At 57.6% G+C, this 69672-nt stretch overlaps 8 protein-coding genes and 1 pseudogene across 8 annotated transcripts in view, besides 1 other annotated feature; all 9 read right to left on the bottom strand.

Annotated features, from left to right (window-relative positions):
* LMJF_33_2970 (hypothetical protein) overlaps positions 1–3968 on the bottom strand; it is a gene marked incomplete at both ends in the record, with an annotated part of 4731 nt that extends 763 nt beyond the window's left edge. The window contains one exon of the mRNA XM_001686007.1: positions 1–3968. This exon is cut by the window's left edge and continues 763 nt beyond it. Coding sequence (XP_001686059.1) covers positions 1–3968 — 3968 coding nt within the window.
* Positions 3969–10529: 6561 nt separating this feature from the next.
* On the bottom strand, positions 10530–12542 carry LMJF_33_2960 (conserved hypothetical protein; the record flags this gene model as incomplete). The annotated part of the gene is made up of 1 exon (XM_001686006.1): positions 10530–12542. One exon carries the CDS (start codon positions 12540–12542, stop codon positions 10530–10532), a length of 2013 nt encoding a protein of 670 aa, XP_001686058.1.
* A 1663-nt stretch (positions 12543–14205) lies between these two features.
* On the bottom strand, positions 14206–14511 carry LMJF_33_2955 (hypothetical protein; the record flags this gene model as incomplete). The annotated part of the gene is made up of 1 exon (XM_003722347.1): positions 14206–14511. The coding sequence occupies one exon, from the start codon at positions 14509–14511 to the stop codon at positions 14206–14208; it is 306 nt and encodes a 101-aa protein (XP_003722395.1).
* Positions 14512–19069: 4558 nt separating this feature from the next.
* LMJF_33_2940 (conserved hypothetical protein) lies at positions 19070–21046 on the bottom strand (the record flags this gene model as incomplete). The annotated part of the gene is made up of 1 exon (XM_001686005.1): positions 19070–21046. One exon carries the CDS (start codon positions 21044–21046, stop codon positions 19070–19072), a length of 1977 nt encoding a protein of 658 aa, XP_001686057.1.
* A 3751-nt stretch (positions 21047–24797) lies between these two features.
* Positions 24798–28934, bottom strand: LMJF_33_2930 (conserved hypothetical protein; the record flags this gene model as incomplete). The annotated part of the gene is made up of 1 exon (XM_001686004.1): positions 24798–28934. One exon carries the CDS (start codon positions 28932–28934, stop codon positions 24798–24800), a length of 4137 nt encoding a protein of 1378 aa, XP_001686056.1.
* Positions 28935–36471: 7537 nt separating this feature from the next.
* Positions 36472–37407, bottom strand: LMJF_33_2920 (conserved hypothetical protein; the record flags this gene model as incomplete). The annotated part of the gene is made up of 1 exon (XM_001686003.1): positions 36472–37407. The coding sequence occupies one exon, from the start codon at positions 37405–37407 to the stop codon at positions 36472–36474; it is 936 nt and encodes a 311-aa protein (XP_001686055.1).
* A 5467-nt stretch (positions 37408–42874) lies between these two features.
* Positions 42875–48136, bottom strand: LMJF_33_2910 (conserved hypothetical protein; the record flags this gene model as incomplete). Its single annotated transcript, XM_001686002.1, has 1 exon — positions 42875–48136. One exon carries the CDS (start codon positions 48134–48136, stop codon positions 42875–42877), a length of 5262 nt encoding a protein of 1753 aa, XP_001686054.1.
* A 5405-nt stretch (positions 48137–53541) lies between these two features.
* On the bottom strand, positions 53542–57824 carry LMJF_33_2905 (annotated as a pseudogene).
* Positions 53542–57824: a sequence feature.
* Positions 57825–61326: 3502 nt separating this feature from the next.
* LMJF_33_2900 (hypothetical protein) lies at positions 61327–69414 on the bottom strand (the record flags this gene model as incomplete). Its single annotated transcript, XM_001686001.1, has 1 exon — positions 61327–69414. The coding sequence occupies one exon, from the start codon at positions 69412–69414 to the stop codon at positions 61327–61329; it is 8088 nt and encodes a 2695-aa protein (XP_001686053.1).
* Positions 69415–69672: the final 258 nt, after the last annotated feature.

The raw sequence follows: 69672 nt of genomic DNA, 5'->3' as shown, positions 1-69672 counted from the left end.
CGGGCGCTCAGTCGCGCGCTGCGCATGTCTGCGCCTCGGCAGATAGTCTTCAGCCGCAGTGTAGCGAAGCTGATGCGTACCTTGCTCAGTGCGGCGCTGCTAAGACTGGACAGGTTCGACATGCTGTTGCTCCGGGAAGAATGGGTGGACATGTTGAACCGCATGAACCCCAGCGTCAAGGTGCGGCCAATGGCACTCGTGGCGGTGGTGGCGCCGTCGATTTTTACGGAGCGGAGCCCCTTCACAAAGGTGCCAAAGAGCGGGCTGCGCGCCAGCTGCACTGGGGGACGGGTTGTGCCGCTCCTCTGAGAGGCCCGCGGTACCTCCTTGCGCCGCCACCTCGCACCCTTCTCCTGCTCGCCGTCGTCGCTGTCGTCATCCTCGTCGGAGGAGGAGGATGCCAGCAGGTCTAGCACCATCGTTCCACCGTTATCCTCGTCATCAGCAACTTCGCCCATGCAAATGTGCAGCTCGACACGACTGGCCGGGTCATTTAGTCGCTCGCGCAATATGCCCATGGCGCTCTCCACCGCCCCCACAGTCACGTCAAGCGACTGCGTGCTGCGGCCGTTGCCGTTGCCCAGCAGGAGGCAGGTGTTATGCCCCGTCACCCAGGTCCGCACCAGCTGGTCCAGCGCCACGGAGCGACACTCCTTCCTGCCAGCGAGGCGGCTGAGCGTCTCGTCTACATCAAACTTGCGCAGGTAGTTGTCAAACTCGACCGTGCAGGGGTCGGCTGAATCGTCCTTGCCAGACTGGCTCCGGCGTACCTTCTTATCTGGCAGCAAAACAAAGGACTTCAGGTTGGACGGCAGCCCGCCGCCGCTGCTGCTCGTGGCGCGATTGCTCAAGCCAACGCCGCCACGAATACCAACCACCAAGGCGTCACTGTCGTCTGAGTCCTCGTCGACGTCGTAGCTGGCACTGCGCAAAAAACGAGAATGAGTCGCACCGCCGCGCCCCTTCAGTACCCGCATCATGCCATGAGCCATTCTGCTGTTCGCCAGCGTCACTGACTTGTCTTCCTCGTACACACGCACGCTGAGTCCACTCACGACGAGACACGGCTTCCGCACCGCGTCCTCGTCGACGACAACCAGCACACACACCGCGTTCCAGCGCGTCATGAGGTGCGTAGACACTTCCTCAGTCGACGGCATCATCTCCTTGCCTTGTTCGCGCATGGCCAGGCTGCGAAACTCGAGCAACGACGGCATGGACACCCGCAGCGACTTGGAGTCAGGTAAAACAATCTCCCTGTTCTGCTTGAAGCCCAGGCGCCGTCGCCAGTCACATGCAGAGCGAGTGGGACAAACCGCGTCCTTTCTGCTGCGCCGGGATGCAACAGCCCCGCCGCCGTTCGCCTCCTCTTGCGGTCGTGTCGCCTTCCGCGCCGCGCCAGGCCGTGAAGAAAGGGTGATTGCCATGGGATTGACCGGCTTCGAGGTCTGGCCGTCCACGCGCAAGCCCTGCGGAAGCTCCTTTGGTAGTTGATGCGGGGCGGGCTTGTTTGTTTGGAATGCAGGGCGACACATGGTGTCGGTAGCGTGGGAAGCGGCCCCTTCGTCGGAGAGGCCGCGCGAGGAGGCGAGGGGACTCATCGCGGGGGTGGATGCCGTGGAAGTCGAGGCAGCCGGTGTCGCGGCGGTGAGTTTCGAGGTTGCGACGTGCACGTCAGACCTGTTTTGCGCACCGGCAGCGGACATGCTCGTCTCACTAGCCGCGACTGCTCTCGGCGATGGGGGAGTCGGCTTCCTCACCCCGCTGCTGAGAATCAGCAGGGTGTTGCCGTTGGAGTCGGAAAGCGGCTGGGGGCCAATAGCGGGTGACTTCAGGTCGCTGGATTGTGCGCAGCCGTTCTTTGGAGAGGAGCTCGGGATGAGGTCATCAGAGAGCGTGCTGGTGGTACTGGAGGTTGCGCCGGCCACTGTGGTAGCTGTGCTGTGGCTTCCGGCCCGACGCGATACGTCTGACGGACACTCTGTGGCGGTGTTGTCCAGAGACGGCGGGAGCGCCGGGCTCCCGCCCCCGCTATCGCGGGCGGGCGCGCGTGGGACCTCTGGCGGGCGTGCGGGGCACGCCGTCGAAGTAGGCTGCCCTGCGGTCGCTAGGGCCTGAGGCGACAGCAGCAGCGGCATCGCCGTGGAAGCAGGGGAGGCGACAGGAGAGGGCACGCACGACCGTGAATCGACGCCCTTGCGAACAGGATGCACACCAAAGCCAAGGAGAGGGGCGTGATCGGGCACCAGGGCCGCGGCAGACGCGTTCAAAGATGCCGTTGTCATGAAGGCCGGCTGGTGTCCACCCAGGAAGCCATTCAAGATGGGAGGGGTGGCCATGTGCTTTTTGCTCTCCCCCGAATTCGCGGCGTCGTTGGCGTAAGAAGGACGCGGCGGTGGCTGCTGGAGAGCATTGCCTGCTGCCAGCAACGACGATGAGGCATCAGAAAACGGTGCTCCGCTGTCCGAGACGCGGCGACGTTGTCCTGCGGCGATCGTCTCCGCGAAACCAGTGGAGCAGCGGTGCGACCGCGACTCGACCCGTTGGCGGACAGCGCCATTGACAGCGGTGCTGTCATTCACGACATTCCTTGTCGGACTCCTCATGCCAGTCGTGAAGTCCTTCATGGTGATACACACGTCGGGGGTGGTGGAGGTGCCCAGCGGTGGCGGTGGTGCTGTCGCGGCAGCGCTTTTGTACACCGACACTGGCGGCCGCTCCTTCCTCTCCGGGGACGCATCGTTATCGGCGGCGCCGCGTGGCAGCTGCGAGCCTCGGGCAGAGAGGACACTGTGCGCCTTAGAGGTGAGAGCTGTGCCTGCTGGAAGTTCATTCGACACTGTCGTGGGGCGTGCCGTGCGTGGGGAACAGACCGTCATGGTCGGCGAGGGCTGACTCGACGGCTCCATCGTGACGTCAATGGTCGCAGGGCTTGGAAACTGCGCAGCGCGACGGTCATGGTCGGTGGCCAGCGTCTTAGTGCCGGTCGAATGCCCACTGAGAGTCTCCATCGTCGCTGGCCGCGCCGTCAACATCCACTCACCGTACTCCCAGATCCCCGGCACATACACCCGATCACAGGACGAGGCGATGGAAGCGGACCCGCCACGTGGAGCGGCGCCGTCTCGCTGCTGACGCGTAGAGGGGCTGGCAGGCGCGTCTATAGACATCGTAAGGGTTGAGGTGTTCATGTAGTACATGTCTTGCTGTGATATCCGCGCGGTGAAACGACTTTCGCCGTCGACGCTGTCTCGGTCGCTTGCGGCGCGCGAGCTTGAGTACAGGGTCCCCGCAGTGGGCATGGAGAGAACGTGATAGGGGTCATCGAGCTCGGTCGACGACATTGCTCGCGAAGAGGCCGCCAACGCTGCTGCACGGACCCGCGCCATCCTCGTCGCCGGTTGCACGACAGATGGAGAGGTGGCTCCCAGCAAACCGAGCGGCCGAGAAGACTGCTCCGCCGTGTCGCCAGCTCGCTCACTCGCTTGGCTACTGGGCGAATGAAACATCCCCATGCCATCGCGATTTTCCATGAACCTCTGCTCCCCCGCGCACTCATGGGTGGCCTCCGTCAGCACGTTATGTCCGCTGAAGTAGTAAGAGGAGACGGAAGAGACGGCTGCCGGGCATACGGCGTCCTCGTCGCGTGTCCCCGGATCGCTATTCGCCGATGCTTTCCACCTGCGATTGCGCTGTGCGCGACACCGCAGTTCCTCGGATTTATCGCCGCTGCAGATGCTCACGGCGCTGTTAGAGCGGGCATCGCTATCCTCGTTACCCAGAGTACACGGCAGACCAAAATACTGCCCATTTGCAAAACACTCCGGTGCCTCCACCAGCGCCCTTGCCGGCCGCGACAGCTCCTTGCCATTGCTGTGCTGCAGAGGGGGCGGTGTACCTGCACTCCGCGGGGGCATCATCGTTGCCATGCAGTGCCCGCTATTCTCCGTAGCGGACGTGCTGGGCATTCGGCTCCCTTCGACAACGAGGGGAGGGGGATGGTGAAAAGGGATATGTGGCGAGAAAAAGTCGAAGCTGCGGTCCTACAAACACGCGGCGAAATAAAACCTGAAATGTGAAAAGCTAAGAAAGGTCGAAAGCTGACCAAGCCCGGTCCTCAAAAACAAGCACTCCGAAAGAGAGATAAATCCATGAAAGCCGCGCTATGAGCGATCAACGGGGAAGCCGCAGGCAGAAAGAAAAACAAGACAGGGACAGCAAACTTAGCGTGGGGATGCGCTTCCGAGAGGTATCCGCCGGAAGGACACAAAGGCTGGAAAAACCGGAAGTACCACCGTATAGGTTGCACGCAAATGAAAAGGAATATCGCTGTGTCTCTGTGTTTGGGTGCACAACAAGGCAGAAAAAAAAGGGAACGAAAACGACAAAATCGAAGCAAAGAGAGCAAAAAAAAAACGCGCTGACAGATGAACAGCCCGGGGAGAGGGGAGGGGAGGGGGGTGAGAGAGACCGAGCGGAGATATCCAGAAACGACAACGGGGAGAAGAGTCGGCAAGGGTGCAAAATCAAATTGAAAATTGAGAGAGAAGAGGAGAAAGTGGCGCTGACGGCAAGACAACAGGGGAGAAAACGACAACGCAACAGTGAGGGAGGAGAGCGAGATGAAGGGGTGGGGGTGCGCATGCAAAGCAAAAGCCACACAACGCAAAAGATGCGACCACACAGCGCGGGGGAGGGGAAAAAACGAAACAGAGAAGGATGAGAAGCGCCAAAGAGGCAGAGCACAAGTTCGGGTGTGCGTGTTTGATCGAGTGAGAGTAAAGGATGAGGAAGCGAGCCAAGAGAGAAGTAGCGATAGAGAGATGTAGTGAGATGCACAAACACACTCAAAAAAAAAAACAAGACAGAAATAAAGACCTCACAACGAAAAATTGAAGAGGCAGAATTGTGGCGATAAGAAACAAGGAGAAAACAAGCCGCGAAAGCGAAAGAAAAGGGGGAAAACGAGCACAAAGATGTGCGCGTGAGGACGAGAAAGAGACAAGACAGGGAGGGAAAGGTGGCCAGATAGAGGAGTGCACACCAACAAGGGAGGAAGCAAAAAAAAAGGCAGAAGACACGCTGGATGGATGGGCGATACGGGAGAAAAGAGAGCAGAGAAGAGAAGCGACCACCTCAGATACGAAGCCGCAAAACGAAAACGAAACAAACGTGAACAAGAGAGAGGCACCAACACACACACACACAGAGAGAGACACAGAGACACAGAGAGAGAGAGACACAGGCACAGACAGACACAAGACAACAACAGCGTCCCCGCACTGCGATGAAGCAGCAGCGAAAGCACAGACAAAAACAGACAAAAAACACCAAAGCCGAACAAGCGAGGAGGGATGCAAACTACAAACAAACACAGAAAGAGAGACAGCGACGGTGAGAGTAGCGAAACGACTTCAGCCAGAACGACGGCAGTTGCCAGATTGCACTAGCACACACCCCACGGGGGGCTATTACTGCTTTTCGTCGTTCGCAGCCTTCCAGTGGGGTAAAGATGCCCTCACGAGCTCGTGCTTGTGAATGGTGCACAATCAAGAAAATTGGCAGAGGGCGCTGGGAGGTGGAGGGGAGGGGAATGAAAATGAGGTATGCTGCGTGTGCGTGTGTGGCCACACACACATACACATCGCCCAATCTTACGCCTTTTTGGAGACGCACCGGTTTTCTCGTTCCCTTCGGGGCAAGGCAGACGCAACGGCGATCAGCAGCAGCGACCAGAATAATGATACAAGACAGACTACGCAACTAACAGAGAATAAGCAGAAGGTTTCGGGAGAGAGAATGAGGAGTGGGGAGGGGGGGGTACGTGCATGCGTGAGTGAGCGAACCGCACGGAGGCGGTGAAGGAGTGGGGTGTGGCAGAAGGGAACGAGGAACAGATGACGATGTGTGAGGAAGGTAAATGCCAGAGATGGATAAAGTGAGCAAAAGACGTGGTGGAGGAGGGACATCCATAGGGAGCTGGCGGGTCACGACGAAGAAATCCACCGTGCGCACCTCAGGAGGTGATGGTGCACTCCCCGCGGCACACACCAGATGGAAAAGCAGGGCTTGAGATGGGGACAGGCAGAGACGGGAGGTAGCAACCGTCACGCCACCTCATCTTTCATCTGAGGGAGCGGCTAGGAGGCGCACCGCGCCCGTTGTCGCGATCGAAGTGAGAGGCAAAGAAGCAGCCACAAGAGTCGATACGAGGCCCTCATGAGAGGGGTGCGGGTTCTCGAAAGCACTGCAATGATGTGCCGGGCGCATGCTGTCATCCCCCCTTCCACCCTCTCTCCCGATTCCAAGTCTGCTTCTCTTTCGTTGCATGTGTGTGAATCATGACTCTTTGTATTTCGTGCGTTGTCATGATGCTTTGCTCTTTTCGTGCATAAAATTTGTCTCTCCTCCCCCATGCACACACCCACACATGTGCGCGTGCGTGGGTGCGTGCCTGACAGACAAACAAAATAGACAAAGACGAAAAAATACAAAGCCAACGCAAAGAAAAAAGGAAGAAGGATACGTATTTGATCGTCATCGACACACGCGTGCTTAGGAGGCGAAAACCAAAAAAGAAACACGAGCATCGATAAAAACACGAGCACATGCACACAGGCTCATATACAGACGTGTACGCGGTGCTTACAACAGGTAAAACGAGTAGGAGGAAGGAAGACGAATAGTGCGAGTAGCTTTCATCTGCCTTTTGGTGCATGTGCAGGCTTGTCACCTCCCGCGCACTTCACGTAAATAAACACGTGCATGAGCAACAACAACAAAGGATGCTCAAGAAGCGGAGAGAGCGACGAGCGCAAAGACCAAATAAAAGGGAGGGAAAAGGGGTGGAAGGGGGCAGGGGGAGGGATGGCGAAAGGAGAGCTTGTCTGTCAGGATCTTTCTTCTGGCCCTTTTTCCATAGCTGTATGCGACACGTACACATGTATGCCTGCTGTCTCGTCAGCAGACAAACCACTCTTGCATACAGCCGTTCGTTTTTTCTTCTTGTTTCCCGTTTCGCCCTCTTCCTTTTCACAGTTCACATCCTCCTGCGTCACCCCTTCTCCATCAGCCTCCCTCCATCGCAGCCCTTCCCATTCCTCCTGTCCTTGTCACTTCGAGGTTTTCCATTTCGTGCCACTTCCCTGCTCTTCTCCTTGCTTACCTTTCTTGTCTTGCCCTTGGCGATGCCTGAAGGGTGAAAACAAAAACAAACTTGCACGAGCGCAGTAATCGCATCGTACAGCAACAACAAAACGAACACAAAGAGAATGGATAAGCACACACGCACACACATATGTATATATATGTATATACATATATATACATATGTGTGTGCGTGTGTGCGTGTGTTTACGCACCTCCTCTTCCAACATACAGACGTGCACAGAGATCGGACCTGATGGAACAAATGTATACGGCGAATAAGAGCACACGAAAGACAGAATGAACGTGATGCATGGTGATGCGCACACATCGGTGTGCGAGTCTAGATCGCCTGCTTGGCATATCCTCCCAGGAGATACACAAATAAACAAGTATGGCATGGTCCCCTTCTCTCCGCTGCTGTGCCCTCCGCCCCACCGCCCTCTCTGAGCACAAAAAAAGGAATCGGGAAAGCCAAAGGAGAGCATGGAAAAAAAAAAACAAAAAACAAAAAACAATTTAAGCACATGACGGTGGTGCAGGAGCACGAGGCCAGGAGAAAGAGCGCAAGATGCAGACGCTCAAAAGGCGGAAAAAGGGAGAAAAGGAAAAGCGAACACGGAGGAGGCAGAGGCAAAACCACCCGCACACGCGCACACGCACGTCACGCAAAAGACACACACATACACACACATACACACACACAGACACACACATACACACACACACACAGGCACACACACACACACACGCACACAGACACACACGGAATATAGAAAAGCAAAGAGTTGAGATAGCAGAAGAGGCACTGCGTATATCCGCGTGATGTGCTCTTCTTGCTATATGACGGTGGTGCCACATAACCACTTCGTTCCACAGCTGCATGATGGTGGCGAAAAGGCATAAGAAGCAAAGCAGCCAAACGAGAATGAAAGGCGTTGGAGCGGCAAACTTATGATGAGGAAGAGGGGGAAGAAGAGGAGGTCAGCAGGAAAGGGGCGAGGGCAGAGAGTGTGAGAGAGTGAGAGAGCGCTGCAACTTAGGGTGTGTTAGAAGGCACATGCGAGACGATTACGTATCGCATGAAGGAGAAAATATATGCACATATGCAGAAACATGTACACAGCGCGAATTCATAGACAATAAATCCGTGTCAGTGCAAAGCTGGCTTGAGAAGAGGTGGGGTGATGGTGTTGTCGACGTCCGTGTGTGTGTGTGTGTGTGTGTTTCATGAGACTGCGCGTATGATGGGAAAATCTGATGTGATCGCGAATGAAACCCGGTGGCGGAGCTGGATAACACACATAAACAGGGAAAACAAAAGTGGCAGTAAAGCAAAGAGGTGTTCTCGGATTCTTTCCAACGCCTTGCACATCTCCCTGGCAGCTTTCACTGCTGCAGATGCGCACACATGAGCACGCCATACACGAAACCATGAGCACACAACACTAAAAAGGAAAACAAGAATGATTGCACAGGTGAGTGAAAGACGTTGACGAACAACGGTAAAAAGGATCAAGAGAGAGAGAGAGAGAGAGCGGCACAAGATCCATGGCACAAAACAAAATAGCGACCAACGCCATAACGCTCAACACCAAAAAGGGAGGGGAAGCTCTGAGAGAAATGAAAGAGAAAAAAGGACATGTCTACGCACATCACACACATCGCGCGCGCACACACACACATGCGTCTGCCCCAGTGTAAGCTCCTTTGCATGAAAGAACTCGCCTGTTTATGTGCGCACTCGCGCGTGTCTGTTTTTTGTGCTGGGTGTGACTGTTGGGAAGAGAGGAGCGCATCTTTGTCATCGATTTGTGCCGTCAATATGCACAACCATCGGAGCAGGCAGAAAGGAAAGGACAGAAGAAACGGAAAAAAATACGGCATAGAAGAGAGTGCGCGGCAACGAGCAAGAAAAAGATGAACATCATGTGAGCACATGAAAACAATTGAAGGACTGCGATGGCCATCACTCGAGTGAAAGACGCGCAGACAATCGAAGCATCAGAGGCACAAAGAGGAAGAGAGATCAAAGTGATGGAAAGCAAGACCACGCGAGAGAGAGATAAGCGATGGAGGAATTCACGAAAAGTAAGGAGGTACCGACAGAAAAGGAAGAGAGGGCATGCACGCTTTTCTGTGATTGTGCGCGCGCTATGGCGATGCCGAGAAGCAAACTTTGAGGGGCGGCAAAACGGCGCCCGGGATGACGGCTGCATTACAAGTCCACAAGCACGCATGCCGGCGCACACGAACACGGACGCGAGAGCGCGCCGTGCGTACCTCGACAATGAACTCAAGAACCCCACAGTCACGCAAAGGGGGATTCATGAAAACAAAAGGACCTACAAAACCGAATGGAAGATGAAGCACACACAGAGAGAGAGGGGGGAAGGGACATATATAAATCAGCACGACTACAGGTTTGTGCGTGTAGATGCAGATACCCGTGTGTGCTAGAAGAAACACCGGCATTCAATATCCGTCACCGCAACATTAAGGAAAACGAGCACACACTCACAGAGAAAGAGAGAGAAAGAGAGACCGACAGTGAGAACGTGGCACAACCTTGAGAAGGGGGAAAACCACAAACAGGAGAGCTACTACAGAAGAAGTAACAGGGAGACATACGGAGATCAACGCGGACAAGAACAGAGAACAGCAGGAACGATAGATGTGGTGATTAGGGTGGGGGATGCGGAAGAACAAAGAGGGGGGGGACAGCAAGAACACTGCGGCGGTGTGCGTGACTCCAAATCTACCCCGCCTTTGTGGAAGACAAAAAGCGTGGGAGGGTTTTTCGTTGCTCTCGGTCATTATCCGATGTGCTCCACCCTCTGCCTGGAGGATGTTGAGCGACCCTCCATCTTCCCCTTCAGAGCCCCTTTCACAACCGGTGACCTTCTTGAGTTCGTTCAGGTCAACACATACACACATCGAGAATGCACGGAAACGACGCCCAGAGAGCGGTAACAGGAAGCGTCACGTGACTTTGGCAAAGACGCAGCCTGGCCGAGGCCCGGCGAAGGGAATGCCTGGAGAAGAAAGGCGCGCGAAGCGAAACGCATACAAACAGAGCCGGGTTATAGAGACACAACGAAACGAGAACTAGCGGCCAAGCCCGCCTCATGAGTGCGAACAGCCCGCACATGCTACTGGGGCACGCGCACAAACACACACACACACACAAAAGTCTGCACATCGTGCACCGTCGAATGTGCACAAGAGCACGAGAGTATGGGCCATGGAAAAAAAAGGTGTTGAGGTACGCGCAACGCTCTTGAACTCTCACGCACGCCCGCTTTGCCATTGGGTGTTCGCGCACCGAATCTTCTCGTCTCCTTTTGGTGGCGTTTTTTTTACTCGCTTGCCTATTCGTGTCGTTACACGTACGCCTTTGGGGCGACCGTCTTCGGGTCCTTCTCGATGGCCTCAGCGTCCTTGAGCATCATCTCCATCCGCTTCAGCATCGTCTCGTAGTCTGCCTTCTTGCTCTCCTCCGTCGTCGAGGAGACCTTTTCCTTGCACTTCGGGATCTCCTTCTTTGTGTACTCGATGAAGCGCTTCACGTTGCCGCTGCGAGGCTCGGTGTTCTCCACCTCGCGCATTTCCCTGAGCGCCTCGAAGACCTTGGCCGCAGAGGCCTCGTCGTCGCTGACGAAACCGGCACACATGGTGTGGCTGCCACCGCCGACGGAGTAGCGGTAGAGGCGACACGGCTCCTCCGGCCTCTTGGCCTTGAGGCCGAGGAGATGCTCCACGTTCGGGCCAACGAACGTGACGTTCAGGGAGGAGAGGTACACCATCACACCGGCGCTACTCTTGCGGCACTGCTTCAGAACTAGGTAGCTGCAGACTATCTCACCCTCCTTAGCGCGCCCCATGCCCTCCTTGAGCACCGCCTCCATCGTCTCCTTCGTGTTCACCTCCTTCGTTGTCATGTTGTTGAGCGCCGGACCGTACACCGGAGACGACGCGAGCACGAGCTTCCCAACGGCGGCGTCCTCCTTCAGCAGATCGCGGCCCTTATCGGCGCCCTCGAGCGCCGTCATCGTGACGTAGATGCTGAAGTACTCACTACTGGCAGCCAACTTGCCCGTGCACGTGGTCAGGTACTCACGCATGAAATCCACCGCCTGCGTGCGTCGTGTTGCGTCGCTGCCGATCATGATGGTGGCGTTGTGGCCCAATACCCACTGATTGCGCACCTCCGATAGCGTAGCCGCCTCCACTGGCTTCTTCGAAGCCTCGATGAGAATGGCCTCGTCGAGCTTTGTCTCCTTGTCCTCCATAACAACAGTGTCCCTGCCCTTCACGGTCACCTTCGCCTCCTTGCCAGACTTGCAGACAAGCGCGAGACTGCGAATCTTGGTGCCGCTGAACTTCAGGGGACCGTCAGACTTGGCCACTGGCGCCTCGCCGTCCTTCTTCTCTCCGTTCTTGTCCTTGGCCTCCATTTTGTCGGACTCCTTCGTCTCCTTTGTGTCCTTCGTGTCCTTTGTGTCCTTGGTGTCCTTGGTGTCCTTCTTGTCCGCAGACTTCGCCTCCACGGACGGCTTCTTGTCAGCGCTGTCCTTCTTGTCGGTGACCTTCTTCTCCGCCGCCTTGGGGTCCTTGGCATCTCCCTTCGCCTCCTCGGGCTTGACTTCGCTGCTCTTGCTGTTCTTCTTGTCTCCGTCCTTCTTGTCTTCAGCAATCTTAGCGTCCTTCTCGCCGCTGCAGCCGTTCGTGTCGTTGTTCACAGTCTTTACATCGGCGCGAATCAGGCTGTTCCTGTTGAGGAAGCTAGCACGGCGAGACGCCGCATCCACCAAGCTGTGATAGCTGCCGCCGTACATGCTGCCGAAGCCCATGCCGTACATGGACCCCATTCCCCCCATGCCGTACATGGACCCCATTCCCCCCATGCCGTACATCGACCCCATTCCCCCCATGCCGTACAAGGAGCCCATCGGAACGCCCATGCCGTACATGGAGCCCATCGGAACGCCCATGCCGTACATGGAGCCCATCGGGTTGCCGCCCATGCCGTACATGGAGCCCATCGGAACGCCCATGCCGTACATGGAGCCCATCGGGTTGCCGCCCATGCCGTACATGGAGCCCATCGGAACGCCCATGCCGTACATGGAGCCCATCGGGTTGTCGCACATGCCATTCATGCCGTCTGGACCGCCGCCAGCCATAGAGCCGTAGCTACCCATGCCGTCCTGGCCCCCACCCATGCAGCCGAGGCCGCTGGCCATACCGTTCTGGTTGCCGCCCGTGGTGCCGTAGTTGCTCATGCGGCCGGGACCCATAAAGCCAAAGCCGTCCACACCATTCCGAGCGCCGCCCAGGCCGTCGTAGCCGCTCGCGGCACCCAGGCCGTACATGCCGTTCGGGGCTTCCCTCATAGACCCTCCGAGGGGCTGGATATTTGGCGGAGCGCCACCTTGGGCGAAACCGTTCGGCCTGAGGGCAGAGCTCGGTGTGGTAGCAGGGGCATCGTTCGGAGGAGCGCTGGAGAACGTGTGAGTCGAAGACGGCGCCGTGCCGGCTGCAATTGCATTAGAGGTAATGGGCTTTGAAGAGCTGCTCGGCGTCACGGCAGATCCGGGCTTCGGAGCCGCACCGGGCGGGCGTGAGACAGCGGTGGTCGGCGAGGCCTCCGTCGGCGCTGGCGCGACCGGCTTCGAAGAGGAAGAGTGCTTTTGCTCCGCCGAGGACCGGCCCGAGGAGCGCTGTTTGCCAGAGGACGAGGACGACTGGTGATGCCTGCCAGACGATGACGATCTGCGGTCCGAGTGCTCGCCGCTCGATTTGTGGCGGTCTGAGCCACCGCTCGGCGGATGCTTGCCGGAAGAGGACTTGCTCTTACCGATAGAGCTGGACGCTTTGGTGTAGCTCATGGTTCTTGATGTAGAGGCGCCAATCCGTCGAGCGTGGGTAAGCGGGGGAAGTGCTCTACGATGCCGTGCGCTGCTACACCTGCTGCCGGCGCGTTGGTATGTGAACGTGATGGGGAAGTAGATCAGCTTGACCTCCTGGGTGGAACGCAAACGATACGCCCAAAAGATTATTGCAGAGGAGACGCACAGGGACAGATAATCAAGCGAGGGAATGGTTCACGGGTTGGCTTGCTCGTGACAACAAAGCCCAGCGAAGAAAAAAGGGAGGGGGCACGGCAATGACGAGCCAAAAAAAGGACAGCCGTCGAGAGGGGGGGGGGAGATGCAGCTCACAACAGCGACAAGAAACAAAAGTAAGAGTGAACGATGAAGAGATGAATCCGCTCACGTGCGCAGGAAGGGAGGAGGCGGGATGTCCTTTCATACGCTACACCACGAAGGGGGTGATGGGCGAGGTCTTCGTGTGTGCGATTCACGCACAACGGAAGAGACCAAAAAGAAAGCGACTAGAGAAGAATGGAGAGAGGGGGGCAGGCGGTGAGAGATGCTTGCTTGCTGGTGTTTTCACGGGTAGACAACGTGAGAGAGCACACTGGCAATGACGCACGCACACACACATATATATATATATATATGTGCAGACGTCATCGTGGAGAGCGGGTGGAGGAGAGGATGAAGAGGAGAGCAGAAAAGCAAGGAGAGAGAAAGAGCCTTTGCATGCATCCATGCGGGAGAATTAGGAAGGGTACAATCTTGACATTACAAGTGCATGAACGCAAACTTGCTGTCTTCCTCTCTTTCCCATTGTCACGGGGGAGGGAGGCTGGACGGAGAGAGAGAAAGAGTGGGAGAGGCCCATCCGAAGACCACCATTTCTTTTTGGTTTCGCGGTGGTTGATGCTGTTTTGTCTCCTTGCCTTGATGGTGGGGAAGGGCAAAAGGACGGTGGCGGAACGAGGGGAGGGGGTGAGGCGACAGCTGATCAGGACCGCTCACCCGTGCTCAGCTCCTTTTCGTTTTGTTGCGGTGGACAAAGCGCCGGCAAATAGAAAGAAGCGTCCTGCACGCGCATGTTGCCAGTGTGGGCCACCGTCTCAACGCGCTTGGCCATAGCAGTCGCAGGTGCTTCACATGCGCACACAATCACATACGTTTGCATCTCGTCTCGTCACACCCTTTCCCTACCCTTCAGTGCATTGCTCGCAACTCCGCCGACTCGACATGCACATACACACACACATACACACATACACACAGACTTCTCCGTCTCCTTCCGAAACAACGGTGCGAGAACCACTATCGACGCGGATAAGACAAGGAGGCAAGGGGAAGGGGTGAGGCAACGGCGTACATCGCGGCAGCAGAGGCAGAGGGGAGGACGGGCTTGGCAGCACCAGCTGTTCGCCATACGATAGACACAGGGGGAGCCACGTTGCCCACGCCACTGATTGGGGGCAAAAGGAGGCAAAGGCATAAAAACGAAGGAAAACCAAAGAAATCGAGAGGGAAAGGTGAGGAGGCAGAAAAGACGGGAGGATGCAGGTTAACAAAGGGCATTTCATGGGCAACTCTTCCGTGGATGCAGTGGCCGAGCCCCGACGCGTCAGAAGTGCCGCCGTTATTCAGCGAACCGGTCATCCATGGAAGGCAGCAGAGGAGAGAAAATGCCCTTTCAAGCAGAGGAAGGAAGCATACCTGCTGTGGGCGCTGGTTGTAGAGTTCCGTGTCGAGAACGAGTGCGTCTACATACAAGCGCAGGTGATCAGCCGCACAAACCCACAAATCTCGCAAGATCAAGTACGGCCAGTAGTCTCTCTGCTTCTTCTCTACCTCGTTCACTGCAGCATTGGCGCTGGAGTACGCCGGTACGAGTGCATGTGCGTTTCTGCATCCTCACCCTCCAATATGGCGATTCAGCAGCATCCATGTTGCCTGCTCTCCTTCATTGGGCGACGCTTGTGTCCCTCGGTGTCTTTATGGATGGTTTTTCTCAGCAACTCCGCACACACGATGAAACATCATCAAAACATCTCAAAGCACCGCACATGAAAAAAATATAGAGAGAGAGGCAGCGATAACGAGAAAATCAAGCCTGAAATCCAAAGGCAAACAAAATACACAGCCCTACATACCCACACCTCGGCATGGAAACAGACAAGAGGCGCGTATGGCCAGAAAGAGAGGAAGAGAGCGTAATGGAACGCGAAGAGAATAAAATCAACTCCTCACCACCGAAAAAAAATATATATAATAAAGAGAATGAAGCGAAATAGGAGGCATGTGAAAATGATCAGCACGAAAAAAAATTCGAAAAAAGGAGGTATCCATGGTAAGCCTGTAACCACACACACACACACACATGCATAGGCACATCTTAAGAAAAAGCACGCAAACGCGTAGAATGTTCAGCCATATAAGATCTGACTAGTCAGCATACATCAAGGCTCCAAGACACGCACACATACACATTGAGGCACATGCATACCGAAAGATTCGAGACAAAGTAAGGAAAGAGTGAATACAATAGACGAGAGAAGCGGGAGAAACACATAATGAGCAGGCGGGCATATCACATGCAAGGGCAAGGACACCCACTCATAGAGATGCCGACAGCGACTAACCCGAGATGCAATGAGCGTTGGCATCGCGTTTCACTGCAAGAAGCGGTGCAGCCATTGACGGACGTCTCGGCGTGACGCGAGAGACACGAAAACAAAGAACATCAACAAGATGCACAGAAACCTAAAGGACAAAAGCGAGAGACGGGGAGGAATAATAGAGATATCGAACCAGCCCGCAAACGAACAAAAAGACTTGACGACAATAACGACAGACGATGGAGAAAAAAAAGGAGGCACGCATAATCAGAGAGAGAGAGAAAGAGAAACATGGTCATTCTCAGCAGACATACCAGCATCAACACAATAACTCGGGAAAAACCAAACGAAACGAAAACAGAGGAAGTACACATAGACACATGCGAAAACAACACAAAAAGAAAACAGTGAACTAAAAAAAAGCGGAGGACACTCGATCGACAACAATAACGAAGGGCAACAATAACGATTCTCTTTTCCTTGTCGGCGTGTGTCGGCCCAACACGAACATGCCGACAAGCATCGGCCTGCAGCCACCGCTCACCTAGCTCTGTCACACTGGAGCTTCATCCTCGTCGCCTGGGACGCGCCCTCCGGCTCGTCGAACCGCGCCATGCGTCCAGCACGCTCGCCCTGCCCTTCATCGCCTACTCTTCCTGTACCTGCTGCGCGATCGGCGCCTGTCGTGCGCGTGGCGGGGGAGGGCGGCGGTCCAGGTGCGTGCCGCACGACCGCAAGGAGGAGCCTCGCCGGCCTCAGGGGTCAGGGTCCTTCCGAGGCCCGGCACACGCTGCCTGTATGCCGTGCTTCGCCCCTCCGTCCACTCCAGCCGCGGCATCGCGTAACGTGGCGTGGCGGCTCTCCACAATGCACACCCGATGACTCGATGGTCCCGTTCCAGGTGCCCTCGTCATGCCTCCCGGCGTCCGCGCCGCATCAGCCCACTCGGTCGGATGCAGGAGACGGCGCATGCCTTGCGCACATGCACTGCGGGAGAGGGGGCATCCGCATGGCCCTGCATGCGCCTGCCTCCCCCATCGCCCGCGCTCGGCCGGCACCTGGATGCTTTGTTCGCATCAGACACACCATGCCGGCAGTGCTTGGCAGTGCTTGGCAGCGCCGGCGCGCACTGCTCGCACTTCCGCATCACGGGACCTGCCTCATGACGGCGCGGTTGCCCGGGGGCGTGTCTGGGTGCCTTGCCCACATGTGCCGCGACAGGCGGGGCGCTGCCGCGAGTCTGTTGCGGCAGCGGCGCTCCGCCTTCCCCGGTATCCGCACGCCTCTGACAGGAGTGGAAGTGCAAGCAAAGCGATCGAATCCTCGACAACACTCGCAGCGAGCCTTTGTAAGCATGATCATGCCCCCAAGTCGCTTCGGATCAGCGCCAGCACAGACTTGTCCGCCGACACCAAGAGACCGCAGTCGTACCTGAGGGCAGTACATAGGCCCTTGGAGTACCCACAGAGTGGGTACTAGACCCTGAAACTGCGGTGAGGCGACCGGCATCGGCAGGGGCGCACAGAGAGAAGAGCAGGAATGCCTCTCTCCACGGGCACAGCTACCATATACACTGCTCATGTCCCTTTTCTCCTTTGCTCTCCCTCGTGCTGGTGCTGCGTCACCGTCCTCTTCGACACAGACATACGTTTGGGCGTTTTTCTGCTTTTCACTGTGGTGTTCTCGCCTCGTCTCGCAGCGTCGTGGGTATCCTCTCGATGCTTCACGTGGTGCGCGGCCTTTTTCTTTGCTTCTCTCAGCGTCCATGTCATACTGTTTAACCTTGGCTGCGCGTTGCACAGCGGAGAGCACGGCGACGCAAACAAGGGCATTCAGTGAACGCGGTAAGCACAGAGAAAGGCATCTGAGATGGAAAAAAAAAGTTGAGCACAAAGCGAATATTGAGAACACGCAACATATAAGCAACAAGCGACACGACATGCGCACGCCTTCCGGCTTACGTGCGCTCCCCAGCTGAGCGCCGCTACCACAAGGAGAAAAAATCGAAAGCATACCGAACAGCGACACTTTGGGGTGAACCGAAGATGAAGAGTCGAACCGAGAAAGAAGATGACAGAAGAGCAAAGCAGATCGACTAAAATAGTTTTGAAGAAGGCCAACGCGGAACACGTATATATATATATATATATGCGTTCTTTTCGTCGTGTCTGTGTCTGCATTGGTGGGTCGCGCGCACGCTGAGACAGGGAAGGGAGGGGGGGGGTGCTGGAGTGCTCAATGGTAGAGGATCTCACTCGCGAGTCGAGAGTAATGCAAACGAAAGAGACGCCAGAAAAAGGGAAAGGTAAAGGGGCAATGCCACGTCCGACACACATGCGCACAGCGTAAATGGCAACAAGAGCATTATTCACAAGCGAATGGATGAACAATGCTGCGCGAGAAAAAGAGGAAAGGGATGACTCAGTGTCTCCGCGCCTGACCCCTTGAGTTTCCTTGCTAAGTTTTTTGTTCGCATCATCTCATGTGCATGGGCAGCTAAGTATGTGGAGTGGTGGGAGGGAAAGATGAATGTAGGCTCCACGAATACAGGGCTCGCCGCCACGTGTGCAAACACATCAGCGCTCGTTCTCCTCTCATTTATCTAACCACTTTTTTTCCGGTTGTCCCTGTCCTTCTACATGCACGCCTCTTCAACATTGCATCTTGTTTTTCAGAGTGCAGGGCTGGATGATGAGAGAGGAGAACACGAAAGACGATCTCATGCTTTGCATCGCAAAGTATGAAACGAAGGTTTGTGGGGTGGAAGCTAGGAAACGCTGGGGAGTAGTGAGAGGGGAGGAGTGTGGCGGGCGTTCATCAGAGGAGAGGGAGACCTCAACGAGATACACGACTACAACAAGCCGAAGCACAGCAGGCGTGAGAGACACAGTGGAGGTGAAAATGAGGAAAGTTGCGGGCAAGAGGGAGGGGCCCATGGAGAGGACTGTGCACATAAGACCAAACGAATCGAACAAAGAAGGGCAACCACGGGAAAAACAGCTTCCCATACAAGTGTGGGTGCGCCGGTCACGAAAGAACAACATACACAGACAACCACAATGAGGACCGGCACACCTACATCTGATGCTCTTGTCCAGCATCACGATGCCGGCAATGACAATGAAGCGAGAAACAGAGAGAGGGACACACGACATGAACGATGCTTTGCTGCACCAGAGAGCGCAAAGCAGGCGGGAAAAAACGGAGCAACAGCAGGAGGAGGCAATGCATTATTTGCCGCGGATGTGCGCATGCGTTGGTCGGTCTCAAGCCGGGGTGCTCCCCACCACCCCTCTGCGTCAGTGCGCACAAGCACGCACGCACCGAGAGGACGGCATGGGAAAAACAGCAAAAAGGGCGAAGGGGCGGCCAGGAAGGGACGGGGTACTGTATTCACGACGTAGCCACGCCAGCTTCTCGCTGCGTGCGAGTGCTTTAGCGGCCCATGGAGTAGCCCTTCGGTCGCGTGTTCTCGGGCGACGTGAGGAGCTCCTTCGCGTCCTTGACCATCTCTTCCATCCGTTCGATCTGCGCCTCACGCGTCTTCTTTTCCGACCCGGTCGCGGACTCCAGCTTCTCCTTTTGGCGCATGATCTCCTTGTACGTGTAGTCCACAAAGCGCTTCACGTTACCACTGCGCGGCGGCTGGTTCTTCACCTCGCGCATCTTGCGCTCCACCTCAAGACCTTCGCGGGCGTCCACATCCTTCGATACAATCCACAAGCCGCTAACGGTGACGCAGGCGCCATCGACGGCGTAGCGGAAAAGGCGGTGCGGCGACGACGCAGCTTTGTCGCGAATATCTGTTTTGTGCGCCACCGTCTCGCCACAGAGTGCGATGCAGAGGGAAGACAAGTGAACCTCCTCCTCCGCACCCGTCTTCTTGATCGTCTTGAGAACAAAGAAAGCGGCAACGATCTCTTTGTCTTCCTTTGCATTCTTCAGCCCAGCGTCGAAGGAGCTGACGCACTCGCTGGCCGTCTTGTGTACCTTCGTCTCCAGTCCCAGCAGGCACGGGCCGTACACGGGCGACGAGCCCATCATCATCTTCTCGTACGAGGCGCCAGGTTTGAGGAGGTCGCAGCACTGGTCGGCACAGCGGAGCGACACCATCGTCATCGTGATGTCGAACTTGACAGCCATGTCCTTCTCGTTCTTCTCCAGGCGCTCCACGCACTTGCGCAGAAACTGGCGCGCCACGTCCTGCGTCGCCTCGACCCTGCCCTTACCAGCGCATAGCATGAGTGCCGAGTTGTGACCGTTAAACCAGTTGCCGCGCAGCTCCGAAAGAAGCACCGAGTCAACGTCGTCCTTCGCCGAGGCGAGCGACAGGGCCTCGTCCACCTCGAACGTCTCCTTCTTGCCGCCCTTCTCGAAGACGACGGTGCTGGGGTCCCCGACAGTGATCACATCGGCGCCGGTGGCCTTCTCTACCAGGATGAGCGAGTGCACGTTGTAGTTCGATGGCACCTTTGCGCGCAGCTTGCCGGCGGCCCCGTTACCAGTAGCCGCCGTAGACGGTAACGCACGCGACGCTCCGCGGCTCACCTTGGTATCCGAGTGAGTAGTCGTACCGTTGCTGGCACTGGCTGCGCTGCCGCCCAGCTTGACGTCTGACTTGCGACGGATCGTCAAGGCTGTCACGGTTGAGTTGCCTGTCGCCACCGGCTTTTCGTGCTTGCCACGGCTGTATAGGTGGTTGCCGCCGCGCTTGCCGCTGCGCGGCAGGTCCTTGGCATTCTCGAAGGTGCCGATTTGCGGGCACAGCTCGTCAGTGTCCACGCGAGTTGCCTCGGACACGAAGCCGCCGTAGCCGCTCGAGATGCCGCTGCGCTTCACCTGGCTGCCGTGGCCGCCCATGCTCATGTTGGCGAGGCTGCCCCACTGCGCCGCGATGCCCATCGTGCTCATACCGCCCATGCCGTACATGGAGCCCATCGGGCCTCCCATGCCGTACATGGAGCTCGTTGGCATCATCATGGAGCCGCCCATCATGGAGCCAGGGCCGCCCATGCCGTACATCGAGCCCATTTGGCCCCCTGTCATCGAGCCCATGCAGTTCTCGCCTCCCATGGATCCGTAGAGGGTGGCCCCCTGATCGCCCATGGAGCCGTACGCGCTGCCGCCGCCATTCATGTTCCCGTTCATGCTACCGTAGCCGGCGCCCATGGAGCCGTATGAAGCACCCATGGTGCCGTAGGCAGAGCCAGCCATCTGGCCCGCCCCCATAGAGCCGAAGCCGCCACGCATGGAGCCAAAACCGCTACCCATGGAACCGTAGGAAAGGCCGTTCATGCTGTTCTGCCGAACCATGCTGGGCGGCTGTGGTGGCGGCGCGGTAGCGGCCGGAGAAGTCGCCTGCGGAACAGCCGGAAGGGGTGCAACGCGCCTCACTCCCGGAGCAGGAGACATGTTCGGCGCACCGGGGGCAATCTGACCGTTGGGCCCCCACATGCCCGGCGGCGCCGCGGGCTGATTAGGGTGCCCGGCCGGCGCAGGGCCCGACGCAACGCCAGGCTGCTTTTGAGGTGCGCCAGCCGGAGGCGCCGGGGATACAGCGGGGGGCCCGCCGGTGAGTGGGGCGGCAGCCGGGGGGGCGCCAGTGGGGTTGGGGCGCTGCAGGGTCGCGGCGGGCTTCTGGGCGGCAGCACTGGGTGCGGTTGATTGGCCATTGGCAGCAGGCGTACCGCCGGCGCCGTAAGTCTCAGCTCCGGGCGTGGTGGCGGCAGCATTGTTCGCCTTCGGCCGCGAAAAGCTGCTCTGCTTCTGCAGAATGGAGCCCGACGGCGGAGGGGGGACAATGGCGCTCATGACCGCGACAAGAGAGGCAAAGGTGAGTAGGCAACGTGTTAGCGAGAAAACGTGCTGCAATGTGCGCGTGTGTGGAGAGGAGAGCGACGGGGGCAGGGTGCGAGAGAGACAGAGAGATGCAACCGAGCACAAATGAGTGGAGAGAACAATGTGGAAAGTGGCGAAGCCTACATAGCGCCAAAGCGCACAAAAAAAAAATGAAAGTGGAGGCGAGGCGAGAGAGGGAGAGAGAAAGCGGGAGAATGAAGCACACCGAGGATATACATACATATACATATATATATGTATATATATACACATATATATATATATATATGTATGTATATATATATATATATGAGAGAGAAGAAAGGGCACAGCTGCACCAATTACGTGCGCGTTTGGGCGGGGAGGGGGCGCGGAAAAGAAGGCGATGGCGAACGTGAGAGAACGAGAAGGCACGAACACGGAGAAAAGCCGGATTCACCTGCGGAGCAAAGACGAAAGGAGACGCCGAAAGTAGAAGCGGCTACAGAGAGAAGGGTAGAGGTTCTATCGGCTTCGCTGTCTCGCTTCGCCCTGCCCCTCCCCGCCCCCTTCTTCTACACCTCCTACCTGGCCCCTCCCGGCATAGAGGCGACAAACAAGGGTCATACGAAAGCGCCAGCGAAGCCCAGTCCGTAGACGCGGGGAAAACGAGCTCCCTTTTCTCTGTTGACGCACGCACAATACACCGCTCAAACATACACAGACGCATGGATAGACCGGCGCGCCTCGTCTCATTCGGCCCGTTTGTCCGCTTGAACTCGCCATAATGTCGGATCAGAGCACCATTTCGAAGACGGAGTGAAGAGGAAGGGGAAGTGGCTAAGGAGATGCGAATGAAGAGGGCACAAAAAATACCGCCGGCAGGCCCATGCATGCGACACAGTTGGTTTGCCCACAATACGCGCGTGGGTGGGACTAGCGATGGTGACGTCTTTCGTTTTGTGTGTTTTCTCTCTTTTTTCGCACCAAAGTTGTCGAAGGAGGCCTGGGTAAAGCGAACACAAAGCTGGATCCACACCGACACAGACACAGACACAGACACACACACCCACACACACGCTCCTATGCTGACGCAAGGAAAGCCAACAACGCAATGAAGAAAAAAATGCACACAGAGAGAGAGAAATGTGAGAAAACAGAACAACAACAAAGAAGAGGACAAGCAAGCACTTTCACACCTGCAAGGATGGTGCTTTATGCGCAGATACACACATTAGCATCTGCCTTCTCTCTCCAATGTTTGACATGAATGACTTTGAGTTAAAGCACGCGCCAGACGAACGTGGGACCCGCAGCGTCCGAGGAGGAGGAATTCAAGGAGATGGGCAGATGAAAAATGATGGAAACTTTCTACCCCACGTGTCACCAACGTGCTTGTGCGACGGTATGCTCGGGCGCCAAGCTGGATAAGTCCGCTGCAACCCCTTTCCCGAGAAACAGGAGTCGACACGGGTGGAGGTTGGAGCGGAAACTGCTCGAGACACTTTTCATTCGCCACGAAGGAAGAAAAAGTGGACGATATACATGATGTTTGCCTGCTTAGCCTGTACATGGCCACTTACGGCACGGATAACAAGTCACTCTCACCCCCTGCCGCATATCTGATCTCGCTTAGTCCGGTCTTAGGAGGTGGCTGTGAGGAAATCTGACTCAGAGGTTAGCAAAGCACGTGCACTGATGGCTGAATGACAGATGAGTAACAGTCACGTGCGATCAACGTGTTTTACGCGTGTACTGCGCACAAACGATGAGTCCCGCAAGCCTAGCGCGACGCCTCAGATGAAGAAAGGCAAACCGACGAGTGCCTCCAAGGTTTAGGAGCCGCTCGCCTAAAAGAAAAAGTCGACAATAACGAGAGTTCCCCTTCGTTTCCGAGAGAAGAAACGCAAAAAAAAAAACAGTAAGAGAGGACAAGCGGTGAACCAAAAAGGGAAAAAGGAAACGCAAGAGCATGTATATGAAAGCCAATCACCTTTAGGACACCCCCACTCCCACCCCAAAAAAAGGGGGTGTGACGGTGTGGAACAATGATGAGGTGCCCTGTACTTGCGCACGGGTTTGAACAGAAGAGAACACTGAAAAAAAAAAGAAGAGCGACAAAACAAGTGCAACGCCATTCAGATTCCATCGTACATTTCGAAAAAAAAAATGGGCCCAGTGGGTGTGCACACAAGTACACATCAAAGCACATAGAGAACGAATAGCCAGACAGGGTACGACGCATTTGAGGCCCACCACCGACAGAGGCAGGCGGCTGGGAAGGGAGTGAAATGCACACGCATAAACACATCGAAAAAGAAAACAGGATCCACCAACATCAGTTGACGCGTACACGCAAACACATAAAGAGCGAAAGAAAAGCAGCTTCGCGCACATAACGGGGAATGCACATTGATTCTACTATAGCACCTCTTTCCGCCTCCCTCATCCCCCCATCTCATCTCATCCTCCATCGCCCTTGTGTCTTGTCGTTCTTGGGCCCTCTCTTTCTGACACATGCGCGCAGGCTCGGGCAACTCGCGCTTCTGCGGTGCTTATGTGCACCTTCGCTGCTCTTCTTGTGTGAGTGAGTCAAAGTGGAGGTGCGAGCTGATGGCAGTACTCGATCTTCACATTGCGAGGGAGGACGGAAGACCGAGGGAAAGAAATGCTGGACGGGAGGGGGGGCATTGAATGGGAGAATATCGCCTCATGAGAAAAGAGAGGGTGAGTGCTGCCAGAGAGAGGGAAGAGGAAGGACCACTGAACAAAAAAAGAGCGAAAAAGGAAAGAGACAGCCTACGCATGCATCAATGCACATCCAGCCACACGCCCACAGCACGAGGGAAGGGGTTCCGTTTCTACCCAGCAAAACGAATGTAGCCAAGCCTAATCGCAAAAAAAAGGGCAGAAAAGGAGAGGAGCGACAATGTTGTCAGAGGGCCAAGACAGCAAAGAATAAAGCAGAGCAAAAACAGAAACGAATGCCCGAGGAGGGCGGGTGCGAGTGGGATCATGTGCACAAACAGAGAGAAAGAGATGAACAGACACGCAGAAAATAGAAATATGGCAGAAAGCAGAAAAAAAAGAAAGCGAAAAACAACAGTGAACTCTTTCGGCGCGCGCACACACACACAGACGTACAAGGGTAAAAAAAAAACAGAGAGAGAGAGAGAGAACAACGCCGGAACACGAAAACACCAAACGAATGACAGACACGGCACCCCGAGCACATGGGAGAGAGGTGGAAGGCGAAGCCCGAAGACAACCACTAGCGCTGCAGAGAGGAAGCGGTGGCAAGCAAAAAAGAAAAATAGCGTGTGCATCGCCGGCGGTGTGACCCCGGTTAGCGCTTGTAGACTGCCGGCGCACTACCACCTGGCGATTTCAGCATGTTCTGCGCGTCTTTGAGCATCGTCCCGATGCGGCCGACCTGTGACAGCAGCTGTGGGTTCGGTGCCCCACCACTGGCTTCGATTTTGCGCTGCATCGCCGCCACCGCCAGTTCCGTTTGGGTGATGAAGCGATTCAGGCTGCAGCTGCGGAGGGGACCGTTATGCACACGCATCATCTTCGCGGCCAGCTCAAGCACTGGCTGCGCCATCTCGCCAGACTTGCCGCGGATGCCAGCCACGTAGATGCTGTTGCACGGGCCACCAATGGCAGTGCCGAGCAGCGACGCGCTGCTGCGCGTCAAGAGGACCTTTTCGTACTCCTCGACGCTTTCCCCCGCGATGGCAACGAGGAAGGACGGCACACAGACATCGCCGTCCGACTGTACGATCCGCAGAATGACGGCAATGTAGCCCACGCCACCTTTTTCGCGCACCTCATTGCGCACCTCTCGCACAATCGGCTCCACCTGCGCCTCCGTGACGGGCACGATATTCGCACCGTACGGCACGTTGCCAAAGAGGGGCGAGGAGGCGAGGTGGAGATCATAGTAGGGAGAGTTATCGGCCAGCATGTCCTTCACCTTGTTGTCTTTCGACACAGTCACCGACCAGAATGCCTCGCTGTCTTTCGGTAGGCCGCGCATAATCACAGTGATAGTCTTGACCGCCATCGAGATGCCCACCGTGCTGCCTCCGACGTCGCTCGTCAGCATGGCGGCATTGTAGCCGTCGAGCACGATCTTGTGCATCTCATCGATCATGGCGGACCGGATCGACCCGCCCTTCACCTGTACCACCTCTGTCGGGGTGTAGCGCTGTCCATTGATGATCAGATCCTTGTCCGTCACGTCCATCGGTGTCTTGTTGGCCGCGCCGCTGGCATCGTCGTCACCGTCCATGATAACCGCAGAAACCCGGATTGGCGCCGAAGTCTTCACGCCCATATCTTTCTGTGGCTTCTTGTGCGCTGAGGCAGTTGCATCGGTCGCATCTTCCGGTTTGCCACCGCTCATGCGTGGTGCCGGGCTGACGCGCTTGTCGCCCAAGTAGTATGCCGGCATGCTCTCCCCACGGCACTTGAGAAAGTTTTCGTAGTCGTCGTGCATGATCTGCAGCCGCTTTAAGACCGCCGTGAGTCGGTCACGCTCCTCCCCTTGGGCCCTCTCCAGCTTCAGCCTATTCGCCTCGAGGCCCTTCTTGGCGTAATCGATGAAGGCCATTACACTGCCATCACGGCTCGTGTGGTTCGGCTGCTTAGTCAGAGCATGCATGTCGGTCAGGCTGCTCTTGGCCGCCTCATCGGACTCGTGGTCATTGCCGACGCACACGAGCAGCGACGTCACGCACGGGCCGCCAATCGCGTAGGACAGGAGAGAGCGCGAGTAATCCGGGTTCTTCGACATCGCGCCGCAAACGCCGGCCGCCGACGGCCCGGAGGCGGCCATGAAGGATGCCACGACCACATCGTCGTTCGTCTGCAGTTGCTTCAGCACCGCCGTCATGACAATCATAGAGTCAGGCTCCGTGAGGTGGGCCGGAGCGGCTTGCAGCGCCTGCTCCAGTGCCGGCTTCACGTCTAACGCCTGCCGCAGTGTCCTGCAGGTCGTGTCGACAAGGACCGGACCAAAGAGCGGCGACGACGCGGTGCCGAGGGGCTTGGGCCCCGCCGACGCCGCACCGTTCGCCATGAGATCGCAGAGCACCTGGCGCTTGTGCACAACGGACATGAAGAGCTCAATGCACGTGTCTTTCGCCTGCGCCGGTGGCGACTCAAACGCCTTTGTAAGGATCTCTGCAATGCTCTTCCATGTGTACTGGTTTTTGAGCGGAATCCTCGACTGCGTCTCTGCAGAGAGCAAGGCCACGTTGCGACCCTTACCGAAAACGGCGCGCAGCGTCTTGAGCATATCTGACTCGGGCACTTCGTCCGGGTGGGTTCGGACCACCACCTCATCCGCCCTCACCCGCTCCGCCAGAACTGTCGCCGTGCCGTCGACGCACACGACAAGACGCACCTGCTTCTCCGACTCTAGCGTAGCGGTCGGCGTGGCGTCTGACGCCACGCCGACCGTTTCGGCGGGCTTCTCCACAGCAGGTGCGGCCGGCACATCAGCCTTTCTCGCGGCAGCCTCACCGCTTGGGGGCACCGTCTCCGGCTGGCTCGCGGAAGGGTTGCTACCAAAGAGGTTGTACGCCATCAGCGGCGTCTGCTCAGGACTGGCCAGCAGCTCCTTCGCGTCCTTGAGCATACGGTCAATCTTCGCTGTGGTCTCCGGGGACGCCTTCGTGTTGGCCGCCGCTGCGCGCTCCGTGTAGTCGATAAAGCGCTTTATGTTGCCACTGCGTGTTGGCGTGTTCTTGATTTCGCGCAGGTCCTGGGAGTGGGCGGCGGCGCCGCCGACCAGCTTTTCAGCATCTTTCTCCGGTATCCAGACAATGGCCACGGTGCGGCTGGCGCCGCCAATCGCGTTGGTGAAGATGAGCGCGGGTTCAGCTGTAGCGTGCTTCTCGGCTGCCTTCAGATTCTGCATACCGGCGTCGTTCGCCATGGCGACTAGCATCGACGAGACGTACACGTCCTTCGCTGGCGCAGCGCCGTTCGTGGTGACAGGGCGGATCTGCTTGATCTTGTACATGATGACGACGAGAGACTCTTTCGCAGCCTTCACGGCGGTGCCGATGACAACCTCGGCCGCCTCAGTCGCCGACATGATGTCCTTCTCAGACGCGTTCATCACACACGGGCCGTAGATCGGGTTGGAGCCCATCTCCGCCTTGGCTGGCTTCGCGTTTGCCTCGAGGAGATCGATCATGCTGCCACCCTCGGCGAACGACACGGCTGAGGCCTTCACCTGCGTCACCTGCGCCTTGTCCTCCGCAAACGACTCCATCATGCGCTTGACAACGGCAGTGATAGGTTCAGTGCACGCTGTGTACGGCTGAGAGCCGCAGAGGGCCAGCATGGACACGTTGTGGCCACAGTGCGTCTGCTCCAGGATATCCCTCAGCAAGTCCGACTTCTCTATATTCACCGGGGCCACTGCCACCTCATCCATCTGGTACGTGGTCGTGCCTACCGTCACGGACTTGTCGGGGCGGTTCAGCATCGACTCCTTCTCCACCACGGCGATGACGTGCACGTTGTCGTTCACCTGCTTCGTAAGACGGTGCGAAGACGCCATCGCCGTCGGCACGGCACGGTCGCGGCCCTTCTCCGCATCCTTCGCGCCCGCGTCCTTCTTGTCAGCCCCCGTGCCCTCCACGGCATGCGTCTTGCTCTCCTCCGCACCGACAGTCGCCTCGCCGCGCGCAGTGGCCTTCACACCCGAGTCCTTCGACGTGTCTGCTGCGTCATCCTTTTCCTCCCGCATCTCCTCGTGAAGGGACGAGGACGGCGGTGGGATGCTGATGTCCTGCTTAGGACGCGAGGTGTAGGCTGACGGTGCACGCCAGAGGCTGCCGAAGGTGCCGCCGACGTAGCCGCCGGTGCTGCGGAAGCTCAAGCGGCTGTTGGTGCGGCCGATGCCGTACATGGAGGCCCCGTTGCTGCCCATCCCCATGCTGTTGTAGCAACTCAGACCGTACATGGAGCCCATTGGGTTGCCGCCCATGCCGTACATGGAGCCCATCGGGCCTCCCATGCCGTACATGGAGCCCATCGGGTTGCCGCCCATGCCGTACATGGAGCCCATCGGGCCTCCCATGCCGTACATGGAGCCCATCGGGTTGTCGCCCATGCCGTACATGGAGCCCATCGGAACGCCCATGCCGTACATGGAGCCCATCGGCCCACCCATGCCGTACATCGAGGTCATGCCGTTTTCATCACCGCCCATGGAGCCGTAGTTGCCCGACACACTGCCATTCATGGTGCCGTAGCCGCCCGGGCCCATTGAGCCGTATCCCCCCAGGTAGTTGTGCCTGCCGTCGCCCATGATATAACCACCAGGGACCATGGACCCAAATCCATTGTATTCAATGGTACCCGTCCCGTTGGCACTCATGGGGTGGTAGTCGGTGGGCCCCATCCAGCCATAGCCATCGGCGACCATAGTGTTCTGCGAGTCCGGCGCCGCATTGGCTGTCATCAGAGCCCCGGCAGGAACGGGCGCGCTGCGTGCACCGCTGGCAGGGGACGTGGCGGGGAAGCCGGCTTGTGCAGTCGTGGGAACCGCCGACGATGGCACAGGGGCAGCGCTGGTGCCCGCGCGCTTGGCATCGCTTTGCAAAGCCGCGAAAGGGGCAGCCGGCTTGGACGCTGCAGCAGACACTCTCGCCGACGGCTTCCGCGGCAAGGACGAAGGCACTGCTGCGGCTGCGGTGCTCTGATGCCGCGGGAGCTGTGCACCGCCAGATGCCGAAGACGTGTGGCCGCTGCTCCTCCTGTGTGCAGAGGACACTGACAAAGGTTTTTTGGCTCCCGAGTTGGACGACAACGAGGAGCGGCGGTGGCCGGTCTTCTCCTGTTTCTTCGCACTAGAGGCCATCTCGAGTATCGAGCTGTATCGTGCAAAGAAGCACACACAAGTTTGAGGGACTCAAGACAGGACTCGCACTAGGCTGATGTGGGGTGCAAATACACGACCACTTTGACCGACGAGGACAAGGAGCGCAAGCACGGCACTACGGAAAAACAGCAGAGGAAGAGGAGGTACAGGGGAGGGCACAAGAGTGGAAACAGAAAGACGAGAAAAAAAAAACAAATAACTGAACCTGCCGAATAACAGCACGCAAGAAAGATGGGCGGAAGAGGTGGAAGGTAACTATGAGTCACTGCAGTGGCCACACCGGTAAAAGGGTGGGCGAGGGAGACGGAGGCACAGCGTACGTGCAGACCCTCTCACAGTCACACACGAAACCCCAAGGCTTGTGAGAGAGGAAGAGAGGGAGAGGGGGTGCCTGCGCACGCGAAACAGAGAAGAAAACAAATAAGCGAGGATGGAGATACACACGACAAAAAAAAATCGTTGGAATACGGGAAAGGGCGGGAGAGAGAAGCAGAGAGGCTTGAAAACCCAAATAGGGTGCTGCTATCCGTGCGGCGACTGCTGTATGTGTGATTGTGTGTGTACGTGTGTGTGTGTGTTCGTTTTTTCTTTTGCGTACTCTTACCTACGCCTGCTATGACGGCTGCACTCGCCTGCTTGCTTGAGCAAACACGCAAGCACGGTGAATCGATGGAGACAGAAGCTCGAAAAGAAGAAGCCGAAGAAAAAAGAACAGAACGCGCAGCAACAAGAATTCAAGTGCGTTACTGACCGCGCATACGTCTGTCTGTGCGTGTGAGTGTCGTGTAGTGGTGGTGGTGGCAGCCCAATACAGGTGCGTGTGCGGACGAAGATGAAAGATGGAGGTTTGTGTGTGTGTGTGTGTGTGTGTGTGGGAAGCAGAGAAAGAGAACAGTTCGAAAGACGTAGTCAGGCACACAGATGAGAGAGAGAGGCTACAAAGCACGAGCTCCGCGTGCACTTCAATCGCAACACGGGCAATAAGGCCGCTCCTACGAAAGGGGTCTACCACATGTCCTTCAAGGAGTCGAAAAGGGGAGTGCGGTGATCCATCAAACGTGTGTGCGCGTGCGGGTGCCCCGCCTCCCGTCACCGCCTGCAATTTCATCTCCTGTTGTGTTACTTCAAACTCAGGTACGCAGACGGAGGTTGTGGTGGTCATGGTGGGGAGGCACCGCTCCCGTGCATGGAGACACCAAAGTCAATGGTCTTTTCCCTCTAGCTGGCTGCGTGCCACAAGGCCCAAGCACTCAAACACAAACACGCAGGCAGACAGACACGTTGCTGTGCATTGGCACGACAGAGCGATAGAAAACGAGGGAGAGACTCACATTCACATTCACACAAACACACACACACACACAGGCCCACGGCAAGGCACCTTTAGACACACAAAAAAGGGCAAACAAAAGCATTCATGCACATGCACATGAAAATGAGGCTCTGGGAGAATGAGTAGCTGAAACGCACAAAAAAGACCGAAAAAGAGGGCTGAGGGGGGACAGAGACGTGAAGGGAACAGAACAAGATGAAGTTGAAAATCTCCATCGACGCTGTCAGCCCACCACCGTCCGCCGCGCATCTCTCTTCTTTTTACACACACACACACACACATACACACACACACAAGAAAGAGAGAAGAAAAAAACAGAACAAGAGGTAATGCACAATGATGTGCCGTGTAGAAAGAAAACAAACAGAATCCAGAAAAACAAACAAAACAGCGACTTTGACACAAAATAATAGCAGCAAGGCTCCTCTCGGTGAGAAGGAAGAGGCTGCGAGGTGGGGGAAAAAAGAAGCCTGAGAAGAGGAGCCCGTATAGGGACTTCCCAAAGGTTCTTCCTCACCCGCCACCATCAAAACCACCAAAACACGACTGCCAAGAACACATGCAAAACAGCCCTTCTCCCCCGACAAAAACAAAGAATATGCCGAACACACGAAAAAAAAAGGCATACAAAAAAAAAAGATACAACACGAAAGATAAAACGCCAAAGAGAAGCCAAGACCGACACACGCACAAGCAGATGTAGAAGAGAGACGTACCACCTCCTTTGAGCGAGAGAGGGGGGAGGAGCAGGGACGGGGAGGGGGTGCGCAAGCAATGCGTCTTCGAGGGGCAGAAACCATTCCCGCGGGTGTTGATTTTGCTTTGTCGTACACTTCTGGATCGCGCTTCATAGCGCCTTTGCCGTTTCACGGGTTCTTCGCGTTCGTTCCGCGCCCGCTTTCGTGCGTCTCGCTACGCGCTGTTGGTGTTCGCCTCATTCAAGCGCAGGTACCCCTCTGGCTAGGCCAGCATCAATCTTCTCTCCCCTCGCTCCTTCGTCGAAGTGACCAGTGCACCCATGCAAACATTTTGGTCGATCCTTTGCAGCGTATAGACGTTCGGCGCCTCTCTGCCTTATCGCCCACTCCCCAACGCCCCCGCACTCCCCTCTATCTGACCAGCCCCCTCGATAGCGCGTGAGAGCTGTGCGCACGCGAAATACGGGAGAACATCAAAGGAAAACGACAAAGAAACGTGGGAGAAAATAGAGACGGGAGAGGGGGCGGGGTCAGCCCCGTTCACCCACAACGGAGACGAAAACGCACACAAAGGTCTGACACGTGACACGTAGACCCACCACGATAGCGGGTGTGGGTATGTCGGCCTACTTCTTCTCGACGCCTGTCAGTCGACTGCTTTGCTCACGCACTGTGCGCCATGGGAAAGGGAGAGGCACAAGAAGAACACGTGGGCAAAAAAACAGCAAGAGAGAGCCAAAGACCTGAGTCACGCAGCAGAGGGGATGGGAAGAAGGGCGGGGTCTTGCAGGGCGGCTGTCGAGGAAAATCAGGACACCACGTAAAAGAGCGCAACACCACGCAGAGCAAGCAGAGTAAGAAGAGAGGGAAGAAAGAAAACGAAAGAGAGACACACACTCACAGAAGAGGTACAGATCCACAACAAACGGCCGCACACACACGCACACACAGAAGAACAACAAAAAAAGCATCCCCAGAAAATATGGAGAACACACACATCGGACATGTAAAAAAAAAAACGAATGGAGAAGAGGAGCCATGGCGGCGCATCTGTCGTGTGTTTGTCATTCGCTCTTTTTCGCGCTTCTATGTTCTTCGCTGTTCACTCTAACCATTAGCGGGCCGGTGCGTGTGCGTGTGCGTGTCTCCTCTATTTTCGTGTCCAACTTTTGCTGTTGTTTCACCCCCTCCGCACCTCACCGCGTGTCAACGCTTGCGTTCCGCTCCCAGATCACTTTGTCCGCAGCTCATGCGTGTTGGGCACACAGGCGCAGAGACGCACATTTGGGCGTCAGATGAAGAACGACAGGAGAGAATAACGGAAGAAAAAAAATACTGCCACATCACAAAAAATATGCGAATGAGAACTCAAAACAAAGACAAGGGGGGGGGGGCGAAATCGCGCAAGCACCTGCCGCAGAAGAACGATAGTTGGACTTGGTAACCACACAATACGGAACAGCAAGGTAACGAAGAGTCGGATAAGAAGTCGTAAGAGTAGTGCAGCAGAGTGAAAGGGGCTTTGGTGGCAAGCGGTGGAAAGAGGAGGTGTGTGTCGACAGGGCTTGTGCGAGGAGGTAAGCGGCAGGCAAGCCCGCTGCTGTGTTTTTTTCTCTGCTGTTATTGTGCACGGGTGTGTCTCGAGGCCCCCAGCGCCGTCTTCTCAAAGCAATCAACGAAGGAAGAAAGAAAAGGAAGACAGAGTCGATAGCAGTACAAGAAATCGAGAATGGCTAAAGTCAAGCACATCACGGAAGCTAACCAAAAGGTGGGAGATGAGGAGAGTGAAGCAAAGGGTGAGGAATCAAGGTGCCGGAGACGCACACGCACACAAAGAGAGATAAAGAGAGAAATGTGCGGGGTGAAGAAAAGACAACCTTTTACCTGCGTCTGTTCACAGAGGTAGAGAGAGGAGCGAAAAAAAAAAACGAACTCAAGTAGCCGGGGAACGGCAGTGGTGGATGTCATTGCTGTGCCTTCACGAATATTTCTTGTGCCCTCGCTGGTCTGAAATCAGAGAGAGACAGAAGAAACAGGAAAAAGACGCAGCTACTGAGTTGAAGGGGATCCGTCCCGCTCTCTGACCGTGTTGTGGATCATGTCGCCAGCATGTTGGGCGTCGCCAGGTAACGGGGAGGAGGAGCTGGCTTCTGTGTTCCATTCTCACGGTACGGCTTGCTTATCTGTTCGATGACGCTTACGAAGATGCAGGGACAACCCTTCCTTAGCCATCATGTATCACCCGGTGGCGGACATGATGGGGGCCGGTCCTGGAGAACTTCAGTTGAACTCACAGACAAGACAGTAAAACCAGTTAGCATCCTCCTCGACATAAGAGCGAGGGAAAGATGGCTACCACGCCTCACACAAGTATATATGCCCGTACGTCAAGGCCAAAAAGCCGCCCGAACAACATCTCAGAGACCGCCCTCCCCTAAAAGAGGGCAAAAGGACTTTCTGCGATGAGCACAAGAGAAAACGAGAAACCAAAATCGTCGAACTTCGCGACTGAGGCGTGTGAGAAAATCACCGAAAAAAAAATATGGAAAGAAGAGAAGGAAACGGATACATATGCATATATATGTGCAACTGACAAAAACGAACAACGCACCAACACTGTGGGCGCCACCCCGCCAAGACGAATATATATAGATATATAGAAATGTATATATAGATACGGGGGAGGGGGGGGGGGTGAAGCCGATCGCAAAACGCGCGGGAGAGGAGAAGCGCAGTGAGATTCGTCACTATGCACCGCTCTCCGGTACACACCGGTACGGCAGCCTCTTTCGCTCTTCCGCTCAACAAGAAACGACGCTTCATCTGGTTCTTTGTTCGCTTTCTCCCTGAACAGGGAGGGGGAGGGCCTCTTCCGGGTCCTGAGCTGGTGTGTGTGTGTGTGTGTGGGCGATCGGCCAGACGCATACACACGCAGGCATGTGCAAGGGTACAACCGCTCCGTCCTTCCCTTGCTTCTTCCGCTGTCCACCGTCTTCTCCTGACCTCTTGTGACAGCACCGCAAATCAATAAAGAATGCATAACAAAGTGAAAGACACGAAAGACGACAAAAAAAAAAACACGAAGAAAAACGGCAACTTTGAATCACAGAGAGGCGCCGCAGAAAGCGTGGAAAGGGGGGGGGAAGGAAGACGGAGGGAGTGGACGGCGAGGGGTGGAGACAGCCATGCGCCTTTCGGCAAACTTGAAGGCGATGCCACACGCCTGCCTGCATACACAGCTGGAGCGGTGTCACAATCCCAACCCCCTCCCCCTTCCCTCACAGACACATACACACACACATATATATATATACCTCACTGTACTAGCCCCGCCTCCCTCGCATGTCCTCTTCTCCCTTCCCCTCCCCTCCCCTACCGAGGCCGCATGATACCGCGGTCATACGAAAAGGAAAACAGAGAGGGGAGAGATAAAACGGTGAACAGCTATCGACCTTTTTGTTGCCGTCGCACAGCATCCCTCATCTGTGTGTGTGTGTGTGTGTGTGTGTGTGTACCAATGCACTAATAAACAAAGCGAGAGAGAAAAAGATGCATGCTCCCACAAAGGGGAACAGTAAGGAGGGAAGTGGACAACAGCAACAATACACGCGAGGAAAAGCAGCATAGCACACAGGTGTGTGCGCATTCGTGTGTGTACGTGCGTGTGCGTGTGTCCACATGCCCGTCGATGCAAGCAGGCCCACCTTTCTGTGTACGTGCATAAGAGAGTGGGCATGTGTGTGTGTGTGTGTGTTCTACCAAGCATATCTAGAAAAGGCAACTATAAACGGGTGCCAAGGGAAAAAGAATACAACACCAGCGCAAACGCAATAATGATAATGATAATAAATAAATACAATAAAACAAAACAAAACGAGAGGGAAAGTGTCAGAGGCACAAGCAAAGTAAGGGAAGAGGGGTCGTAGGGGACGAGGAGACAGACGCACACCGGGGGGGGGGGGGGGGGCGGTGGCACCAGAGACACACATACGCCTAGGTAGGGCAAGATACGCGCGCTCGTAAAAGTCGAACACGCAAACAAATACATGAGCACGCCCCATGAATACGCAAAGCAGGAAACAACAGTGCACATATGCGGTCCGCAAAGACAGTCGGAATGCAGAGAGGAAGACGGAGGGTAGGTCCGGGTATGGGGGTGAGCAGTAGGGTAGCAACCCATGAACAGCAAGAAAGAAAAGGCAGCAGACGAAGGAGTCGGCAATAACGCCCGCCAGCCCAACAAAGTGAACACAGAAAACAAAAACGTGGGCGGAGGAAGAGAGTCCATAGAAAAGTAGCAAGCATAGATCGCACAGCAAGGGAAAGAGAGCAGGATGGGGGTAACAAGGAAAGGGCACAAAGAGAATAACGCATCAGCGGAGAAGAGCGCGAACCCCCCCCCGAACAAAAAAAGAAAACAGAAAGACGATGACGACGACGACGGCGGCGGCGAGAGAGGGAGAGAGAGGGGGGCGGACAGAAAAAAAAAACAGAAAGAAGAGAGCTGAAAACAGAAACGAAAAACAAGTCGGAGAGAGGGGAAGGAGAGAGAGGGTGGGCGAAGACGCAGAGGAAAAGGAAGGCGTGGGTGCGCCGAGGAGGGCGGGGTGGGGTACGAATCAGCCAGGGAAAGTCGATAAACGACCAAGAACGAGAGGAGGTAATACACCGCAAACGATGAGGAAAGGGGAAAACGATTTGTCGGCAAGCAATACGAAAGGAGCAGAAATAAGCGCAAAGAACACCGACACACACAAAAACAAAAACGCAACGGAGCAGAAACGAGGGTCCAAGCGATCGAAAGAGTGAGCTGGGCGATCAGCACAACACCCCCGCCCCCCCCACACACACACACAAACACATACGTACACTGCCATTCACGCAAAGCTGTGAACGAAGGACCGCAACCATGACGCCAAGCCCTCCCATGTGTGTACGTGGGTCCTCGGTGGTGCCAGGCATGCCCTCTTCTCTCTCCATACTCTTTGGGGCGTCTAAAAGCTCCCTTAGTACTAGTTTCTCCACTGAACCTTCATTTTTGTCCTCTGCATGTCTTCCTCAGCTCTTGCTTTCCCTCATTGTTTGTTCAGTAGTCGAAATCTCTCGGTGCACCTTCGTCTGCCTCCGAAAACGAGTCACTGATGTTGCTATAAGAGTGGACATCTTCCCGATTGTATATCTGCGGCACCACCGCCGGCTCCTCGAACACAGCGGGTGACATGTACATGCTCGGCCCGGGCATCGGCTGCTGCACGACGGGTCTCTCCATGCTGCGCGAGCGGCCACCGTTGCCATTCGACCTGTTGCGGATCTCGACTTCGCCCCACTGCTCGCCATTGCGCATGGCTGCTTTGCGCTTGAAGTTGATACCACCATAGCCGGTCGCCGAGCGACCGTCTATGTTGCGACGGTTTGTCACGCGGCGCGGCTTGCCGACGTCCTCTCCGTCCTCGATGTCGCCACGGTAGCTCCGCACAGCTTTCAGCCCGTCCATGCGCCGCTCCTCGTTACGGCACGCCATGTCTCCGTAGTACTGCTTTAACTCCTCGGATTCCTCCTCGTCAAGGCCGCGCACGCTCATGCCGCCGCGAGTACTGATGGCCACCTGGGTGTCGCGCTCGCGGGCTCCGAAGAAGACGCTGCCGTGACGGGCCATGCCCGTGCCACCGCCTTTGCTGCGCGAAGCAACGGAACGGGTGCGTGACACGGTGCTCTGTTTGCGTTCCACGTCAGCCGGGGGGCCCGTGAAGCTTTTCGACGACTTCAGCGCCGTCGAGTGAGCATCGTCCCCACACGGTTGCGTGCAGCCGTGGTATTGGTAAGCCCCACTAGCATTGCCGGTCACGCCACTCATCTGCTGCGGAGGGTATACATCAAGTTGCCCATACGGGTTGTAGCCGCCATGCGCTTGGTACGGCATCGTCTGCTGCTGCTGGTAACTATAGTCTTGCATGTTGCAGCCAAAGCCGCCGACGTAGACCTGATTGCCGCCGTAACCTTGATCGTACCCACCGTAGCTCATGGCTGGAGAGTGAATGTGTGTGTGTGTGTGTGTGCGCGCGTGCTGAGGAGTGAGGAAGACTCCCGCGAAACCGAAAGCAAAACAAGATGTAGAAAGAGGGGAAGGAGGAAAACACGCAGGTCGAACACTGAAAACACGAGGAGAGGAGAGGGGCGGCCCAATAACGATGAAGTAGCGCACACACACACATACACAGACGGGGTCGCGGAAGGGAGAAGGGGGAGAGGAGGGAGCTGGTGCACACACACACAGAGAGGTCGAGTGATATTTACGCAAGCGCGATCGCACCCACGCGCACGTGCGAAGAGGCCTTCAAGGAGAGAGAAGGCAAACCACGCAAGGAAAGGAAGGGAAGCAGAAGTACCAGCACACACAAACCCAGAGTCACACGCGCTCGCTGTACGAAAGCAACACCACAGACGAGCTCTGAAGACACGCAATCAGGAGAGAGACGTAGGAAGTGCGGAGAGGCTAGGGGGCGAGAACGGTGGGGCGTGGAACGAGTGGAATCGGGTGCTTGTGCAGAGGGGGAGGGATACTGGATGGATAGATGGCGTAAATGCTGTATTGCTATCTAGTTAGCAGTGCTTCAACCAATGAAGACGAGGCAAGAAGATGGAGTGGAAAAGAGAGCGTGGCGAGTCACAAAAGAAAACGACAGCTGGAAAGAGCAGGAGAAGCTGTTCGATGGCAAGAGACAAGGAAAGGAAAAGTGAAGGAGAGGCACGAGAGAGATGGAAAGCATCGAAAGAGAGCGAGTAGACTTGCAACTCACACCATCATAGGAGCCCAACAGCATGGCATGATACTCAAGCTGGCCAACAACGGGAGCAGAAGACCAGTGGGCCGATCCCCACAGCATACCGTGGGCCTCAACCTCTAACTGCGATCCGCCTTTGAAGAGCGAGGGAAAAGGGGGAGGGACGCGCGCACACACACATGCATACGGACTTACGTTTGAAAGCTCGCCTCGACGGCGCACACTTGTCTCCCCAACAGTTGACAAGAACCCGGCGGAGCTTCACCGCCCACTCACCACCTCATCATCCTTTTCGCGTCCAGGGATGCAGTCCGCCGTTGCAACAAGAGGTGGAGAGTAGGCGGTGCCCTCTGGTTCATCCTTCTTGGGGGTTCGCTGCAGTCGCCAGCATGCACTGCGGCTTCCTTGTCTTGTTTTAAACGTTTATCGTAGACGTCGTTGCTTGATTTCTATCATCCGAGTGTACCACAATCGCATGCAGAAACAGAGGTAGGAGAGAGAAGGATACACACATGCAAAACAAAAATAGAAAGGCATCCACACGAGAGAGAAACAAGAACAAAAACAAGTGCTGAGATGATGTGGGTGCCCGGGTATGAGTGTGGGCGATGAGTGCGCGCGAGTGAGTGTGGCCGCGTTTACGTCGAGAAGAGAGACAAAGAAACAACTGTATTCTCATCACCGCCATACTCACACGTGGATACTCACACACAGACACACACACACCATTTTCGAAAAGGCCCGTGAACCACGACAACTGAAGAGGAACGAGAACAGACAGAAAGACGCAGACGTAGGTGCCGAAAAAGGAAATGAGGGGAAACCAAGCCCCACTTTTACACATAATAAAGTACAACTCTTCAAAGGCAGAAACGAATACACCATACGTATAAAGGCACCAACTCCCCCCCTCCCGCTCCCCCCCCCCTCTCCTCCCGCCATCAAGGAAAACAACAAAGAAAAAACATGACAAAACACCCAAAACTCATAGGAAAGGCCCGATAGAAAAACGATGCACATGGAAGGCAACGAAACAGAAAGAGAAAGAGAGAGAGAGAGACAGAGCGTGAGTGAGCATTGCCGCGTAGTAAGAAAGAGCAAAGGCGATGGAGATGACCCAAAGGGAGAACTGAGCAAAACATATAATAATGTTTTTTTTTCGTTTAAAAGGCGTACGGGGAGCAAGGGTGGGGGTCGGGGAGGGGGGGGGTGAAGGAGTCCCATGAATACGCAACCCATGCACGCGTTGTGTTTCGCTCACACGTGCACACGCCGCATGCGCACCCGACGACACAGCACCTTCGTGTTCATTGGAGACTCCGAGGACAAAAGAATGTATAAAGAGCACTAAGGGTGATGGGCACATCAAAGAAACGAAGACAAGAACAAAAGAAGAGAAACAGCATACAGCCACACGTCACTACACACACGCACACAGAAGAAGGCAGCAACATGCAGAGACAAGAACGCAAGAGAGACAAGGAGCAGAGACGGCGTTGAGAGAGATGAAAAGGAGAAGGGAAAAGACCCAATCACCCAACAACCGCAGCAACTGCAAAGGCAAACAGAGCACACAGACACACACACAGATCTGCAGACGACTGTGTGCGTGTGCCTGTTGATTTGCTACAGCACGCGCGTATAGGAGGGAGGGGAGGGGGGTGCACAAGTGAAGCACGTGTTTCTCTTGTCACAGGCAGGGCCGGCTCGTAAGAAGGCAGCCAGAAATAAGCCAAAGAGAAAATACACAACAGAGAACATGACGAAGGGGTGAAAAGAAGGGAGCATCAACGAAACAAACGATGACGACACAAAGATGCTGAGACACAAGCCAACAACATGAGCAACAGTGGGGTAGTGAGCAGGATATCACAGACAACAAAAAAAGAGGGAATGAAGAGAAAAGAAAAACGAAAAGGCATAAGAAAATCTACTGTGGCACATGAGACGCAAACAAAGGTAAACGAACCAGCAACGCAGTCCACGCAATTGGTGAGAGAGAGAGGACAAAGCCAGACGAGCATTGGGAATAGCTAAGGACGGGGCGACGTGCCGAGGACGAGGGCGAGCGTTAAAAAAAAAAATGCACCAGCCTATGCACACATTCGCACACCGGCACATGTGCCTGAGACAATCAAGCAATGAAAGCGTACACTTGAGGGTTAAAAACAAGGTCGGCATCACCGAACAGCATCAGCAGCTCCCATCGACCACACTTCAGATAATACAAAAAAATTTAAGAAAAAGAAACCTTTGGAAAAGAATACGCACAAATGAAATCAGAGCAGGACGGCACGCCAACACCATGAGTGCTCCTCCTGCGCCTTCTGTACTGAGAACCAAAAGGTAAGGCAGGAGAAGAGACACCCCGCTCTCGCCTGTATGTTTCCTTCCCTGTAGCATGCACGTCTTTTGCTTCAGTCCTCTCTTTCACTTTCTCTTTTCGTGTGCTTCTTTGCAGGCGCACCTGTCTCGTGCGTTGGATCCGCACCGAATGCCTTCCCTTCCCTTCCCTCAGGTTTATTGTCGCCATCCGCTCTGGATCTGAAACCGTACAAGAAGGAAGCAAGGGAGAGGCAGAAATGTCCGGAGAGGCAGCAACGAGAAACAGCCAGAGTCCCTCACATGGAGCAACTGGGAGGCCTGAAAAAAAAGAACGCTTCCATCCTCCAGCGGAGGGGGGTCGTACAGATACACGCCAACAACAAGGCACGCACACACAGACACAACGAAACAATGAACTACCCCTCCTTCCATCTCCTACTTCCTTCCCTCCTCCCGCCTCACTCCGAGCAACTGGCAGCGGAGGTGCAAAAAGTCCAGCGAGAATGAGAGAAGAGGAGGAGAGGGTGGCAACAAGAAAAACAAAACAAAAAAATGCGTACAGAGGAAGAGACCAAAGAGGCACAAAACATGACGCACACACGGAACAACAAAACAAAACAAAACGGTATTCACATGCATATGTGTGTGTTCGCGCAGGCATTGCAACATGCACGAAAGAAACATCAGCGAGAAATGAGTCATCATCACCCACAACGACGCTTTGAACGCCTCACCTGTCATAGGATGGCAGGGGACAGAGAGAGCTAATATACAAAGCAGAAGTATAACAAAAAAAAAACGATGAGGACGCTCCCCCCTCACTCGTGCATCCGCACACGCACGTTTTACTCCTCGCCGTCTTTGCAGACGCCTTTGTGCCGGCCTCACTGCCCTCTTTACCCAGGGCTCAACTGAGAGAAAACGCGTCAAAGAGAAAACGGAATAGGGGGAGACAGGCACTGTTGCACCACGCACGTATGTTCGCACGTATCCTTGGATAGAATGGGTTCGAGGACGGAGAGAGAGAGTCAGAAGGTTGCGTGCACGCGCATACAGACGTGCTCCCCCCGCCATCCGCCCCCCCCCCAAAAAAAAGCGAGTCTATTCAAGCGCGCCCAAGAGGAGAATGGGGACAGCAACAGTGAAGATATCCTCAAGCACACAAGCACAGGCACGAGAGAAAGAAGAGTGATACGGAGGCAAAGCAAGTGATGGCGTCGAACACTTGGGTAGAAAAACGTACGCACACGAACAACAAGAGCACTTGTGTGTGCGTGTGTGCGGATGTGCATGTTTGAGAGCATGAAGCATTATGAAGCTGCAGAGGGAAGCAACGAGAGAAAAATAAAAGATGCACCAGGGCAAACCAACAAAGCGACACACAAAACGGAAAACGGGGTGCAAAGGTACGAGGAGGAGAAGATGGGCAGTAAGATGTCTGTGTCTGTGTCTGTGTCTGTGTGTGTGTGTGTGTGTGTGTAGGAGCGGCAGCGTCGAAGGAAACATGAAACACAACGAAAACGTGCAAACGCACGAGCAAAGAAAGAGAACAAGATGGGGGTGCACCAGGGTCCAAGAGGTGATGGGTGTGGGGTAATGGTGCGAAGTCTGAAGCGTTGACAGCGCACACAATCGCAGCAACAACGGAAGCACCAGACAGACGTTATCGAAAGCCGATCTATAACGAAATATGCGCGCACATTCAAAAAGAGACAAATCCACCTACACAAAAAGATCTGGTGACAGAAAGAAAAAGAGGTGAGCGAAATGCTCTGCTTGTCATCACACAGGCGGTGTGCATGCAAACCAGTAGAGACTCCTGTAAGCCCGCAGAGAGCATGGCTGGCGCGGAGGCCAGTGTACCAAGCACACGGATGGAGCCAAAGAGCTCAACCAAAAGAAAACCAAGTGATGAGGTAGGGAAGAGAGAGCCCCTCTCCCACGCCCCCTCACACAAAAATATGACAAAAAAAGACAAACCGCACCTGTTTGAACACAACAACGGGGATCATTGCGATTCATCAGCAACATGCACGCCCGAACAACAAGCCCCGTGGAAGGAGGCGCAGACATACGTCAACTGGAAAAAAAGAGCGTTCGCTTGGAAGGATGAGAAGGGCGTGGGCGCACGAAACGAAAGATAAACCCGCTAGAGCACGAAAAAGGGGGGATAGAAGGCGAAGACAGAGCGACGAAGCGCAACAGGATTCTCACGTGACTCATGTTCATGTGTGCTTGCATTCGCCTTTCTACCATTGTCGCGTGCCTTTCACTTTTTTGCCTTGTTTTCCGAGCGTTGTCCGCGCAACGCTATGCACGCATGTTTGTGTGTGCGCGCGCATGCTCCTTCTCTTTTCCGTCTCGGCGAGGAGGGGGTTGGGGTCACATGTACGTGGTTGGGATTCGACCCTCTGGCGACTCGATTAGCGCACGCGCGTCGCCGACCATCTTCTCCAGCGAAGCGAGCCGCTGCTTGTACATAGCGCGCTCCAGCTCGTCCGTGACGCGCTCGGCGCGGGACTTCACATCTGCCGCGGCCTTGATAGAGTAGGCGAGAAAACGCCGCACACTGCCACTGCGCAAGGGGCGGTTCTCGATAGTTCGCATCTTCGCATACACTTCAAGACATTCTGCGATCCCCTCCTTGTCCACCTTGTCAGGTAGGCCGAGGAGGCCGACACAGAGGCAGCTGCCATGCACGGCGTACTGATAAAGCTTGCGATCCGCCTTGAGCGGCGCGCTCACCGCCGCCGCGTGCGCGTTGAGTTGCGTGCTCAGAGACACCAGCAGACTGTTCACAATGACGTCCTTCTTCTCCATTGCCTTTAGAACGAGACTCACAACACACGCTGCCCCGTCCTTTGTAGCCTCCACGTACGCGGCGCTGAAGGCGCCGTCAAACTGGGCTACACTAACAAGGCGCGCCATGGTCGCTCCGTGAACCCACGGACCGAAGATGAGGGAGTTGCTCACCTTCAAAGGGGTGTAGCCGCTGCTGCCGCTCGGCGCCAGCAGGTCCTTGGCGTTGCCGTCATCCTTGACGGCGGTGATGGACATGTAGAGCTCGGAGTTCTCCGGCTTCGCCTGGATAGCGTGGTGCACGGTCTTGGCGCACGCGGTGGGCCCAGCGCTGGACCCTCCTACGTCGCAGCAGAGGATGGCGGTGTTAAAGCCGGAGACGAAATGCTGGGCCACGGCGCTCAGCTTGTCGGAGCGCACGGCGGAGAAGTGGTCGAGGCGACTCACCGCCTCATCGCACTCGACGGTGCGCTGCTCGCCAGCGATCCGTATCGTAATGTGCGTCTCGTCCGCCCGTGTCACCGGTACCACGGCCGTCGAGGATAGTGTCTTTCGATTCGGCGTGACAACCACGACAGTCTGGATGCGGTTGGGCTCCGCCAGCTCCTTCTTGGTGGTGCTGCCCGGCGTCGGAACCTTGGTAGACTGCGGCGCCTTCCTCGGCCCACTGGAGATGGCGGCGCTGGCAGACGACGTGCCAGGGACGGTGGCACCCTTCCTCTCCGCCTTTGGGGTGTCTCTGCTGCTTGATCTTGTGATCGGGTAAGCGGGGATGGGAGCCGTGAAGTCGTGCAGCAGCTTCTTGTGGTCCTCGATGACGGGCTGCAGGCGATTCATCTTTTGCAGGTGGAGCTCCTTCGCTTCCCCCGACGCAGCCGCGGCGCGCGCCTGTTCGCGCTTCATTGTGCCCTCGATAAATCGCACAAATGCCTCGACACCACCGGAGCGGCTGACGAGGTTGCGCTGGTTTTTGCTAAGCGCCATGGCAGTGGACAACATGCCCTGCGCCGACTCATCCTCAGCGCCGATATTCAGCAATGTGACGGTAGCGCTGGGACCGCCATAGGCGCCACTCAGCAGCGTGCGCCGCGCCACTGGCGCCTTCTCCGCTGCCTCCTTGTACGCCTTCACCGAAGGCCCTGTCAGCGTACCCATCAGCGACGCCACGAGTACATCACCCTCGCTCGTCCGGCGGCGCAGCAGCGCCGTGCCGACCACCATCACGTCGCCGGTGCGGATCGCGCCGAGGTGGCTCTCCGCGCGAAGGTGAATCTTTTCCATCATCTTTGCCACCTCGTCCGCGCTGCGCACCGCAACCGAGCGGGTATTGTGGATGCGTGGGCCGTAGATAGGCGACGACACAATTTCGAGCGGCTTAGTCTCCGCCGTCGTTTCATCCGACAGCAGGTCTGCCAAAAGCTCGTCCGCCGACACGACCGCGAAGGAGAGGTCGACGCACATCTCTTCGCCAGGCTTGCCACCGGCGAAGGCGCTGTTGAGGCACTTTTGGAAGTACATCCACACCGGCTCTTCGGCCGAGATGGCATCCGTCACCGAGCTGGCGGAGATGAGAGAGCAATTGTGCACCCCAGCAAAGCGCGACTCGATATCAGCCATCTTGACCGACGGCCCCGTCGTGGTGCCGCTGGAGCTCCTCATGCGTTTCACGATCTCATCAACCGTGTAGTCTTTGCTGCCAAGCGAAAGCTGCTTCGCACCCTCCGCCACGTCGCGCCCCACGAAGGCCACTACACGCAGCTCCGCGAAGCCGGCGATCGGCTCCTCTGGGCGTGCGCTAGGAGTGCTGCCGGCGGCCGGCTTCTGAGGCGACTGCCGCGGCTGCTCGCCACTCGGCAAATCCCGGTTCCCGTTGTCAGTCAGACACCGATCGAATTCCTGCCTCGCCGCGCCGGCCGCAGCCGGTGCCTCGCTGTTGGCCTCTTTGTCGCTGCCGTTCTCTGCGGGGTAGGCTTGTGGGAAGTTGCTCGCAGGGTCCGCCATTACCTTCTCGTGGTCGCTCAGCATGCGCTCCATCGGAGCCATGGCCTTGGTCATGGCCGCCTTCTCCGTCGAGTCGTCCGAAAGAGTCGCCAGCCGCCCACGGCGCTTGTCGAGCGAGGCCTTTGTGTATGCGATAAAGTTCCTGACGCTGCCCTGCCGCGGCGAGCGGTTGCGCAAGACACTCGCCGAGTGCTGTGTGCCGAGGGACGCCACAACGTCAGCTACCTGGTCCTCCTTGGCCACTGAGACGACGAACGCCGTCGTGGCGGCACCGCCAAAGGCGTAGCGAAACAAGTCGTGCATGCTGTGCCTCTGCTGCCGCAGCACCTGATCGTACAGTTTGCATGCGGACGATGAGAAAGAGAAAAGCAGCGACGACACGTACACATCGTCACCCTCCACGAAGCAATGCAGCAGTGTGATGTGCACCGCACTATCCGCATTCCACAGCGGCCTCACCTGCTCCCGCGCCTTGTCTACTATCTTCTGCAGATCCTCCTGCGCGCGAATGCGGTGCAGTGCGGCGTTTTGCAGGATCGGACCAAACAGCGGAGACGATAATATCTCGATCGGTTTCAGTTCCGCGGCGGTGCCGCTCAAGTCGCACGCCGAACCAGACCCCCGTAAGAGCGCGATGGACACGCGCACCCCCCTGCAGCCTGTGTTCTCGAGGGCACCAGCGACGGCCGAGAAGAGGATGCTCATTGTCGGCGATTCCATTCCGTTAGCAGCCACCGCCGTGCTATCCGCCACGATGACGGCACCGTTGTACCCTTTGAGAAAGGCGGTCAGAACCCGGCCCGTCGTCTTGGTCTCCATGGCCTTCGACTTCACCGCCTCGCGCATCACCACCTCATCCACCGAAAAAGGCCGACCGCTGACCGTCACGGTAGTGTCCTTTACTGAGTACGCGCGTGCCTCAGCCACATCCGCGATTACAAGAGCCGCGATGTTGGTGCTGAGCGGCCTGTAGTCGGCAGCCGCAGTCGGCTTGTCCTTCGCCTCGCCCTCAGCCGCAGCTTCTGGCGAGGCACGGGTCTTCGGCTCTGCCAGAGTTGCCGCAGTGTTCGCCCCTGCCTCAGTTTGGTAGACGTGCGGTACCGTTTTTTGAGGGTTGGACAGAAGACTCTTCGCATCCTGCAGCACTACGTTCAGCCGCTTCACATGGTTGTCAAACTCCGCCTTCTCGGAGCCGGTGCTCGCATCGCGGCGCTTCAGCATGCTCTTCAGTTGGCTTTCCGTGAAGTCGATGAAGCGGTGCACGTTGCCGCTACGTGCTGGGCTGTTCTGGACCGCGCCGACCTTCGCCGCCTCTTCCAGCACCGTCGCGTCTGCCGTGTCGTGGCTTACCGACACGACGTGCACGCACGCTGTAGGGCCGTCAATTGCGTAGCGAAAGATCTCGTGCGCAGAGGCAGGAAGCTTGTCGATGATGTCGTGGAACGCCTTTGGGCCGGTACGGCTGACGCCGATGAAGACAGAGGACAGGAACACCTCTCCCTTGCCTTCGCCCGAGGCTGGCCGCATCTGCAACACGACCACCATGCACACCATTATCGACTTCTGATCGCCGCGCTTCAGTGCGGTGTCGTACAGCTCCACGAAGCGGGCACCACTCTCGATGGGCTCTGACTTGAGGCCCACGACAGCGGGCCCGAAAAGCGGCGAGTTGCCTGTCTTCAACGGCATCGTCTTCGCATCGTGAACGAGGAGATCGCGTACCGTTGTGTTGCTTGGCAAGCTGCACATGGTCATCGACAGACCCGCGTAGCTGTTGCGTGCCGGCTTCCTGAGTTCCTCTATCAGCTTTGTCATGGTCGTCTCCACAGCCGCCTTGGCGGCGCCTACTGCCTTGCCGTCGTCGGCGACGAGGATCGCACTGTTGTGGCCTGCGAGCACGTGTTCGATGAGGTCGTTCAGATGACGCGACTCGACGGCGGCCCTCTTGTTCGCTGGCTTGTACTCCACCACCTCATCCATCGCGAACGACTTGCCCTTCATCACGCATGTTTCGCCTTTCTTCGTCACGGTTGCACTTCCGGCGCCCGCCTGCTCCAGCACCGCCACGTTGTGGATACGAAAATCGCTAGAGAGCACCGCCGCCTGATCGGCTGTGTCGCCGCTGCCCTGCTGGCACGCCGTCGGCGGCGACTTTGGCGCTTCTGTTGGCGGTGTGCGCTTCTTCATGATCGACTCGGGCTCCTCCGCAATGGTTTTCCCGTCCTTGTCAACGCCGGTCGAGCCGTGCTGCCGGGCCGTCTCCTCGGCCTTCGCCTTCGGCTCCGCCTCGTGCTCGCTGGCATTCATCAAGGTGGAGGTGCGAAAAGTGTTATCCCGTATGCTGCCGCTACGCGACGCTGCCGAATCGACGTGAAAGCTGGGGCGGTACGCGGTAGTGCCCAGGTTCGACCCGAACGTGTAGGAGAAGCCTGGAATAGACTGCTTGCGCACCACACCAAGACTCGTGTGGGGACCGTCGACTTGGTAGATGGAGCCGAAACCGCCGAACATGGAGCCCATAAAACTGCCGCGCATACTGCCTATCACTGCATTTGGATCGTTGTTGCCATAGAGGGAGCCTCCCGTGCTGTAGAGACTACCGGTGTTGCCGAACAGAGAGCCGCCGTAGAGACTACCACCGAAGCCGCTTGCGCCGTAGCCGCTCATTCCGTAGCTGCCACCACCCATGGACCCCATCAGGCTGCCCATGCCGTACATGCTGCCCATCGGGCCAGCATAGGGCCCCATTGTGGAGGTGCCATAACTGGAGCCGTGCATCATGGTCGGGTTTTGCCTGCCGTACATGAAGCCATCGGCGGCACCGGGAGGTACTCCACCGAACATGGATCCACCGCCGTACATGCTGCTGCCGCCGAGCGGCTGCACAAACAATGCCCCGTAAGCTGGGTTGGGTGCACCGCCGACGCCCGTCGGCACCATCGCGCCACCACCAAAGCTCCCCATGGCCGAGTCTACTCCGTAGCCGGGGCCGGGCTGCTGCCCGCGTGTCAAGGTACCTGGGCTGAAGGCGGAGATAGGCTTTTCGGGCATGAAAGACGGGTCCGCCTTCGGTATTGGCGGCACCGCCTTTGCAGCTGATCCGGCCGGCTGTGGGCTCGCGCGCTGCGTTGACGGGGCAAACGCCGGAAGCGCAGTGCCGTTTGTCGGGAGTGTATGGACAGACAGCGTGGCAGCGTGCGTCCCGTTTGCTGCACGGCGAGGAGACGGATCGGAAGCCACACTAGCCGGGGCCTCTGCTGTCACCCATGTCGCCTGAGGCGTGGCCGCCTTCGCGGCGTGCTTTGCTTGCACTGGGGTGGGTAGCATCCCAGAGAACGCAACGGCCTCGTAAAACTACGTCGAAGGAAAAAATGTGAGTCGGTGCCCGTCCAGCAAGAAGTTTTTGAATGTACGAGTACTATGTGCGATGCCTGCTGTGGCGCGCCAGGGTATCGGCGTGTTAGAGGAGGGGGGCGTAGCGTGTAGGGGTGTTCCCCTACGATACAGGACTCCTGTCTTCTCAGCTCTGGGGTTTGATCAAGTATTTCCGAGTGGATGCAAGCCAGTTGGGTTTCAGCGGAGGACCTCTTCGGTGTGTTCGCGAAGAAGCGTTGGTGAAACGAATACACGGCACACCCACACGCGCACGCTCTCAGCGACGACTAACGAAGGGGAAGGAAGGAGCGAGGAGAAATGCGCGTGCGCAGAAAAGAGAACGAGGCAAAGAAAAGCCAGCAAGAGCTCTACGTCATGCGTGGGAGATGTAGAGACGTGCAGAACACGAGGGGGGAGAGAAGCACGAGGAACACAGACAAGCCCACGACACACAAGAACGTGTCGATAGGTGTCGACGCAGCACGAAAGACAGAGAGAGAGAGAGGGAAAGGGCGTAAAAGAGAGCCGGCAGGAGGATGGGGTGAAAAGAGGTGAGCCATCGCGCACCGGTCGTGGACGTGTCATACCTTTGCGAGTTCAAATGCGCGCTGCGCACGAGAAAAACACGAGAGCAAGAGCAAGAAAATGCTCAGCCATCCGACCGCTGCGCTGCAACGGGGCTGCATTCCTTTTTGGTTGTTGTTCATGTGGGAAAGGCAGAGAAAGCGCTCTCCCTACGCGACAGAGCTGAACCTGTGCTGTGTGTGTGTGTGTATGTGCAAGCCCCGCTAGTGGGGGGGGGCTAGCAGAGGAGCAAGCGCGGCACCGAAGAAGAGGAGACGGCAAAGACAGAGGGCAAAAGACACAAAGAGAAACGGACACGCAAAGGCCTTCTTCTCATGCTCCATCTCTCCTCACACCTGCATCCTTCACCAGCGCGAAAACACAGCCCTACAGAAGATATTCTGCCCATCCTCCCCCTCTCCTTGCGCGTCTCGTGCGGATCATCTCTGCGCGCAGAGAGATCGCGAGCAATCATATTAGCAAGTTGCGCGTCGGTAGCTGCACTCTTCTGCGCATCGCTGTCGATGTCTGGTACGGGTGATGCTCTTCCACAGGAACGAAAAGAAGAGAGAACCACATCTCACATAGGGGGGGAGGGAGGAGGAGGAGGAGGGGGTGAGGGGGGGAGGGAGGAGGAGGAGGGGGGAGGGGGAGAGGGGCGAATAAAAGCGCCAACCGCGCCGCGGACATGCTTGCAGCTGAAACACGTAAAAAAAAACGCAGAGACACAAAACCAAGAGACCACACACACACACACACAGACACACAGAGAGAGAGAGAGGGGGGGGAGGAGGGAGAGACGGTGTGGCCTCTGAAGCGTCGTATAACCACGTCAACAGAGCAAAAATGAATACGCTGAGAAAAGACAGAGAGAGGGAGAGAGAGAGAGAGACACGGCAGCTGTCGAATGTGCGTATACGAGTGAGCGAGGGCGAGTGAACCGACAAGCAAGCAGAAGGGGGGGGGGGAATACGTTAGCAAGAAAGAGACATCACACACGAAAATGTGAGAGAAACACGACCTCTCATACTTCCAGCTGCATCGCAGTCCACCATCGTCGTGAAAAAGCACATCACCAGACACAGCCAGACAAAAGGAGCAAAGGCAAAGTGACGGAGAGGGAGAGGTGGATGGGGCCTACAAAGAGAGAGAGGGGAGGAGAGGGGGGAACGGGGAACAAAAGGCGGGTGCTGAAAAGATAGGCGCACCTACGTGATACGTAAAAGCATGCAAACCGTAAAGCAGCGTAAAGCACATAGTAATGTCGTGTGCACACACGGACAGAGAGAGGAGAACGGAGAGGAGGGACAGGAATGGCCAACACACGCACTCACCGAGTAGAGACGTGGCAAGAAGAGAACGAAAAATTGAGGAGAATCGTTTCCCTTGACCGCGTCCCTTCTCTGCCATGGGACATGATCTGAACCCCACTCCGCACCGGCCTGTCACAGGGCCCCACATCACGTGGTGCAGAGCAGTGGAAGACGTGTGTTACAGCAATGCGCCGACTCAGCCATCAGAGCAATGTCGTTGGATCAAAATCTACCCATCCGCCACTTTGTAGATCGCCTCACAGCCGCTTCCAAATCATGCCCGTCGCGACATGGTGCCTCCCCATCGGAATAGCACGCAGACTGCCCACCACCAGTGGGCAGTGAGAGGGCCGGGCGGGTTACGTTCGAATTACGCGGACACTATGCGCATCCTTTTGATGGCACAGACGCGTTCACTGTAGCAGGTGGCTCCGCCGCAGCGTCATCCAGGGCCTGACCGCCGACACCAGCAGTCATAGATCGCTCCGCCCACCCTACGTCGTAGGTGCATGACCTTGGCACCACTAGAGGTGGTGTGGTATGAGCACGGATAGGGCTGGCTGCCTGACTTCCTCTCACACAGAGTGAGGTTCTCGGCCATGAGATACCACGCTGAGGTGTCTCTCGTCATCAGGGGCGAGAGGGGAGAATATTAATAATGATAAACCAGCACAGAACGAGTCACGCGCACGAACGGAGAGATATACACGCGCAGCAAGAGGGAAGGAGGTGACACATGACTTGTGCGCACGCTTTCCGTTGTAACAAAATCGACAGAAAGACGCAAAAAAAAAGAACAACGGAGGTGTTGGCCACCTGTGATTCGCGCCACTGAATCGTCAGCCCTTTCCCACCGCCGTCGATCTCACCAGAATAAGGGCAGAGGCGGAGAAGTGTTTGGTACTTTGAGGAAGGTTGCGACGAGCACGCAGGGAGTAGCGGCACTGAATGCGGGACAAGAACTCAAGAAGGGAAAGAAACAAGGGGCGGCATCGGTGCGCGATACCCTCCCCACCCGGGGCAAAAAAAAAATGGGCGCTTGAAGCGACTGACAGGGCGCGGAAGAGAAGAAAGGAGGTCGTGTTGTACAGGAAAATGTGTCAATACCCGCCACTCGCCTCCTGCTCACCCCCCCCTCCCACTGGCACCATCTCCATACATCTGACGTTCACACACACACACACTGAATCTGTGTTACTTCTCATTTTTGTTGAGAGCAAAGGCGCATCGCTGACCTGCTTCACCCAAGCGGAGAGGATCCATTTCCAGTCCCCACATCCAGTGTCGCCTCTCTCTCTCTCGCTTTATTAGCACTTTTTGTTGTGCAGGTTTTGCTCTCGTGTTTTCCTTGCTTGAAAAGCTGTTGCTGTATTGCATTGCCGCAGCGTCATGCCACCCACGCACACGCGCATGCATAAAAAAATGGGCAGAGGGAGCACAAGACAAGGCCGAGGAGGAGGAGCGGACAAAACGCAAAGCAAGGGGTGGGAGAACAACGAACACATGAAAAGAAGAGCAGCCATCATGGAGATGCGTCGGGGGAAGGGGCGGGGCAGCAGCACCAGCTGAAAACAACAAAGACACACACACACACAAATGGGAGAGAGGAGAAACAGAATAAACAAAAAGATGCAAAGAAATATGCAGACACAGAGCCAGAGACATGGCACTGACACGCGGATACGAAAAGAAAACGATACACAACATGAGTACGCCATCTCCATATATATATATATAGGAGTATAAGCATTTAGGAAAGTGGTGCACGACATGCGCATACATGTACTCGTACGGACGCAGAAACTTACCCTTCACCACATACGTGAATGCCACGGTGACGCAAGTGACAACAATCTCAGCAACGAAATAAAAGGCAAACAGATCCACTACGCTGATGGCAACACCTCACACTACATGAGACGAACAAGGACGCAGGGCGAGAGACGGCACCTCTCCTCTCTCCCTCTTTCACCTTGCTTCTCCTCCCTCACTCCCAATCCTGCGGTGCAGGTTTCAGACGACAATGAGCAATGTACATGCTAGAGCGCAGCGCCTAGGAAAGCGAAAGAAGGAAAGACACGCGCCGATGCGGGAAGAGGAGAGCAGGAGGAGTGTTGCGGGGGGAAGACAATGGGGGGGGGGGGCAGCGAGCGGCACGATACGGAAAAGAAGATGGCGAAGACGGCGACATGTGCGTATCCACGCAACAAGCGGCTACAAGGTCTTTGGTGCACTCACAAACGACACAAAAGAGGAAGAGAGAGAAACGTCAATGAGGCTGGTCCAGGGCTTCAGCAGTGTGGGTGTTGGGCGGGGCGGGCAGGGAAAAGAAAGGTAAGGAAAGATGGGGGAAAACCTGTCCCCCCTATCCCCCCTCCCAATACACTCTCCCCGCTCTCTCCTTACGCCCTCAAACAAAGAAAAACTAACAGCTCTTGCGCTGCGCCGCCTACGTTCCATTTCCTGCCCATAACGTCATCGCGCACGCATGGATTTCCGTCCCCTCCGCCCTCACTTGCGCCCATGGACACAAGTTCAAAAGGCAGAGGAGGCATCTTCAGCACCATTTTTCTGTCCCTTTCGCTGTGGCGCCCTTTTCTCCTTCCCGTCATCAAAAATCCACAATAGCGGCAGGCGGCATCACAGGCGCACAGCTCCGGGAAACGAGAAACACAGCCGGCCCATCGGTGCACGCGCGCAGAAATGCACGCGAAAACCAAAGACGGAAAAAGCAAGAAGGAGTGGATGGAAGAGTCCATACATGAAGGAAGATGAGCAGCAAAAAAAAAGGCACACAGATACGTGGACGAGAGAACGCCCAAACCGCTCCAACAACGAGGAAGAGGGAACGGCTGCATGGACGACTGGCGTCGGGGCCGGAGGCTGACTTGCGCCAAGCGGAACAAGACAGATACACGCGATAGGACAAACATACATCAGCGCTCGGAAACATATACACGGGCAGACGCAAAGCCGGCACAGACCGAGGAAAGTGCTCTAGCGCTTACAGCGCTCGCGCACGTTGGGGAAGCTCGGCAGCATCTTGTTAACGGGGTCCACCAGGTAGGCCTCGGACTGCTCCAGTATAAACTTCACGGCGTCGATGCATGCCTGCACCTTCGCCTTGTCCTCGTCGGAGGTGGCGCGCTGACAGTTCTGCTGCATATGCGCAACAGCTCTGTGGGTGTACTCCATGAAGCGCTTCACACTGCCACTGCGTGGCTTGAAGTTACGCACCGAGCCCTTGAAGGGCTGCGCGTGGCGCGGGAAAATCAGGCAGCCCTCGTCGACCGGCTGCTTCGTCAGGCCGGCGGCGAAGACCGTGTAGCAGGAACCGCTGAAGACCAGGGAGAGCAGCCCGTGCTCCTTGACTGGCTGGTCTAGCGCATGGCGGTAGATGGAGGTGTCGCCGGGGCACATGAGGGCGAGAAGCGAAGACACGTTGGCGTCCTGCTGCTCCTCCTCAATTTCCACCTGCACGAGCGGCAGTACGACGCACGCGCGACTCTCGCAGCACTTGCAAAGGTCACCGCCCATCAGCTTTGAGAACTGTTCCACCATGCTAACCTTTACGAAGTTGGCGCCGGCCACCGACGGGCCAAACAGGGGCAATGCGTTCAGCTCAGCAGTCTGGAACTCGCCCCCATCGGTGATCGTGTCGAGTACGACGTTCTCCTTCTCCCTCAGTGCACAGAGCGACATAAAGAGCGAGTTGGACCGCAGCATCTTGCCCAGAATGCGGTGCACCGTGCGGCCCACCATCTCCAGGCTCGCCACAGAGCCGCGCGCCTCCGTGGTGAAGAGGGCTACATTGTTGCCCTGCAGAAACCGGTGGCGCAGCTCCTCAAGCACCGTCGAGTCGATGGGCGAGCCGCGGTTCTGCCGCACCACCACCTTGTCCACCAGGAAGCTGTGCGGCCCCCGGACATCCGTGACGATGAGCTGCTCACCGCTGCCCTCTACCGACCAGCCCTCTTTCACCTGCAAGCTACTGCCGATGTCCTCCGTGACGACGGCCAGGATCTGCGCCGCCTGCGTGTTGTCGTCCTGCACGGCTTCCTACGGCTTCTCCTCGGATGTGTTCTCGTGCCGTACCGTCTGCTGCTCCTCGGCGGGCTGCGTCTTCCGCGACTCTTCCTCCTGCGGTTTTGGTTCCTCCGTCTGTTGCGCTTGCAGCGACTGTGGCTTCTCGGGCTTGGCCTCCTGTGACAGCCGTGCTGGTTTCGCATCCGGGGTCACCCTCGTGGCGCCCGTTTGTGTCTCCTCATGCTGAAGTTCAGCGGCACGCTCCTGAAACTGTGGCAACTCCGGAGGTGTCGCCGCCCGGCCCGGGTGCTCCCTTGCCGTCGGCGACAACGCACTTGCTGCAACAGACTCGGGTGGGTAGGCTTTGGCCTCAGCGGTTTTCGGGTTTGCCAACAGCTCCTCGTGGTCGCGCAGGCTCTCCGCGAGGCGACCTAGACTCTTCTCCGCCGCCTCCCTCTCTGCCGGCTCCGTCGCCGCAGCCGCTTTCTTCTTTTGCCGCTCCAGCGAGCCGCGTGCTTACTAGATGAGCTCCCTCACGCTCCCACGGCGCGAGGCCGGCACTCCAACGTGAACCACCCTGCGCTGCATGCTGAACGTGTTCGTCAGCTCCGACAAATCCATCTTGCGGGACGCTGTAATGAGAACGCCAGTGGACGACGGGTCACCGAGGGCGCAAGAAAAGAGAGTTCGGGAGTAACTCGGGTTGTGCTCAAGAATGCTCGTGTGTGGGCGCAGGTCTGCCGCCGAGACGGCGAAGACGGAGGCCACCATCACATCGTCGTGGCGGTTCTGCCGCACCACCACCGTCATCACAATTATGGCGCCATCCTTCAGCGCCGGCTGGGCATTGGCGAGTGCCTTGTTCATCACCTCCACCAACTCCTCCGGCGTGCTGACCTTTACGCCGGCGCTGCCGTGCACCACGGGCCGAAAGAGGGGCGACATGGCCAACACCAGGGGATGCGGTGCTGTGTCGCCGGAGCCTAGGTCCGACAGGACCTCGCGCTCGTGCACCACAAGCATGTGCAGCGTCGCCTCCGCCGCCGTCTCCGGATCGGCAGACTTGAGCACCAACGTGGGAAAGAGTCTCACAGATTGCCACGTCATCTGCGCATTCGGTCGCGTCGGCTCCGTGAACTCCGCACTGAGCAGGGCGACATTGAAGCCAGCGGCTAGCAAGGCCGCCATGCGTCTCAGCTCGTTGGACTCCTCCACCGCGTGCACATTGGCGCCGGCAGGACTTTCAATGCACTCGTCCCCGCCATACGCTTTCATCCAGCCGTTCACGACCACCTGCACCATCTCGACGATAGACGGCACCATGGCGTCTTGCAGGTAAGCTAGACGGTGGATGGAGCTGAAGGGGTTCACTGGTGCCCGCCGGCGTCGCCGCGTCCGCCCTCGACTGCGGTTTCCTGCTTCTCCGCAGTCTGCGCCTTGCCGTTGGGGACGGTCGCCGGCGTCGGCTTCCCGTTCGCGGCGATGTCGCCCGCCTTGGCGGCTTCGGTCACCGCAGCGGCCTCTTTGGCATTGCTCTCCTTGTCAGCTGCTGCCAGCGCGGCCACGCTGGGGGCTTTGCTCTTGCTATGAATAGGGTACACGCTTGGCCCCATCTCCATGTTGCCGATCAGCTCCCTTGCATCGCTCGCCATTGTCCGCATTTTCTCCACCATGTGCGCGCAGCGGTCCTTCTCAGCGCTGCTGAGATTTGCCACGTCCCCGATCTTCCTGATTTGCTCGTCCGCGTACTCGATGAAGCGCTGCACATTACCGCTGCGAGGCGGTGAGCTCTCCATAGTGCAGAGGGTGCCCATGAGGCACATCGCTTCTGCCTCCGCCGCCGCCGGGGCAGCGCCGAAGAGGAGCAGGACGGCGGTCGTGGTGTCGACCCGCCGATGGCGGGGCGCAGCACTGGAACTCGCACGCGGCCGTCGTCGAGGATCGCCAAGGCCTCCGCCGTCTCGGTGTCGCGCACGACGTAGGCGTTCATGGAGCAGATGAGCAAGTCCTTCTCTGCACAGATGCACAATATGGCCTGCATGAACAGGATCTCCTGCGGGTGCGTCTTCTTCTCCAGCACACCCTTCACGTGCACTGCTACCGTCTCTGCGTCCTTCATTGTCACCTTCTTGAGGTCCATGATGCAGGCGCCGCAGATGAGGTTTGAGCCGAACGCGATGGTCTTCGGCGGGGCCGCCGTCGCCGCGTCATCTTGCAGGTCTCGTTAGCTGGTCGCACCCGAGATCGCTGACGCGGAGAAGGTCGCCTTCCACTTGTAGTCCCCCACCAGCTTCTCAAGTGATCCCCGTAGAATGTGACGATGGCATTCTCCACGGCTGCCGACATTTTCTCTCCTCTGTCGACGGCGATCAAGGCGGCATTGTGGCCGCTAAGCAGGTGTGTCGAAACGGTGTTCAGCACGGCGGATTTGCTCATGTCCGCGTCGGCGCCCTCCATCATCTCGCTCACCTTGCATTCCGCTGACTGGCCAGTCGTCATTTTCAGCGACACCTTGTGGCCCGCTTCCACCCTCTCTACCGCCACCGTTGTGCTCTTGGCGTTCTCGACAATAACGATGCCATGGATACCGTTGCGGAAGGTGACCCCGCGCTTGTCCTCGGTGGCGTTTGCGACGGAGACTTCGCCGTCGAGGACGCCGCCCGCGACCTAATCTCCTGCTTCGCCCTCTCGATCACGCGGTTGTCCCCCTCCGACTTTGACTTGACGCCGCTCGCCACCTCCTTGTCCTCCTCCGCGGCCTTGGCGCCGTTGGTCGCGGCAGCAGCAGCACCCTTCACGGGCAGCTGACTGTTCGTATCCGTCTGCTTTGTCGCGGTAGTGAGAACCAGGCACCTGCGCGTCGCGTCGTCGTCCTGCAGAGCCTTTGCCACGGTCGGCATGTCGCAGTCGGGGTGCCGACGCACCTGGGTGCCCGACTCCGCACCCCACATGCCGCCAATGCTGTAAGCGCTGCCGCCAATCTTCATGAGCGAGCTGCCGCCTATCGAGCCGTAGATGTTTCCGCCACCATAGGAGGAGAAGCTCATGGAGCGTGCCATCATGTAGCCCGTGCCGCCCATGCCGTACATCCAGTCCATCGAACCACCCATGCCGTACAAGGAGACCATCGATTTGCAACCCATCCCACCGTACATCGAAACGCCGCCAGTCATAGAGCTGTGGCTAGCCATGCAGTCCTGGCCCCCACCCATGGAGCCGAGGCCGCTGGCCATACCCTTCTGATTGCCGTACATGAAGCCACCGGGCTACGCAGAAGCCATGCCGCCGAAGTCGCAAATGCTCACGTAGCCTCTCGTGTTGCTGGGGCGGTGCATCGAGTTGCCGTAGCCGCTGCCGATCATCACGGAGTTGCCCCTTGGCTGCTGCAGCTGCGGGGGCCGCGGACCAGGTATAATGTTGGCTGCAGGCCCCCCGACGCCACCGCTCTGAGGGAAAGCACGGCAACCGATGACTGGCTTGGCGCCAGCATTGGCTGGAGCAGCGGAGACGAAAGCGTTGCCGTTTGCGGAGATCGTTCTGGCCTCCGGTGCCGGAGGAGCGCCAGCAGGCTTCGTCGCGCCAGACGCCTGCGTCTCCTGGAATACCGGCCGGTTTGGAGCTGGCTTCGCTGCAGTCCAGAAGGGCATGGTGAACCGCTAAGTGTTCGGGTGACGAGGTGCCGAGGGAACGAGCGGGAAAACGAAAACGGAGGGAGAGGCGCGATAGTTGTGCGACACCGCACACCGATCGACTGCCAACAATGACACAGGTTGTGGCAGTCCTGTATGTACGTGCGTGTGTGTGTAAGAGAGAAAATAACGGCGACCCTGCGTCACTGTTTTAGTACACGACGGACACAAGAAAGGCAACAGTGGACTACTCAAAATCGAACGCAATGAAGGAATAGTGGAGGTTGAGTGAGGGAACCAAGAGGGCCGACCAAACCGAAAAGCCAAAGTGGAGCAACAGAAGATAACAATAAAGGTGTGTGCAGCGGTGCAGAGAGCCTCCGTAGCAGAGAGAGGGGAAGGGTATATGGCCACTGAGTGGGTGTGAAAGAGAGAAGGGATGTGCGGGAAAACGACAAAACAAAAAACGAAGAGAAATCTGAAGGGGTATCGGATGGGCAAAGCCACGCGCAGAGAGAAAGCCGGACCAGCCCTTCTCTTGCCCGTCTTTGAGGCACTTCTTCTTCTTCACCGGATGCTGCCTCGGCACGCACTGTAGAAAATCTGAGCTTGGACGCGAGGGGTGGGATGGAGTGCGGTGGGGAGGGGGGGGGTGATAGAACGATGGAAGTGAGAAGGGAAAATGGAGAGTTCGGGTGCCTGAACGGTGAAAAAAGGAAAAAGGTGTGTGGTGAGCAGGAGGGAGGATAGGGGGCCGTGAGCATGAATGCGGCAGGGAGAAACCTGGATGGAGCCAAGCACTTTCAGTGCGAAAAAAAAAGCAAGAAAACCGCCACCGCAAGTAAATAAGGCGGCGGGAAAGAAGAGAGGATGCAAGGATAGAGAGATAGACGTGACTGCAGAGATGCACAATGGCGAGAGGCAGGTAGAAAGCCAACGTGCCATGAGCATCGCCTCCTTGTCCTTCGAGTCTGTGAAGCTGAAAGGGGATACATAATATGCGCAATGAAGTGCGCGCCAGCTATGCGGTGTCTCTGTTGCGAGAGCCCGTTCTGTGCGAGTGTCTATTGTGCCCCAGCGGATTTGTCTGCACCGGGGGCAGCAAACGCGTACATGGAAAAAAAATATGCTTTCCTGCCCTCTCGCTTGCGCGCATGTACGAAGCGCAACCGCCATCGCTAGAGAAAAATGCACGGTATCAATGTCTCGGCTTGACTTCCCCATCCAATCGGCCTCCAGCGGCAGGGATGCACCATGCGGGTTTTCCCTTACGTCCTCATTCAGCTAAGTGTAGAGAACGGGGGGCAGAAAAAACCTGCGCCCCCTGCTGGTTGTGCATTGTCTAGCAACTCGCTCTCTCCGGCGTACGCGCACACACTCGAATTATCCGACTCCTGCTCAGCTAACCTTTTCTTCTTGTCTCACTGCCGCTTCGAGCCCACCCGCCCACCGAGCATAGTCACAGTCGGTAAACCAGCGAGGTGAGAGGAATGTGAAACAATTTACAACGGTGATGACAAAGCAACACCCAACGAAGCGCCTCCGGCCGTTATCATCGTGTTCTCACCGCCTCCGCTGCGCTACCGATGGAGAAGGACATAATTCTCTTCGCGATTTCGAATGCTAGCAACCGTTCCTCTGCCGCCCGAAAGAGCAGACTGTCTTGATGGGGACAACGATCGCTTCCGAGGCGGGCGCCGGCGCTCGCGGTGATACCTGTCCTGGCAACGCGATAAAGCCTGAACACCCCTGGCATCGGAAAAGGGTCGACTACTCAAATTGGAAGGAACACGGATTTGGAGGTGTCCTCGGCAAAGGGGTGGAAAAAGATTACATGCTCCACCAAGCGGCGCAAGCAATAAAGGCGAACTGCAGAAAGGCGGAAAAACGCTGAGAACCACACGTGCGACCACAGAAGGCCGCAAGCGTATATCTGCATATACCTGTGTGTTACCTGCGCGCGCCACGCCGGGCGCGGGGTTCCATGAGGCAACAAAAGAAGACGGCTCCCGTGTATGCGCTGCACGCGCCTTGGCTCGAAGACAAAACAAAACAAACTGAAAAGCAAAAGAGTACCCCTTACAAAGCGGTAAGAGCGAACTTGCCGGACGCGCGCAACACCCAACGGCAAAGGTACTCGAGGTGGAGATGGAAGCGTCAGCGAAAAGCGTCAGCGAAAAGCGTCAGCGAAAAGCCCCGTGCCAAGTGGGAATGCTCTGCCCACACCCGGATGGAGCAAAATGAAATCGCATGAGCGGAGAAACTGACAAGAACAGCATCCTTCACAACTGTGCCCCTCTATGCATTTTCCGCCCCCCCCCCTCCATCCCTCCCTCCCCGGCACATCGCGTGGCAAGGTGAGGGGAGGCGTAAAACTTGAACACACAAGGTGAGGGTGTGTGGGTTTCTTTGCGTTTAACAGGCGTGCCGCGTGGAGAAAGAGGGGAAAGGAGGGGGAACAGTACCTGAGCAAGAGGTGTGATTTGTAGCTGCAACGTTGTGCGAGTAAAGAAGCCAGTCGCAAGAGGCCATGCGGGTTCGAGGGGGGCTGTTGAATCATACGACTTCACTTCGCAGCTCTGGACTGGACCACGAGAAAGGGATGACCCCTTCAGCGACGGTTGCCACTTGCCAGTTTGTAAAAAGTCAGCAGCGTATGAGCAATCTCTCAATTCCTCCTCTTCACCCGCAGATATTCAAACCCAGCTGAGAAACAGCGGCGACGGGTGCTGACCGCCCCTCCCCCCCCCCTGACGAGCTTTTACCATAAGGAACTCACTGAATCGATGGTTCTTAGTAGTAGTCTTAGCAGTGGGCACTGAAAGGCATGCAGATCTGATGGCAGAGGATGTCGTATACAGGTGGATTATACGTCGACTGTTGAGACGGGAGGCCAACACAAAGCAAGGAAGAAAAGAACACCCATCAACAGTGTCAACCGCGCTCCTAAATCTACCGCCAAGCGTACACGCTCCCGAGCAATAGCAAGCGAAGGGCGAACAAAAAAGGTAGAGGATGACAGAGAAAGGAAGATAGCGCGTAAAGGACTACACCCGCCATCTTGTCTTCCCACAGTCACTTCTACCACATCTCCCCCCCCCCACCCACACACACGCACACCGTCTCCTCAAACCGCGTCTAAGGCAGCAAACATTTTCTCGTCATGCGCCAGTAATCCTAGCTGCTTCGTTGGAGTGATTCCGTCATCACCACTACGGTCAATCATGTTCTGCGCCTCCCTTAGCAACACAATCACTCGTGCCGCCGCGTCCGCTACGCCGGCCATCATCTGCGATGAGCCGTCGCACTTCCACTTCTGACGCGGCGACGAGGCGGCGAGTGCGCTTGAAGCGCCCGTGACGGTCACAGCACTTCCCAGCTGGTCACGCAACTTCGCTGCCGCTGGTGCCTTTTTCGTGCACCTTCCCACAGTCTCGCTGAGGTAGTCCATGTACGCACGGACGCTGCCAAAGCGCGGCATCCGCAGCACAACCAGGCTCACACGCCGTTGGGTGTCGATGATGGCACGCCACGTCGCTGCACGGACCCCCACATATCGGGAAAATCCAACGATGGCGGTGGTGTAACAGGGACCCCCCAACCAGTAGCGCAGCAACGCGCCGGTGGCGGTGCTCGGTGCCTTGTGCAACGCCTCCATCCACCCGACGCTGGATCCCATGTGCACACACCACAGCGACGACACCACTACGTCGGCGAGGACGCCGGCTGTTGCCGGGATGTACTGGTGGAACGTGAGGTGCAGAACGATGCAGCCCTGCAGCTGCTCCGCAGCCGTTAAAGTGGTCGACTCATGGGCCAAGCGAGCACCAAGCAGCACAGAGGTGAGCGCCACGTTAACGTCCTGCAAATCTTTCACAGGCACGGCGGTCGTGTCCGACGGGATGGGGCCGCAGAAGGGTGAGTAATCGAGTCGAGTCAGCGGCTGTCGGGGGTGCGCGGGGGTCAGGTTCGGCGCCAGCAGGTCGGCAAACACGTCCTTGCTGTCCTGCTCAATCAGGAAGGCTCGCATTGCCGCGCAGTGCCGCACCCCTTCCACCTCCTTCACACTGAGCGACTGGAAGATGCCACCTATCACGGTGCGCAGCGTCAACCACGCAATCGATGACGTCGCCTCACACGACTCCGTGTCCGATAGGAGCAACGCTGCCGTACGCCCACGCGACACACACGACACGGCTCGCATTAGTCGTGAGCTCTTCATGCCAATCGACGTGGGCTTGATGCGGACCAGCTCATCGGCGCCAAATGAGAAGTACTGTAGCTGATCTGGCGCCGGAGGCAGCGTGGAGGGGACGGGGACGCGTACCCATGTGCCGCGCCGACACACATGCGCGCTGGTGGTGGCCGCATTGAGCACCACCACACTCGGCACCGTCACCTGCTTGTCCTCGTCCTTCTCTTCCCTGATGTCACTGGGGTGCTGCACCTTGGTGCGCGCAGTCGTTGTCGCCGGGGTGGCGGTGGTGGGGGCGCATAGCCGACGCCGCGGCGCTGATCGGCATAGCAACATCGCCACGTCGCGGCACAGCAGCAGAGGATCCTCCTTGCAGTCATAGCAAATTCCGTAGTAGGTGGCCGCGTTTCCTAGGAGCGCGGTGCGCGCACTCATCGCGGTGCCGACGGCACGGCAGTCAAAGGCGCCGTGCACTCCACTGTTAGGGCGCGTAGCTTTCGTTGGCGTCGCCCTCAGCGCGGCTGCACGCGGCACGCGCCGTTTTTCATTTTCCGTCTCTGCCGTCGACAACGTCGGCGTCCTGCGACCGCCACCGCCGCTGATGGTGGGCACGGTGCCACTGGTGAGGGCATCTGATGACCCGTACTCCCTCACAGATGCGGATTCAACTGCAGCGCGGTCGACGCGCAGCGGTGACGCAGGCAGCGCCAGTGCCTCCGCATCCTCCTGCGTAAATGGGTAGAAGGTGAAGGCAACGCTGCGCGGGTCGCGCAAGACGGCAAAGGCGCGCTTCACCGCGTCTCGGATGCTAATGAGTGAGTAGCTCACACCACCTTTTCGGTGCTCTGCTACGCGCAGCACACCTCTCAGGTGTGCGATGAAGTGCCGCACGCTGCCGAGCGACGGCGCCCCCGTTGCGGCTTGGCTCGCCACATGTTTTACGAAGTCTCTCACAGTGCACAGCAACTGATCCGCCGCCTCAGGCGTCGGAACAGCAGGCAAGACCACAGCGCACACGACCATGTGGCGACGGTCCACAAGGAGGCGCGCGAGCAGGGCCCTAGCTGTCAACGGTTCCGCACCACTAGAGGTTGCCGGTATCGTCGCTGCCGTTCTCCCCGCATGAGGTGCGATAGGGTCGTCCTCGTGCCTGTCGCCCGCGGGGGTGCCTGCCTTGATTGCCTCCGACAGCAACGCGTAGTGGCCGCCAAGGTTTACAACCGTCAGAGTGCTCACGTACACATCCTCGCTGTCGTTGAAAAAGTGCTCCGCATCAATGCTCGCGTGAGAGCGGCGGCGAGCCCCTGTCACCTGCTGCGTAAGCTCGATGCTCATGACAGTGTACCCCGGCGCGAGCAGGCACTGCCGTGTGAGTGCGTCCTGCACGCCATCGTGCGACGCTGCATCTTCTGCGGCAGCCTGCGCAGCACGCAGGCGCTCGACCGCCCCGCGCAAGAGCATCTCCAACTCCCCTGGCGAGGCGATCAGTTTGCTTGACACGTTCACTGGCGCGCACGCGCCGGCGAGCGGCCGCACGGCCATCTTGGCCGGTGCGAAGGACACCGTGCCGAGGACGGAGGCGCCAGTGGCTATGCGACTCGTACTGGAGGTGCGGAGCAGATCGGCGACAGCCGAGTCGCTGCAGTGATAGACGGACGCGGCGACGCGCATCACCTGACGCGAGGAAAACGACGGCTGGTCATCATCGCCAACTTTGGCGGGCCTGTTCGAGACGCGTCCCCACGAGTCCTTGAGCACACTGTGGACCAGTTCGAGTATCACCCGCAACGACCACGCGCGGTTCTCCCTGGCGGACTCCTGAACCACGGCCACGGTGGCATTGAAGCCGCTGCGAAAGCGTTCGCCGAGGCGGCGCCACGTCGCGCACCGCTCCCAGTCCAGCTCCGATGTGTTGGCCGCACTAAGCGAGGTGATCTCGTCTACCTGGACACGAGTGGAGTGTGTTAAAGACAGCTGCGCCGTCAGCGACACCGTGCGTGGTGCGGTCGAGTCCATCGGCGACGCTCGCGCCGGAGCGGCGAGCCACCGCGCTGTCGTTTCCTTGGGCCCAGATGATACGGTTCTGGGGGAGTACGAGGCGAAGACGGTGACTGGAGAGTAATGCTGTACCAGGGCCAGCACTTGAGGCGCCTCGCACGTCGGTGCCGCCTCCCTGGTCGGTGAGAAAGTGTGGACAAGTGGGTCTGCACCACCGACCTCAGGGACTGCCTTTCGCGCGTCTACGTATACTGGCACGTGAGCAGACGTGGGGTCCGACAAGAAATCCTCGGCATCCTTCGCGCAGCACTCGAGCTTCGAGATGAGCACCGTCAGCCGCTTGATAGTGGCCTGCGTCTCTGACCGAGACTCTGTTATGTTGGCCAAACGCCACTTGTGGTCTGAGATCTTGTTGCGCTGCTCAGCGATATAGGAGCGCATGCTGCCGCACCGCGGTCGCGGGTGCTGCATTGACTTTAGCCGCTGCAGAATGCTCAATGGGTATGCCGCTTCTTCGTCCTCCTCGTGCACGTTCACGACCGCCAGCACGGTGCAGGGTCCTTTCCCCAGCGCGTAACGCAGAAGTGGCCACGGCGTGTCGGCGCGCTGATCAAGAATGGGCTCGAGCACGCTTGAATAGGGAGAGGTGGTGATGGTAAAGGAGGAGACGACGATATCGCTGTGCCGACTGTCTCGCCGCTGCGTCAACACCGGTGACGTCGCCGCACCCGCACCGCGGGCGGCAGCCACATCCGGAATGAAGCACTGATGGAGGAATTGGATGTACAAGAAGCACTGGCGTTGCTGCTGCCGCCCGCGTGCGACCTCAGCGAGGCTCTGCGCCAGCTCGAAGACGACAGCAATGTCCGATTCGTCCTCAACCACGTGCCACTGGCACTCATTCAGACATGCGCCGAAGACCGGCGACGTGGCCACTTCGAGTGGGCGACAGCAGGTGTCGCGAGTGCAGGCGGTGTAGATCACGTCGTAGACGACGCCTTTCTCACCGGCGTAAGGAGAAATCTCCGCAGGCGAACCGGCGCGCGCTGTCGGCGCCGACGTAGGCCTCGGTGTCGGCGGAGAGTCCAGCTGCAGGTTAACCGGCACCAGCGCAACAGCCACCTTCAAGTCAGCCACACAGTCCGGGTGTGTCTTGGCTCGCGTGCCCTTGAAGGAACGAAAGGTCTCGACGACGCGCATGCACATTGCCCGTGCCACGCTCGCTGTCGGGAACGCTGCCGCGTGAGTCGACGGCGCCAGAGAGGAGAGCGAAGACGAAGGTGATGCGCCACCTCTGCCACGCATGCTGTCCTGTAAACTTACGGCTGCCGCCGCCGCGGCAACCCGCCGTCGCTGCAAAAAGTCACCCACCGTGTCCATGACTATCGCAATCGCGTTTTCGCCACCCTCGATGAAGCGCGTAGCAGCCGTGTCAATCAGCAGGGAGGGAAGCGGCGGCGATGCAGCGACGCTGGCCTTGTCGGGTGCGTTCGCCCCGCTAGCGGCAGTCATAGCAGCAGCGCACCGCTGGACACACTCGTCCGTCTTGCAGTCGCCGACCAAGTTGTCCTGGACTACGCGCACTGTGTAGCCACCATCTACCACGAAAACTCGCGCTGTCGCAGGCGCGTTCGTTGCCGCTGCTCCACAGCACTCAAGCACGGTCAACCCCCGCACGTCGCACCATTCATTTGGCCTCAGCACCTCCAGCTCCGAGGCCGGAAGCTCATCCTGCGTTCGACGGGCGGAGCGTGCAGCCGTCGCCCCGTGCGACGGGGACACTGTGTTGCGGTTCATACGCGCAGCTTGAAGGGGTTTTGACCATCGCAGTACACCGGCGCGGACGAGCTCCGCTGGCGCCTCGGCAGCCCCGTTGCTGCTGCTGACGCCGTCTGGCCCAGTCGCGGCGACTTGTCCCGCCTGGTTCTGGTGTGCCAAACCGGCTGCCGATCCCACGTTCATCGGTGGTCGCGTTACTTGGTGGTTCGGCCCTGCCGCACCCGTCACGGACTCGGAGGTCGTGCTCGCGGATGCACCGCCGCGAATCGTCAGCGGTGAACTCTGGGCGGGAACCTCAAGGGGATCTGTGGAGGTGTGGGCAGCAATACTGGTAGCGGAGACAATGGCGAGCGGCACCGCTTGCGTTCCGGCGGTTGTGCTACTCATGCCCTGGAAGAGCGAAGGGTGCGAGAGGCCACCCGTCCGGCCGTTCTCGCACGCCATCACGGCCGTCTTGCCCGACGTCGACGGCGGCGAAGAGGTGTCCTGAGCAGACGAGTTGACAGGGCTTGACGGCGCCACGGAGGAGAAGGAGTCCCAGACCATTCCCTTGAGGCTGGTGGGCCTCGCATCCCGCAGAAACGAAGACAGCGCGAAGCTGGTGAAGCCGCGCGAGCAGTTGGCGCTGCCGTCTTCGAAGGGGAGGAAGGTGTCGCGGGAGCGACGTGGCAGGCGGCGCTCCTCCAGACTGCTACCATAATCGCCGCTTGCCCAGACGCAGTCTCGCCCACTGCACCTGCCCGTTTCCTTTGCTAGTGGCACCCCACCATCAGCCGGTGCTTCGAGGGTGAAACTCCCGTCACCACCGAGGTCGTCACGTTGGCGTCGCAGTTGCCGTGGCGTGGCCGTACCCGCCTCGAGGGTAAGACCCAGGTTCGACTCACCAAAGGAGGAGCTGCCGTCGCTGGGGCTGCTGCTGCTGCTGCTCGGCGACACCGCCAGCGACACAAGTGCCTCATAGTCCTGAAAATTGTCCTCACCAAAGCGCCACACGAGCGAGCCGGGCATCCAGTGCGCTGCAGACAGCGAGTCGCTCTCCTCACCCTCGACAACAGCGAGCGTGCCTCCATCGTCGCCCCTCTCAGACTGATCCGTCGCACTCCACGACCTCGCTGTAGAGCGGAACCCGGTGGCACCACCTCCACCGCAACCGGCCACCGGGCCGTTGGAAGAGCTGCCATGTGCAGCGCTTCTGCGTGGTGAGTTATTGCCGGTGAGGTTACTAGAGCTGTCCGCGAGATCTCCGTACACGACGTCAAGTTTGTATGGCAGCCGACGCGGGTGCAGGACGATGGAGCGAAAAGATGCTGACACGAGAGTGCCACTGCTGTCAATGCCACTGCGCGACGCACTCGGTGGAGTCGCAACCACTGCTGCGGGGGCAACGCTAGTAGTGAAGCTTGGCTCGTTGGCGCCTCCTAGCTGCGGACGCGCTGCCGCCGCGCCAGCAGAAGCTCGAAGTGCACCAGGCGCGGCAGGCGGCAAGAGACCGTCACCGGTTGACACCGGCCGCTCATCCCCAATGGTCATCGGGACCATCGTTCTCGAGAGGGTCTTCGACAAGCTGGTCGACGTGGAGGTCTGCGCAGTTGAGGACGAAGCTGTCGCGCTAGCGCTCTTGCTCGAGCGAGGCGGCACACCAGAGGGGCCAAAAAATGATGAAGGGAAGGCGTCACGCACGCCGGACGAGGTCAGCGGCAGCTTAGATTGTCTGCGTGTGAGCGGCGGGAGTGACGATGCGCCGGCAAAGCTGCCGCCGCCTCTGGCGGTGGAACCGGTCTTGGCAGCGGGGCTGCGAGGGCTGTGGCCGCCCTGATATTTGACGCCAGACCTGTTAGACGCCACCATAAGAAAGCTGCCGAAGTCGCCGCTGCTACGCTCCCCTCGCATCCCTGCGGACGCCTTCGAGACGCGCCGGCAGTCCTCGACAGGAAAGCCGAGCGCCTGCAAGCCGTAGTCGAAATTGTCGACGTTCTTGATGCGCGACACAAGCGTGTGAATCGAGAAGACTTCGCTGCCTCTGCTGCTTGTAGCGTGGTGAGCAGCACCAGCAGCCGGCATGCCAGACCCTTGCGGTGAGACTCGCATCGGAGACAGCAAGCCTCCATCGCTTGCTACGGAAGAAGAACTTTGACGGGTTGCCGAAGAAGGCTGACATACCTGCGTCATGGGGTCGCCACTCCTCAGCGCCCTATTCGCGTGTGGAGCGCCGCCGATGGGGCGTCCGCAATCACCGGGCGTGCCCCTCCACGATAGAGGCCACGCGGCACGGGGAGACCCACCGCTGGCGACGCGTTGCCCAACACTCGACGAGGATGACTTCGCGAGCACTGGTTCGCGCAGGAAGAAGGACGCTGTGCCAGCGCCGCTTTCGGTACTGCAGGTGTCGCGGAAGTATGTCGCCGCCGATGCCGCAGGTGTAATCAGTTTTCCGTCTGAGGAAGTGGTGTCAAACATCGTACTCGTTCCCACTCGTAGCGGGTACGACGATGCCAGCGCTGCCGGAGCGGAGTCGCAGCTGACGGCACGCCCCAGAGGTTCAAGCCGCCCACCGGTCGGCTGGCGTGCCGATGCCGCCGGAGGAATCGAGCTTGCCTCCCTAGGGCGCGGCGAAACACGTCCGCTTCCTTCCAAGCGCGACAACCGCGGGGGTGCCGTAACGCCGCTGTTCTTGCGAGACGCCTCAGTTTCCCAGGTCTTGCTGCTGCTGCTGCTGCTGTCGCTCAGCTTCTGGAGCTGCGTCGTTCTAGACGTTATCTTCCATGGCTGGAGATCTGCATCACCCTTCGGAGTTTCCAACGCCTGCGAATGACGCCGATGACGATCAGCGCCACAGCCAGGCCCTTGCCGCTGTGACGAGAAGAGCCTCCGGTCGGCAGCAGTTGACGACGACAAGAGGCTAACTTTGTCGTTCGAATCGCTGCGTGAGCCGGTGGGCGACTCTGTGTCACGCGAAACGACGAGAGGCTGAGGAAGCGGCCGCAGCGATGGTATCGACTCTACCTCTTCCCAGAGGGGCACATAGCACCCGTCACTCAAGGCGTAGCCAAGAGCATTATCGTCACTCGCTGATACCGTGCACGTGGGGCTATCGGTGCTGCTGCCCACCGGCCCCCTCTTCGATGACGGGGACTGCTGCTGCTGCAATTCAGTGCTCCCCTGCAAGGTGGAGTGCGATCCAAACGTCTCGCAAGACGGCTGCGAGGCGGTAAGCTGAGACGCTGTCGCGTGAGCGCTCTGCATCCCCGCAGACGCGATGTGGAATGAAAACAAAAGGGAGGGTGCAGAAACGCGCGCAAGGAAGCACAAGGAGGGCCACAAAGCGAGAGAGTGGAAAGAGATGAGAAAAGAAACGCAGACAAGAACACAAAGCTGCCCAGGAACACCCCTCCACCGATGCGGGTGAGAAGCACGGTAATAAAAAAGAAAACGAGCGAGAGAAGCAAAATAGATCTACTAGAACGTGGTGGTGAGGATGCTGGTGGGTGGCGATTATTTCTC

The sequence above is a fragment of the Leishmania major genome, chromosome 33 (genome assembly GCF_000002725.2).
Source record: "Leishmania major strain Friedlin complete genome, chromosome 33".
Taxonomy (NCBI): Eukaryota; Euglenozoa; class Kinetoplastea; order Trypanosomatida; family Trypanosomatidae; genus Leishmania; species Leishmania major.
The sequence above is the reverse complement of the archived record's forward strand: the minus strand, read 5'-3'. Positions and strand labels throughout refer to the sequence as shown.